We start from the raw sequence: 70,164 nt of genomic DNA, 5'->3' as shown, positions 1-70,164 counted from the left end.
CAAGCTGTACCAAACAATTTTCAGCTTCATAATTCAGATCACAATCTTCATCTAAAACACTTTGCACAAACTCTTTATCATTGTCGCCTATTGCATTAATTAGCTTTTCCATTTGCACCGTCAATTTTTTTGAATATGTTTTCAAAAGGCATTTTGATTTATGTATTTCTTTGACACAAATATAAGGATCAACTACAATTTCTTTTCATTTAGAAGCTCATTTGCTTTCTGTAATTCCTTTCCCAAAGTGTTTCGATATCTTGTTCTAACTCCTTTAAGTGAAGTAACACTTGCCATTTTATACAAGGAAAAGTTAACTTCACGAACACAATAATTTTAAATAGAATCTTTCAAATAGAATATCGAAGACTAACTATTTAATTTATCCTTTTTCTTTCACAAGTTTGATCTAAACATTTTCACAATCACTTTTCGTATCCGGTTCGCGGGACCATTTTCAATGTAGCGAATTTTTAACACCTTTGAACTACATTGAAATAATACAAACACTTTAAATCCATTAGTTTTCACTTTTAATTTTTCCTTTTATTCAAAACACCCACATTCACAATTTAGTAATTCCAATTCTTTTCACATCCACTTTTGCAACCACTCTTTTTTACTATAACAACTGGCTATAACACAATTAAATCAATATATATAGTAGCCAAATTTTAGCGCCAAAAGAACTTGATAATTACAAGAAAAGCATGATAATCGTGAACATTTGTGAACATGTGATTTTTTCCCACCAAAATTAAATAAGGAGCAAAACGGAGTTAAGGTTTTACAGATGATATTACATAAGCAGAAATACTCAATAAAAAACACGTGAAATATGAGAACTTATAGTAAGTTACATGAAATAAACATGTTAGATTCGCGCTAAACTTATGAAAGGTGATAAACTAAATTTAACAAAAGAACATCGCTAGATATTAGCGACAGCTGAATATGAAATGGATTCAAGTTTGTAAAGACAAAGAATAGAGTATTTTTGTGAACTATGTTTTTTTTTACGTTAGTCCTTTTAAGGAAGTTAGGTTAATGCAGAAGAAGAGCAGAAGCAAAGAAAAGTCTCTTAAGGCTCCACGAAACGCTTATACAGAGAAGCTTTATATATCTGTTGCAATAAAAGCTGATTTGATGTCACTTGTTGCCTCTGGAACAATTCCTAAGGAGTACGAATCATATTATGAGTCATTACCATGCAGCAAACTTCCAGTGTATTCTGTTAGTGACTAACTTAACTTTGATATGGGTCACTACTATCCTTAATTGCTGATGTCTGGGGTCTGTTTTACTTCAGTTCGATTATATACCGGAGAACATTCAAAATAAATGAAAATTTGTAAACTAAGATTTTAGTGCTTATTTTCCTAACTTTTTAGTTATCATTTTTTCTGTAGAATCTAAGTATTGGGCAGGTACATATTTCATATTTTTATGAATGAAAATTGTCAGTTTTATGTACGAGTATAATTGTGCATGTGTGTTAATGACATAACGTAAGGTTCTTCAAAGTAAGGACATAATTAATAAATTTGCAACAGTAACAACAACTTCAACATTGTTTTCAGAGGAACAAGATCATACCTGCACTTATAGCCTTTTACCTGGAACTGTTCTTGCAAAACCTTAAGAAGTAAAAGGTCGTAAGTGCAGTTATCACCTTTTACCTCCCAACCTTGTTGTCTTGACAGGATCTAAGTACATTTATTAACTTTTACTTTTGTAAAATGATAATATTTTGATCTTAGAACTTTAAAACAAACTATAATTACAGTGTTTTATCAGAACCAAGCAAGAAAACTTAACAAAATATGATCTAATGTAGTGAACAGAAATATGTGAGAATCAAAATTGTTATCAAAATATTACGGAAATAAAACTGTTTTTTTTTTTGTGTTTTTCTCGAAATCTCGAAAATGGCAGTTGATACCTTTTACCTTTCAACCCTCGATATATGTAAATAGAACTGCCTTTTTGTGGAGAAAATTTGTGTAATATATTGTAGCCAATACAAAATGGACAGGTATTTCAAATAATGATAAAATTAGTAGAATAGTAGAAGTTGGATAGGTTTGTAAAGTATTTCTTGGCCGACTCGCTTTTACTGTTTCAAGCATCAAAAACATACATGTAATTGTGTTTACCCTGAAATACATTTTAACTCTTTTTTTAACTTTATCAATTAATAATTACATTATTGAAAAGTATGTAAAATACAAAGAAAATGATAATATTCAGGAACTAACCTGAAAAAGCCATATTTGTTCTGCTGCTGTTCTTTTTAATGTATTAAATTTTTAATTTATTTTATTTAATTTGTATTATTTTCGTTAAATAGTTTTTTATGTAACCGCCCATCACCATTGTTAGATATTAGACAATACAGTATCAAGTAAATTCATGCTATTTGTAACGTCGTGGATCAACTCGATCCTCTCACAAAATATTCCAACGAGAGCAATGCTGCCATGACAATCCTGCGTCGAATGTGTGTTATGTTTGTTGGTTTGATTTTTTGCTTTCTGGGAAACGGCAGCATACTGATTTTCAAATTATAATTTTGGTAATGAAGATTGATGTTTAAAATGATTATAGTTTTGTATTTGACAAAAATAAAATACAAACTAAGAGAGATTATTATAGTGATAGTACTACTGTTACAACTCTTGCTCACTGCGCTTCATCCAACTGTCACCTACTATATTTTTATTTTAAGATTCCAGATCCATCTCATTGTCCTGAAGGAGTGCACTTGGTCCTAAAAGAAGTGCGTCTGGTGCTGAGAAGAAGGCAGATGGTGCTGAAAGGAGTGCGCATGGTGTTGAAAGGTGTTCGCCTGGTGCTGAAAGAAGTGCAGAAGGTGCTGAAAAGTGTTGGCCTGGTGCTGAAAAAAGTGCAAATGGTACTGAAAGGTGTTCGCCTGGTTCTGAAAGAAGTGCAGATGGTGCTTAAAGGTATTCGTCTGGTGCTGAAAGAAGTGAAGATGGTACTGAAAGGTGTTTCCCTGGTGATTAAAGAAGTTCGCCTAGTGAGTGTTGAAAGGAGTACACCTGGTGTTGAAATGAGTGCGTATGGTGCTGAAAGGAGTGTGCATGGTACTGAAAGGAGTGCGTATGGTGCTGAAAGGAAAGCACCTGGTGTTGAAAAGAGTGCAACTGGTGTTGGAAATAGTGCGTATGGTGCTGAAAGGAGAGCATCTGGTGTTAAAAGGAGTGCACCTGGTGTTGAAATGAGTGTGTATTGTGCTGAAAAAAGTGCGTATTTTGCTAAAAGGAAGGCGTATGGTGCTCAAAGGAGTGCGTATGGTGCTGAAAAGAGTTCGACTGGTGTCGAAAGGAGTGCGTATGGTCCTGAAAAGAGTGCGTATGGTGCTGAAAGGAGTGCGAATGGTGCTGAAAGGAGTGTGGTATGGAACTGAAAGTAGAGCACCTGGTGTTTAAATGAGTGCACCTGGTCTTGAAAAGAGTGCGCATGGTGCTGAAAGGAGAGCACCTGGTTTTGAAAAAAGTGCACCTGGTGTTGAATAGAGTGCATATGGTGCTGAAAGGAATGCTCTGGGTGCTGAAAGTAGTGCGTGTGGTGTTGAAAGGAGAGCATCTTGTGTTGGAAGGAGTGCGCATGGTGTTGAAAAGAGTGTGCATGGTGTTGAAAAGAGTGCGCATGGTGTTGAAAAAAGTGCATGGTTTTGAAATGAGTACACCTGGTGTTGAAAGAGTGGGTGTGATGTTAATAGGGGTGCACCTGGTGTTAAAAAGAAAACGTATGGTGTTGAAAGGAGTGCATCTGGTGTTGGAAAGTACCTGGAGCTAAAAAGAGTGCAACTGGTGTCGAAAAGACTGCGCATAGTGTTGAGAGGAGTGCACATGGTGTTGAAAAGAGTGTGCATGGTTTTAAAATGAGTGCACCTGGTTTTGAAAATAGTGCGTATGCTGTTGAAAGGGGTGCACCTGGTGTTGAAAAGAGTGTGCATGGTGTTGAAATGAGTGCACCTGGTGTTGAAATAAGTATGCTGTTGAAAGGGGTGCACCTGGTGCTGTAAAGAGAACGCATGGTGTTGGAAGGTAAGTACCTGGTGTTTAAAAGAATGCGCATGGTGTTGAAAAGAGTGTACATGGAGCTAAAAGGAGTGCGTCTGGACCTGAAAGGATAGCACTTGGTGCATTGTATTGTAAGGTGTGCACATTTTGCTGCAAGAGTGCGCCTGGTGCTGCAGCAAGGCACATAGTGCTGAAATAGTGCCTAAAGTGCTGCAGGGATGTGCATGGTGCTGAAGTGAGCGCACATGATGCAGAAAAGAGTGTACATAGTGCTGCAATAGTGTATATGGAACTGGAAGTAGTGCACATAATGCTGCAGAAGTGTGCATGGAGCTGATGGAGTGCGCATGGTGTCGAAAGGATTGTGGCTTGTTGCTACCACTTCAAACCACTGAGAAATTTTATCGTTTTTTCAAAAATGTCGCGGGCAACTTACAAACCCGCAAGATTTTCTGCCGAAATCTTAAAAAAAGTCGCGGGGAACGTGTTAACGTCTATCTTATTTTACGGTCGCTGGAAACAAGGAACATTTTGATTCCAGGGGCCGGTTGTGTCTATGGTTTTACATTTTTCACTGTTTGTCTATTAGTCTATAAAAGTCGAGGAACAGAATAAAACCGGCAACATATTATTTAGAAAGTGACGGTAATTTCTCGCGGCTTTAAAATGGACGCTACTGGCCACCATAGCTTAATCCTCAATTGACTTATCTTGTCTCGACTGAAGTGATATGTCATATTTATATCATGCCAGATTTTCTGTGCCGACTTGATGCTGTACCAATTAGTAATTCACTCAATACAGAATACATGTAAATATTCAGTGGGTGTATATTATATATCTCGCATTTGTAATCTTACAATTTTCTTTCTACACAATCATGCAGGAGAAAGTACCTTTCATGCAAAATGAAATATTTCAGAAATAATTACAGTGTGTTGGCCAATAACGGATCACTAGTGAAACTTTTAGTGTTTATGAACGAATGATTTTTAAATTCTTAAATAAATGTATGTATATTTGAAGTATTTTTATTCCTCTTTTACTGTATACTTCTTGTGAATTTGTATTTTGAATGCATCATGGTGCATTTACCTTTTTCAAACATCTAGTAAACATGCCAATAACGGATTAAATCAGCCATTGGCGGATCACGTGACATACGAATGGTGGATTGTCTCAAAACAAGAATTTTCTGTCAAATTCGTCCTGAACAAAGAAAATATTGCACAAATATATGTCACCCCTGAATATCAGAGTGTAAAGGGTACCACTAAGTAAAGAATTCAAGAGGCAACTGAATGATTGTGGTTAAAAGTAATGTTATGATTGTAATAATGGTAAACTAGATAACTTCTCTCAATGATTTGTGTAGGCAACAACCACAAGACAAATGGCTGACATTAAGTGCATATTCATTTTTTTTTAGGATTATAGGGGACAAAGCAGCTCATGAAAACACCTTCTATGTAAAACTTGATTAAAGTAACTGCAAGAAATATTCATTTTAGAGTAATAAATTTATCACATGTGATGTTGGTGATAATAAGTAACGTATATGCCTTGAGAAATGAAGAAAATGGAGAAGTAATAAAATAATTTAGTTTTATTAAATTTTTAACAAAATTTTAAGTTAAAGCTAGCCTAGTCTTAAAATATACTATATACATGAATTCACATATTCTGTAGGAATAATTCTGTAAAAAGTCTTTCACAAATCATGTTGGCAATGATGTAAAGGAACATAATTTGAAGTTTGAAGTGGATACATTAAGAAATAAAAAAGTTGCAGTAAAAGAAAAATTATATTTTTTATATTTAAATGAAAAATCTTAATCCAAGGGGGGATAATTATTGAAATAGTTTTGCAAGAGTTATCAACCTAGTCACATAAGATGTGGTTGATGATAAGGAACATTATTATTTGAAGTTTGAAGTTATTGCTTTAAGAAAAAAAAATGTAAAAATATTTTACTGTATAATTACTTCACAAAAATCTTAAACTGAAATCAGGACACCGGTGCTGGGTGAGGACAAGTCTCAATATATATGTCATATAAATAGCTGAATATGAATAAAAAAATGTTCTTTGTATCTGATTTATTTAATAACACTGATTTATGATGTTATATATAGTCTGGAAAAAAACTGGATACCTACGTACATGTAGCCTGGAACAGTATTTCACTGTTGCAGCTGTTTATACTGCATACAATACTTCTTTTGGCATGAACTGCATAATTCAGTTGTAATATTAACATAAATCATTTCAACTTTATATTTTTTATTTATTTGGTCTACAAACCAAAATTTTCTTTAAAAAATATTTTCTATAACAGGTTGAATAACTTTGAGGCGGTCCCTTCCTATAAAATTGCATGATCCGCTTTTGGACAACTCGGTGCACTTCATTTGAATAGCACTATCAAAATAGTTCCTCAAGTATTTATTGAACGGTTGGTGTTGCAGGTAGTTAACATATTGGGCATCAAATATCTATCAGCTTTGATCCAATATCTTTCGAGTTTTTATGATAAATAAGGCAACAATTTCAAATATGCGTTGTCAACGGCGCTAAATTTCACGAGAAACGGAAACGCTTGGTTAAGCATCTAAGTGAATCTGATATGAATTACACGGATGTTTACATTTTTCCGCTGTCAAGTAGATAAGATCATAATGCACATGCCTGTTAGGTAAAAATATTTTTAAGCTCAAAACTGTTAGAAGAATATTTCGTTAAATAACTGACTGATCCGTTATTGGCTATGATCCGCTATTGGCTAACTCACTGTATATAATCAAAATTTTTACAATGTTTCAGTCAATATTTTCCATGATAACTTTAAAAAAAAACTTTATTCAAGCAATATGTTCTGCTCTAAAAAAAATTGCAATATTTTCTATAAACCAAATAATAAGAAGGAACAGTTTCATTAATTTTTCAAACTTTATTATATTGGGATTTCTATAATTAATGTTTTGATTGCAATACGCGCGCAAATTTTCTGCTTTAAAGGTATCCTATGCCAGTTTCCTGTTTCGATTCTCGTTCTGCATGTGATGATATTATGTAAATACCAGTAATTATAAGATGACCCACTAACATAAAATAAAATTATCTCCGAATTTCAACTTTGTTTCTTGAAAATACAATAATATTTACAGTTTAATGTGTTTTCTATAAAGTTATTTAATGTATAACATTAATATCGTAACATGTCATAACATGGCTTATAAAACTATAGACTACATTATTAATTAAATGTTCAACATAAGGCACGTTTTCACTTCAAATGTAAGGCTAATATGATGTTCACCACAACATTATGAACATAAAACAAGGTCATTATGCAAAAAGTTCCTCCTTTTTTTCTTTTTCTTTTTTCATTGAAAAAATATCGCCAATTTTTAATTGCTGCAATGTAGGTTTCCATGATTTACCTGTAGAGTTGACGGAGATCAACAGGTTACAAAGTTTTAAGGTTGCCATCAAAAGTCATCTCATGAACAGTTTTTAATTTTTTTACAATGTTTTTACATCTGTCATTTTGCTACATGGCTGAGTCTGTTCTTAAGAAAGCCAACTCTCGGTTAAAATTTCTTTAGCTTTTACATATTTTGGCTCAGGATTTGAAATTGTCTGCTAATTATCTTTTTACAATTTTAGTAAATTAAATGTGTTTTAAATCCTAGCTGTAAACAGGAGAGTCATTAACTCAAGATTTGACTGTGATATACATTTTTATGATTTATTAGTATTTTTGAACATGATTATATTTAGGTCTGCCTCTCTATGCCATGCCCCCAATACAAAAGACCACAATGGAAATAAGACCTTTTTTGCCCTTTTTTTGTGTTATCCTTGGTGTTGGTGAGTATGTCATAGTTTTCTCGTATGTGATATAGTATTTTTATTAATGCTCATTATTTTATCCTATGTTATGTTGTCAACTATATATATGCTTCCTATGCCGAAATAAATCTAAATCTAATCTGTCGCGCTACATCGACAAACATGGACAGGCCTTTCCCCAGAAATGTTGCCAGGCACAGGGGCAAGTTTCCGCGGAAATGGGTGTTGGAGGTGGTAAAACCCCAGTACAACGTTCGAAAATTTTTGTATCATATACCTCAAGAAAAATGACTATATTTAGCTTTTATCATAAGTTTGTTTTACTAATGTATATAATTTAATTGTGATCAGTATCTCCACCTTAACAACACAAACTGAACTTACCAAAGCATAAAATAGTTGTTGTCATAAGAAATGAGAACAATCTTCTTCATATTCATATCCAAATGTAACGTTAGACAATGCAAAATGATTTTAATGTAGATTTTCAGTTGAAGAAATGCTTACGACTGCGAACGTTTATAAAAGATATAGTTCGCTATTTAATAGCTTTTTATATCATTTCAACTTTGTAATAAATCGTGCAAAATGTTTATTTGCATAAATTCAATTTAATTTATTTTTTACATCAAACTTTATCTTATATTCAATATAATATATCATTTGTATTCCAATCAAGTGCGTGTATCAGATACATATTTACTAGTTTTTGGAGTTTTGAAAACAATATTCTAATAAGAATCGATAAATGAATGAAGTTTACATTACATATCTTTTTAAATAAAATGCACTTTTGTGGAGAAAATTTGGTATAATATATTGGAGCCAATGCAATATTAAAAAATAGAAAAGTAGAAGTTGGATAGGTTTTTTAAGTATTTCTTAACCGATTTACTTTTACTGTTTCAAGCATCAAACACATACATGTTATTGTGTTTACCCCTAAATACATTTTATTTTTTTTTAAACTAAATGAATTCAGAAAAGCATGCAAAATGCAAAGAAAATGAGAATATTCAGAAACTCAATTAATAAACCACATTTGTAATGCCTCAGTGCTGCATGGAGCTGAAATGAGTGCGCTTGGTAAAGGATTGTGGCATGTTGCGACTATTTCAAACAATCAAGAAATGTTATCGTTTATCATAAAATGTTGCGGACAACTTACAAACCCGCATGATTTTTTTTCTTCTGCCGAAATCGTACAAAATAACGCAGGGAACGAAAAAATCTCAATGTTATAAAACGGTTGCTGGAAACAGCAAGGAACATTTTGATTCCAAAGGCCGGTAGCGTCTTCGGTTTTACATTTTTTTGACCGTTTGTCAATGTGTCTATAAAAGTCGAAGAACAGGAAAGAAACGCAACATTTTTTGAAAGTGTTTTCAAATTTTACAAAAAAGTGGAGGAGAAATTATAGGCCGCAGCTTTTTGTTCCTCAACAACGGTCTCGTAAGATATCCCGGCGAGTAATACCAATTTTCAGCCGCGACGTTTTGTGCAGACATCTCCAGGTATACAAAATCGAGGATTAGATTAATGCTCAAAACCGTTGTTTTTTTACAAGGTAAGCATCAATCAAAATTTTGCGTATTATTGTGTCTGCAATCTGCTACCTACAGAAGGCATATGCTTGAGTAGTTTTGTCTGTTATGTAGACAGAAAATTTCGCCGTTTACTTCGTAAAACTCGACTTTTTTACGACAGAAGTGTGACAGAAAAGCTAGAGGGTTTCTATAAGTCGCGACATTTTATACAATTTCGACATAAAACCTCGCGGATTTAAAACTTCCCCAAATCCTTGCCCGCGACATTTTAGAAACTGCGGCTTTAAACTGGACGCTACCTCCATTGACATAACTTGTCTCGACTGAAATGACCTGCTATATTTGTATAATGCCAGATTTTCTGTGCTGACTTGATGTTGTACCATTCAGTAATTCACTCTATACAGAATACATGTATAATATAATATTCAGTGTGTATATAGTATATAACTCGCATATGTCATCTTACAATTTTCTTTCTACATAATGATGCATAATAACTTTCATGCAAAATGAATTATATCAGAAATAATGATATAATCAAAATTTTCAATTATATTATAAAAATTTAACACAATGTTTCAGTCAATACCTTTCTAAGATAACTTTAAATAAAAACTTGCAATATTTTCTATTAACCAAATAATAAGAAGAATAGTGTTCATTTTTAGTTTTTTTTTTCAAACTTTATTATATTGGGAGTTCTATAATTGATGTTTGGATTGCAATACTTTTTTCTGCTCTAAAGGTATCCTATGCCAGTTTCCAGTTTCAATTATCTTTCTGCATTTGATGATATATTTTATATTCCGATAATTATAAGATGACCCACTAACATATCTCTGAATTTTAGATTTGTTTTTTTTGAAAATACAATAATATTTACAGTTTAATTTGTTTTCTATAAAGTTATTTAATGTATAACATTGATATCGTAACATGTCATAACATGACTTCTGTAACTATAGACTTCATTATTAAATAACTTTTCAATATAAGGCACGTCTTCATTTAAAATATAACGCTAAAATGAAGTTCACCACGACATTATGAACATAAAACAAGGTCATCATGCAAAAAGTACCGCCTTTTTTTCTTTTTATTTAAAAAAATCGGAAGTTTAAATTGCTGCAAGTTAGGTTTCCGTGACATTTTTTAAAACATGGATCTCATTGCAATACCTCACACCAACGGAATTTCATATTAGTTATTTTTTATTCACTAAGTCTACTTAACTTTTTTTTTTAGATTATGTGTAGTTGATTAATAAAATTGCCTTTGACTGCTAATATGATAGTCTGCAGCCCAATAACAAGGCATACTCATTTTCACACACTCTGTGCACATTTTCAATAGAAATGTCTCCAAAATATGATACAAAATATAAAATGAATTACTTTTAAAAAGTTACAATATAAAGATGGGCTGTTGAAATGAAACTTGAAGCATCGTTTCAGCTTGTTATAAATCATTTAGATTTGATTCTAGATAACAATAATGGTTTTGATATACAGTTTCTAAATTATATTTGGTTTCGTTTCGGTCTATAAATTCATTTACAGTCAGTAGCGCAGTTAATTTCACACATACCCGCCAGGTAAAAATTGTGTTTTATAAACCAAAAAAATCAGGAATACATGACTTAAACAGCATCCATACCCGCCAGGTAAGTTAAATTTAGCAATTTAAATATGCTTGCTAGATATGATGATGATGATGATGATGATGATAATAATAATAATAATAATAATGATGATGATGATGATGATGATGATGATGATGATGATGATAATAATAATCATAATAATATAATGATGATGATGATGATGATGATAATAATAATAATGATAATGATGATGATGATGATGATGATGATGATGATGATGATGATGATGATGATGATAATAATAATAATAATAATAATAATGATGATAATGATGATGATGATGATGATGATAATTTTATTTTATGTTTTAAGTACTATTATCCATACCGGCCAGGTAAGTTAAATTTAGCCATTTAAATATGCTTGCTAGATGATGATGATGATGATGATTTTTTTTCAATTACTATAATTTCACAATAGTAAAGTAAAGTGAGTGAGTGAGTGAGTGAGTGAGTGGGTAAGTTATTAAGTAAGCAAGTACGCAAGCAAGCAAGCAAGTCCGTCAGCAAGTCAGTAAGCAAGCAAGTCAGTCAGTCGGTCAGTCAGTCAGTAAATAAATAAATAGATAAAACAAGAAGTATCTTTAAAAAGATACTCGGCCGAAGTCAAACTTGTTAACTTGCTTAGGATAAGCTGCTACTAACCATGCTAACCGCATACTTATTCGTAATCAATAGTTTTATTTCAGTTCAGTTTTACCCGCAATGTTTTTCCCCATTTATTGTCATCTTAGATTTAAACAATATTACTTACATTATTTGATTTTAATCAAAAATGGAATTTGATTTGAATAGGAATTTATAATATAGTAGATACTGTATACTTATTCTACGGAGAATTTTGCAACTGCAAACTAGTCGAAAGTTCGTTTCAATTGTCTTATGCCAGGTTCGAGAAGAGAATATAATGACTAGAACAGCTTAGAAGAGAAACCCAATCGAGTTAAAAGCAGGCGATCTGTCATATTCAATTTCATATATTTATTGAAAAGCTGTTAGAAACATCTGGAAAATATCATTATTGTATTTTCATATTTATTCTGATTTATATCTTTTTCCGACACTTCTTGCCATCGCGCAATCGAACAGACCTCTACCTTTAACGGAAGATCTTCTCAAGTATCAATCGAACAGGCTATTTGTCTTAAAATGAACAATGAAAATTCTGCCTATATTCATTTCTTTATTGTTAATTTTAGCGGAAGTAAATGTAAAATCAGACGGTCTTCGGCCATAAAACAAATATTGCATGAAATGACAACATATGTACATGAATAGGTAACTATCAGAGGTGTATTAATACGGCAAAAACCGCTTTGCAATATATTGCCATTTTGCCGAAACGAAGTTACTATCTATTCACGAACTATCTAAGGGCCGAATATCAAACATTTCGCTTTATTGTATTAAACAGAAATGATTGAATTTTGTAAGACTTACCGTTTGATTTCCTAAAAATGTCGTATTTAAATTTCGAACTTGCAGTCCGATGAATATAATAAGTTTTAAGGGCTTCAGTATGTAAATGTAAATGCATGGAATATTTTCTCGTAATATCTTATTTGGTCATTCTGCGTTTTGTTCTAAAAATTCCCAACCGGTTTGGTATATTATCATGCGAGTGAAATGTTGACAGACATGTTTTGATAATGGAGTTTCCAGGCCGTCAAAGCAGAAAGTTATTCATGTTATTTGGACAATACTTATAAGTATCCTGCTTAACCATGAAACTTTTTATACAGTTTACGCGGGCTTTTTTGAGCTCCTCCTACTTTAGCAATCACATTTTCTAAGCTCCTCCTACTTAAATAACAACATTCTTTAAGCTTTATATTTAATAAGATTTTCTAGTAATTGTTTATATACATGTAAAACTTGATGCTACAAGTTTTATGACTGCTTGTGCATACCTTCAATTTTCATATGACTTTGTGTTTTGAAATAATTTTAAAAAAAATGGGTTGTATTTTTTCTATGTTTCGAGTGGTTTAGTTTTATGCCGGCGATATGAACATTTTCTCTACGGAACCGAGATTTTTTTTCATAACGCGCACTAAAATGTTGTTACATAAGTAGGAGGAGCCTAAAAAATGTGGCTGCTAAAGAAGGAGGAGCTTAAAAAGCCCGCGTAGACTGTATACAATTTTCCATGGTTAAGCAGGATACAATTAATGTTGTTGGAGAAAACAAGAAATTAAACATTTCCACTAACCCTTCAAAATAAATATATGTCTTCCTTTTTAGTAAAATCATTCAGGCACTTGCGTCCTAATTAATAGTTCCGCGAGACTGTTTGTCAGTGAGTTTATAAGATATCTTTTGGAGATTTATATTCGCCTTTCCATCGGTATATCAACATGAAAAAAGCGGGGTTTTTAATTAAATTTTGTAACGACCCAATGTCGGGAACATTGTATCAAGGTTAAGATTTTATAATTTAATTTTCTACACTGGAGATATTATCGTCTGTTCATCGGTATATCAAAATGAAAAAAACAACTGATGTTTAAATCAAAATGTGTAACGACCGTATATTTTATACTATGTTTGGTAGAAATATATGAACTTTTAAACTTATGTAGGATACAAATAACCTATCTATCATTTTAATATTAAATGAAACTATATCATTTAAAAATTTTCAAAATGAAGGTTATAATTTATACATTAAGAATTTTGTAAATAGCTTCTATAGAGAAATATAATCCGTATCGTGTCTTTCATTATACTTTTAAGAAAAATAAATTTCGTAATAAAAACGAAACTGGGTTTTACTCTTTTTTACTCTCTTTTCTTCTTTTTTTATGATTTTAATTTGTTTTGCCCCGTTTCTAAATTTTGTACAATGCATTCGTTAGGGGTGATAGTTGATATCCAATAATATCTAAATAAATATGTGACGGCAGTGTGACACCATTTCTTTTCCTTTTTTTGCATCTGTTTGGTCTCTACAAATGCAAGACTACTTCTGATAAGTTAAACATGTGCATACATTTTCAGATCTTTCGGACAAGACTTCAAACATAGAATTTATTTTTTATCTTTCTTGCCTTTTTTATATAAAAAAATCAAAATATAAGTAAACTGTTTCAAGATAAGTCTTTTTTATCTAAACACAGAATGGTAAAACTTGGTAGCGTGCTGGTTTTGTGTGTGACATTTGTGACGTCAGCAGTAAGTGAAACATGCAACGAGACGCCATCTTGTTCAATTTTCCCAAACCAAGACCGCGGTGTTGTAACTCTACAAAGTCTGACTCAGGTAACACATACTATCTTTCTTTCAAAAACTTTGTAATACGTTTAATATGAACGAAAATAAAATAACAAGATTTCATAGATCTAATTTTACATTTCTTTAAAAGAAATCTCAAATGTTTTAGCATGAGTAGAAAGTACTTAAAATATAGAAAGGTAAGTAAGTAGAAAGGTATAGGCAGGTTTGTAGGTAGGTAGGTATGGCGGGCGGGCTGGCGGGGTTTGCGGGCGGGCGGGCGGTCGGTAGGTCGGAAGGTATGTAGGGCAGGCAGGTATGTAGGGCAGACAGGCAGTTTTTATATTGCAACAAAGAACATGTGGCGGCATAGTCGAGTAGTTAACGCGTGGGGCTTGTAATATATGTATCTCTATGTGCTTGGGTTCAAACCCCGGAAGGGGCAAACCTTACTATCCTTGAGCAATAATCTTTAAACCCATTGCTCAGTTCTGGCTGCATGGTTCCATAAGCAGATTCGCAAGTGTGCCTGTAAGCGTATAGACTTCTGCACAATCAATGTAGAATTCATTATGTCCAAAAAGAACATCATTACATGCTTTCTGTCCTTATATCAAGAATATTATATCTAAAGAAAATGTAATTTATCATTGTTGTGCACTCCCTCTATGATAAAAATATTTCAAATATATAAAAAGAAACAGGCAAGGATCTAGGTCTTTCAACAGAACTGGATGCTCAACTTCATTAAGGGGTAATGCATATTCCAGACGTGATTTGGCATATTATAACTTTTCTAAAGAGGGTCAATTGTCCAATCTATTAGTGCGTGATTTCACTAGTTTTGAGTAATTTAAAAAAACAACGTAATTTGATTTCCAATTTTCAAACATTCTTGGACTTCCAGTTTTGACTTCGACCAAGGTCCCGCGCCTGTAGAAGCTAATACATGTATTAGTTTAATTACATGATATTTATGTAAATTAAACACAAATAACTAACCAATAATCTTTGTTACAGAAAGTGCAGTCAAAACACTGGATAATGATTTACTACACGCAGTTTTCGTCCACACAGACGTATGGTAAATGTAACTTCAGATGGCATGCTCCAAATTCCGACCAGAACGTCAAGAGAGAGTTAATGTGCTAGTAAGTCTCTGACAACAAACTTGATCCTTAAACACGATCCTTAAAGATCATTTAGCACGACATTATTGTTGTGTTTGTGGTATTTTTGGTTTTAACTATTAGGCATTTTCTAATTGTATGGTACCAATATTCGTACTTGAATACTGTAGAATTACCCTAAGGATAGTTGCCTGCTTTTTAACTGTGTCTATTGACGTCTTGTCTGTAATATGCAGGCTTCATAACATCTGATCCCCTTTCCTAATTCCATTTTGTTCAGTTCCGCCCATTGTTTTCTCGTTTAGGGCACACGCTTGGACCATACGCTGCTTTTCATGGAATGGCACAGAAGTGTCACTTTGAAGGTATCATAATAACCACCGCATAAACACATCTGCGGATGTTGCTAAGTTCAAAAGTTTACAATTTCATGTTTCAATGTTTAATTCTGCTTAAGCCAGTGCTAGGGGGCGTGGACGGTAGTTTGCACTTTACAGTACCGTCCATGAATAAGCTCAATCAAACCGAGCCTGCAATATTTTCAATTTTGCCATTTTGGGCCTTCTTTAGGGATTCTTATTTTCTCTATTTGATAAAAATGTTACTTCTGATACGTAGTCTTGGGTGTAATCATCGACTGAGTTATGCGCCAGACCTCTAGTTAAAATTAATCTACGACAATGTAATGAGAATGGTCTGGACTTCGATACCCTTTATAAATTACGCGGGAGACCATTGGTTCGATTATTGACCCAGTCATAATAGCCATATGGTCTCTCTGTAGGTTGATTATGTCGGATTATGATACTGTGCGTATATTACGTCGTTTCAAAGCTATATTGTATGTTCGTCATACGTTCGTCATACGTTTGTTACGTTAATTTTCCTTGTTACCGTGACGCGCATACAAATCTTTATAATGCTGCAATTTTTTTAACGTTAATTTTCAATGGTAAATTGTGAAGCTCATACAAATCGTTATAATGCTGCAAATTTTATAACGTTGATTTTTATTGGTATATCGTGAATCTCATAAACGTCTTTATAATGTTACAATTTTATAACGTTGATTTTCGTTGGTTTATCTTGACGGTCATAAAAATCTCATAAAAATCTTTATAATGCTGCGATTTTAAAACGTTGATTTTCTTTGGTTTACCTAACGCTCATACAAACCTTTATAATGCTGCAATTTTATAACGTTAATTTAAATGGTTTATCGGGACGCTCATAAAAATCTTTATAACGCTGCAATTTTATAACGTTGATTTTCATTTGTTTATCTAACGCTCATACAAATCTTTATAATAACGTTGAATTTACTGCAACATATGAAATTTAATCCACATGACATGGCAATTATCAATTTTATTTTTTATTTTTCTTAAATTCTCAGTACATTCTATTTAAGTTTGATTTTCTTGAAATAATTTGCCTTAGCTAAGGTCAGCTGGGGACATGCAGCTTTAAAATTTACAACAATTACAACAACGATCAGGAATGAAATGTTAACGTATTTTTTATTTTCGTTTCTTATTACCTTTCAGCAATTTTGACTTAAAGGAATGCGAAGATTACGAAAGGTTGGTCAAACGGAAGACATCAGATTGCAGTAGAGGGGAAGAGAACGGTAAAAATCTTACTTGAAGATTCGTTAAACATTTATATACAACTATTTTTTTATCACTCGAATTTTGTTATAATTTATCATTTTGATTAACAGATAATACTCGTTAATGTCAATGGGAATTTAACTATGCTAACTTTTCTCACACGTATATCCCATTCGTTTTTAAGTTCATGTTTATATACAACACAAAATGAAACGTTTACTGAGTGAATTTCATATACATAAGGTATAAATATTATTATTACTATTATTATTATTATTATTATTATTATTATTATTATTATGTGCTTAAACATTGAAAGTGCTAACAGAAATAAACGTACACAATGTGAACGTTACTAAAATTCAACATTTCCTAGAAACCTTTTTTACATATAATGCTATAATATATATATATATATATATATAATATTGAACTTATTTAAACGAATTTAAAGTAGTATTTAATGTTTTACTATCTGATAAATCAATAAAGGTACGATTATAGGTATACTATTATCATGGAGCTAAATATAAGATGGAGAAGAGACTGTGACATCACACAGTTAAAATCAGTATCGGCGAAATTGTATTCCCGCAAGTTATCATATGTCGCGAGATTTTGCGAGACTTGTTTATATATCTGTGCTACTATATATTATTGTAGGTGTAAATACAACGATGGATGCGAAGTTTTACAGTCAGGATTTAGACCACTATTTCTGGTACGACTCTTGTTATGAGTACGACAGTGACAACAAATGCACGACGAGATACCTTGATCTTCTCGTTAGCAAAACTAGATACTCTGGTAGGCTCATTTATTTGTAAGAAAAACAATTCTGTCTTGTTTTTTGTTTTTTTTGTTTCTTTCAACTAAATAATTATGTCAGTAATTTTATCTTCGAAAAGTGCATCATATTACTTTTAAAATAGAGAGAAATAAGAATCCCCTATGAAAGCCCAATACGGCAAAATTGAAAATGTTGCAGGCTCGGTTTGATTGAGCCTATTCATGGGCGGTTCTGTCAAGTGCAATACCGTCCACGCCTCCTAGCAAAGCCTTTTTCAAAACAGCGTCACGAGAGCTATTTATAGCGTGTCAGTGAGTTCTTATATAGCGTCATAGGGAGCGAGCCGACAAATTAGAGGTATCGAGGGGTTTCCGTTCTATCGACGGTTAAATTGTTTTCCACCTGAATTCTTCTGACCTGACTATTTTAAAAAATGATTGATCTAAATAAAATATATTTAATCTTTGGTAAACTTTGAGGCTGTTTTAACCTTTGTTGAATTAAGGTTATGAATTTATAGCAATCGATTCAGATAATATGAGATTTTTGTATCAATTAGCATACACAAAATTTGACTTCAATGGGTTTAACGCAATAATCACTCGTTACTTAAAGTTACCTTATAAATTAGGTCCAAGCATAAATAATTTCTCCAAAAAACTTCTTTCATATGTAGAACTAAAATCTACATCTAAATATTCAACGGGGATTGAAATTTTGGCAAAAAAATGAAAAGAAGGGGTCTGTGAATACAAAGATATAAAATATAAAAAAAATGGATGGTAAAATTAGCATTTTTTAAAAAATACATGTGTTATACTAGCTAGTGAAGGATAAAAGTAGTAAAAAAGATCTGATTCTTATTGGTGACCATTTGGGAACGTAATCCTTAAATAATGATGATTATAATAATGAAAGGAAAAAAATACATATCTCAAGACTCATATTTTTGTTATAGTCCGACTTGAATGATTTTATCCGAGGCAAATACCAACATATCGAACAGATAGCGGATTGTTTAGCGTCGATCTTTTTGCAGCGCTTTTTGCAATGACGAAAATTATGTCCCGTCAATTTTTCGCTTTTTCCGTGGCCCTTTTCTAGCTGTAATGCTTTGTCAAGAGGAAAACGTGTGCTCTGCTTATGGATTCTTTGCCCTTTTGTTAATTAAATATAAAAGAACATCGTCTAATTTTGGCAAAAAGTGACGATCGCGCGAGATTTTAGTTTTCAATGGACGTCATACGTGTATTTCTACACGAAACGATAAGGAAAATGCTGCTCATAACTTGTTTGTTTAATGTCTGGATAAAATAGAGAGAAATAAAGAATCACTAAAGAAAGCCCAACAAGACAAAATTGAAAATGTTGCAGGCTCGGTTTGATTGAGCCTGTTCATGGACGGTACTGGAAAGTGCAAGTTACCGTCTACGCCCGCTAGCACCGACTTTAGCAAAAAACATTTAATCATGGTAATGGTGAAATTTTGAATTTAGAAACATCCGCAGATATGTTCATACGGCGGTTATCATGGAACCTTCAACTTTCGTGCCATTCCATGAAAAGTGGCGTATGGTCCCAAATTAAGAGAAAAGCGGCGTATGGTCCCCAAGTAAGAGAATGTGCCCTAAACGAGAAAACAATAGGCGGAACTATATAAAATGGAATTTTGAATAGGGATCAGAGGTTATAAAGACAAGTCAATCGCGTTCGTAAAATATTTAGAAATCAGGCGTCAAATTATGAATTAACAAGAAGTACAATTAAGCTTCAAAAACGTACAGAATGCGCGGTACGTTTAGCAATATATAAGATTACGTTCAAATCGTATACGTCATTTAACCATCGACGCACCGAAAAAACATATTTCAGATTACAAAAAGGTTGAGGTGTTTGGTCCGGTGCACAACTGCAAAGGCTCCTGTGATGACCCTCGGCATGTTTTCATTATTAAATTAGTATTTTGTGTTATACACAGATTCTGATGATAGTGAACTTGACCTACAAGGACTTCCCTGGCATCTTATTGCCTCCGACCTGAAATATCATTTCAACATGGATATGTCGGATGACAAAATGAAGTTTTCCTGGAAAGGTCCAGGTAATGTATCTTTACGTTAAATTATCAATTTAGAATAAATAACGCTTTTGACAAATAACAATAAAAATTGTTGATTTTATGCTGAAAATATATTTCATTAAAAAAGATAATTCTTACATGTATTTTAAAAAAGGATTTGTTTCTGAGGCTGATTTGTTAAAGCCAGTGATGTTAAAGCACTCACACAGCGGCTTCGAGCACATTCTTTCATGTGAGAAATCTGTCTAGCTTACTTACAAAAGTCAATAGTTCTACTTATGTGCCCGTTCGTGCGTTCCTGAAATAATTCACGAAGGGGCACTTGAGTTCCTCTCCACCAGTAGATATGTAAAATACCTTTAGACTGTTGGTACGACGTTAAACCCGACCAACCAACCAGCCAACCAACCAAGAATTATTTTTTGTAAAGTTACCTTTTATTTTCTTGGTTATTTTCAGAATGTGGATTTGATGGCAAATTGATCGAAACCAGCGGTACAGGATCGGTCAGACAGAACATCTTAGCTTTGTTTATTGCCTTCTCCTTATACTCGCTGTTATTTTAGAATAATTATATCAAAGATCCTGTAACTCATTTTTTTATGTTTTTATAAATATAATGCTGAAATGAAGATTTATTAATATTGTAAGTTCCAAAACGCATAATTTGTAAATATTTTAAGGAATTTACATTTCATATTAATAAAAAAGTCTAAGTCAAATTTTTCAATAAGAAATGAATGTATATTTTTTAATGATTACATGTAATGTGTTCAAAAATATCTGCAGTACATATTTTGCAAATTCTTCGATGTTTGAAAATTGTTTTAGAAGCATAATTGTATACATATATAAAATTTCACTTGAGTGTGGTAACAACCTTAAATACAACATAGAGGATCTTTAAAGAATCTTACCTAAAAAGTAAAGAAAATAAAAAAGTACTATAAAAAGGGTAGTATAAAGCTATGTCTTATAATATCTTATAAAATATTGCATGTTTATAAAATAATAAAGAAAGTATAAAAATATGTTATTTCAATACTCGCAAATAGCTATATCATCTGTATATATATATAGATATTGTATGTAAACAGAATAAAATTTCAGGGAACAAAACATTAACATATTATCTTGAGGATTTTAAAACGATTTAATTCATTTGTCATTCACTAAAGAAGTACATAAGCAAATTTCTTTAATAATGTTTTTTTTTTGGAAATGTTTCTTTTCTTAGAAAACAAAATCAAAAGAATAATGTTATAAACCATAGACGGCATATATAAACGTTTTATAAATTGTAAAAACGCTCCCATGTGACTGTTACATAATGTGTTTTATTATTGTACTGACCTCTACAATAGCTTTCAAAGCAACATCTTCTGCTCTGTCTGTAGCATTGTATGCAATGAAATTTAAGTTTGAATGATCTTTTTCAGTGTATATGCACTTATGATGGCTAGATTATAAAAATCGCCTGAATTGTGCAGATTCCATATTTCACTTTCGTATCCTGAATTCATTATCTGCTTATACTACATTTATGTCTTACTACATTTATGTCTCGTATTCTCATACTTACATTCCTGCGCGTTTGTAACACCAATTGCCATTGGGCAGTCGGGACGGTCGAAACATATTAAGACAGCTGAAATGTTTTAATAATAATAATAAAGAGTAAACATCACAAAAATCGTCTCACATAGTACATATCAAGTTAAAAGTTAGTGAATTACTGATTCAAAATTAATAAGCCACTTTTTGGCGTATGATATACTTTTAGTACATGACTGGTGACATGTCCGGAATTCACACTTATTGTCTGAAAGGGTAGATGGACCCTCATCAAGCATATAATACACACACAATTATAATTCTTATACCATGTTATTGTCATCAAAGGAAGGAATTATGGGTTATAGATTCCTTGAAAAGTAGGATATATGGCTATGTATACACGGTTGTTTAATATGCACACTTACAGTAATTATTGGCCCATATAACCTGTTTAATAACACTTAATAATATCAAGTTATATGGCCGGTTATTTGAACAGTTATAAACGGTTAGAAATATATATGTAAGATTATATTACCAGACTCGAAAGACAATGTATATGATATACACGTTACGCTTGTCCAATGAAAATCGGCGTTACAAACAAGATGTATTATAACTAATCACATATCTCACATTAAAATAATAAAAAATGATGTATCTTATAATGTTTGTTTGTTTGTGTGTTTTTTTTTGTTTTTTTTGGTTTGTATTTTTATAATGATTTCCTATATTCCAGTAATACATGTAGTAGTCAAAAAACTAGCAAACATTTTCATTGGTACATGTTGTGGATATACACGAGTTCTCACTCGGGAGAATAGGGCGTTCAAAGAGGAACCTGAAAGTATATGGTTGGCACACAATACAAGAAATAAGGGCTCAGACAAGAAATCAATAGCTCATTTTGTGTATGCATACGATGGTATATCGGTATTTCATGAACATTTAATTCTCTAGAACACTTTTATAAGAAAGTGTTTATTTATGGTTGTACCACATGCAGTCTGAGATGAAAACAAAATACCTACAGTTTTCTGTAATTTTTGAGATCATGACACTTAAATTTCCGGGGGAAATTTTTGAGACGCAATAAAAAATTTTGTAAACGTAAAAATATAAAATCAAAAACGAAATAATTTTTAAAGGGCTAGGTACAATTTTTCGGGGAAAAAAAGACTAAATAAACTAGCTTGCTATGGGTTTACGCCTATTTCGTGAAGAAAGACGACATAACAAATCCTGCTTAGTACATGTAGACCACGCGCCGGATATTACCATGTTTTGAGTCAAAACAAGAAATTTAAAAAAAAAAGATACTCTGCCGAAGTAAAACTGGGTAATATGCTATTTTTAAGTTTTCTATACAAAAACTTCCCCTTTCATACCCCCACCCAATTGAAATTACTCTGAATAAGAAATATGTACTGAAGTATCAAATATCTTTTAAAGACATGTGCCTCAGAAACAAGTATTTTTTTCCTGATTTAGGAAGATTAGTCATGAGCTTTATAACGCTCAAACACGGACTTCAATTCGGAGCACATTACGTGTCCATCACTTGAAAAAAGTATATATTAGTGTTGTTACAAAAGATGAGCCTATACATGTATTTTAAACTATTCCTTAATATGTCGACAGCGAAACTTTTTAAGAATTTTTTTTTTTCAAATCTGTATAAAATATTCGTTTAACATGATGTGTTGCCATCAATGCTTGCACTTTTTGCGCATTTTTCAGCTTCTTCATTCCCGACAAGACCAATATGACTGGGCATCCATACTAGCGCTAACATAAGGTTTACCATTAGTCACGCAGAACTATTTCTTAAAATATGATTGCACAAACCTGGTTGATTTGATGTTATTAAATCTGTTCAATGAATGTTAAAATACATAAAGTTTTGCTTGACGGTTATAAGTTTAACTTAAAATTGTGCAAAAAATATTAAATGAATAGATTGCAAGTTATAAAAGAGAAAAGTGAAACTATTAAACTATATTTATTCCGAAATTAAAACCATACTCAAATAATATACACAATCTCGAAAAACCACTTTCATAACATGAGCCCTCTTAACCCATTACTTCATATACACGCCTTTTAACGCCTTTTTCACCCCCCCCCCCTTTTTGTTGTCTCAAATGGTGAAAAAATGCATTATTTAGGCCCTTAACACTTGTTTTTGTTTGAGAAATGTTGTTAAAAAAAGTGACCACTTTTTCGGCGCGGCCCCCAACCAAAAGAAAAAGAAAATTTTGGACTTGTGAGAGGCTATAAATGACCCCAGATTGATCATAAGGTAACGTGTAACCAACGCTGAAAAGCATTTGACTCTATCTCAATCCATTGAGAAGTTGCAGCACTTTGAAATCAATTATAATGGAAAAAATCAACTCAAAATAGTGATTTTTGGCAATTTTGAGATGTCCCCTCGTTGCCATGGTAACAGAAAATTTAAGCCTGAGCATGTTATTGCAAGGGCAATGGTCCAGTCAACATTTGTGCCAAGTTTGATTAGTGTTTAAGCAGTTTTTATAGTATTATAGCAATTTGAACTTGTAACGGGAGACTTTTCAATGAAAACAGCCATTTTTCACAAAATGCTCATGAAGCAATGGGTTAATGAAAAAAATCAAAAAATCTACAAAACAACAATTTTTCTTCAAATTTATATGACAGGCCATGTTTAAACATGGAAAAACGCGTTTTAGAGTAATTTCAAGTATTTTCATCATTTTCTGTTAACCCATTACTTCATATACACGCCTTTTAACGCCTTTTTCACCCCCCCCCCTTTTTTGTTGTCTCAAATGGTGAAAAAATGCATTATTTAGGCCCTTAACACTTGTTTTTGTTTGAGAAATGTTGTTAAAAAAAGTGACCACTTTTTCGGCGCGCCCCCCAACCAAAAGATACATCAGGGGGTTGCCAGAAGGGGGATGTGCCCCCTTCTGTTTGGGGGGTTTGAAGGGGGGCGGAGTTCCCCTCATCACCAAGAAAATTTTGGACTTGTGAGAGGCTATAAATGACCCCAGATTGATCATAAGGTAACGTGTAACCAACGCTGAAAAGCATTTGACTCTATCTCAATCCATTGAGAAGTTGCAGCACTTTGAAATCAATTATAATGGAAAAAATCAACTCAAAATAGTGATTTTTGGCAATTTTGAGATGTCCCCTCGTTGCCATGGTAACAGAAAATTTAAGCCTGAGCATGTTGTTGCAAGGGCAATGGTCCAGTCAACATTTGTGCCAAGTTTGATTAGTGTTTAAGCAGTTTTTATAGTATTATAGCAATTTGAACTTGTAACGGGAGACTTTTCAATGAAAACAGCCATTTTTCACAAAATGCTCATGAAGCAATGGGTTAATGAAAAAAATCAAAAAATCTACAAAACAACAATTTTTCTTCAAATTTATATGACAGGCCATGTTTAAACATGGAAAAACGCGTTTTAGAGTAATTTCAAGTATTTTTCATCATTTTCTGTTAACCCATTACTTCATATACACGCCTTTTAACGCCTTTTTCACCCCCCCCCCCTTTTTGTTGTCTCAAATGGTGAAAAAATGCATTATTTAGGCCCTTAACACTTGTTTTTGTTTGAGAAATGTTGTTAAAAAAAAGTGACCACTTTTTCGGCGCGGCCCCCCAACCAAAAGATACATCAGGGGGTTGCCAGAAGGGGGATGTGCCCCCTTCTGTTTGGGGGGTTTGAAGGGGGCGGAGTCCCCCTCATCGCCAAGAAAATTTTGGACTTGTGAGAGGCTATAAATGACCCCAGATTGATCATAAGGTAACGTGTAACCAACGCTGAAAAGCATTTGACTCTATCTCAATCCATTGAGAAGTTGCAGCACTTTGAAATCAATTATAATGGAAAAAATCAACTCAAAATAGTGATTTTTGGCAATTTTGAGATGTCCCCTCGTTGCCATGGTAACAGAAAATTTAAGCCTGAGCATGTTATTGCAAGGGCAATGGTCCAGTCAACATTTGTGCCAAGTTTGATTAGTGTTTAAGCAGTTTTTATAGTATTATAGCAATTTGAACTTGTAACGGGAGACTTTTCAATGAAAACAGCCATTTTTCACAAAATGCTCATGAAGCAATGGGTTAACACTATACGCTACTCGGAGTAAAGGAACTCCGCTGAGGTCAAAAAGCCTAAAAACATAAAATTTCTAAAAAAGATAAGCTGGGGTGCTCAAAATAGAAAGATTTGCAAAAGACAAGGTAAGAAATATAATCAGAAATAAATTAGAAAAAAAGTATTTTTTATGCTATTCTTATTGTAATATAAGTAAAAAGGTCTACACCTACATCAAATGGATCATTAATGGCGGAAATATTATTTCCAGCCCCGTCAAAACACCTCAGTGGAGTCCCTTTACCGTTCACGTGCCAACTTTGATTATTCAGTATTCAAATAAAATGCAAAATGTAAAAATAACTTGCACAACTCATTTTATCATAATGGTATGACCGAATGATGTAAACGTTATCGTTTTCGGCTTATATTTAAGGCATTTGCCTTAGTGGTGGATCTTTTATGAACAAAACAGAACAGAACAGACATTCTATTAAGATTTGTACAAAGTACATCATCTACAATACATCATATTTATGTTTGTAAGAAACAAAATCAGGATACCACATTTTACGTATACAATAGTTCCATGAAAGCAAACAAACAAACAAACAAATAATAAATAAATAAATAAAAAACAGACAAACAAACAATCAATCAATCAATCAATCAATCAGTCAATCAATCAATAAAACAAAAACACAAATCTTTTTTTATGTTTAAGAAGCCATTCGACAAACCTACTTTGGAAAATGCTTACTTAAGAGCACTAACCAATTTAGTGTCAGAAATTATGTTATAAACAGCCGATTTACTAGACTAATTAATAGCTAGCCTATTTAACAAAGTGAATCATCGAATCATATGAGGCTATATGATTTGTAGGAGGATGCGAGGCCTCCGAGAATTAATCAGATTGCCGGGTGTTTTGATGTCCTTTCTCTTTTGTATCATAGTCAAATATAACAACACGCTCCTTGTGGTCACAATATGAAACCCCAGAAAAAGTAACCTATGCACGACCATCTGAATATGATATTTCTGTCGCTTTCCCTTTCTCTGCCGTCAAAATATGTAAACCCCAGCAAAAATAAGCAAATCAATGGGCATGCATGGTCTGGAGTGCGGGTAACTTATACCTTCACTCCAGTTCACGCACTGTGAATGTATGTGTATATGATTTAACTCTGATACATTTTCAACAGAGAAGTCCCCAAACTATGATACAATTATACAATAATCAATTTTATAAACTAAATGCAATCTGAGAGCTAAGACCACACACTTTGAAATAGAAACAATGTCATTTTGACATAACCAATATTGTAAATATGTTGTTCAACTTATAGCAGGTCATCGATTTTTCCTAGAAATTTACGTTTTATATCATATAAATAATTATGATAAAATATAAACGTAATAATCATCAAAAGATATCGCAACACTATGATTTTGCAGTAGTTTTGTCCGCTGAGCAATATTGAAAAGAACATAAGCTAAGTTGATAAAATAATGTTTGTTTGTTTGTCTGTCTGGGTTTTACGTTACACCCAAAAGTATAGGTCACATGGCTTCCAGCTTCACTGGTTGAGGAAGACGCCCAGGTGCCCTTCCATGTATTATTTTAGACACAAACGGGCACCTGAGTACAACCACCGACATTCCGTAAGCTAGCTCATATAAAAAAAATCCAAAAACCTCTGTCGGGATTCGAACCCACAGCGGTAAGTGGGAATTTGTTTGAAGTCTAAGACCTTCGCCATTCGGCCAGGGACAACCCTGGTAAAGAATGTATCATTGGAATGAGAGAAAAAACTTGCCTAGGACATGGAATAATGTTTATCAATCAAACAAGAATAATAAACAAATGTACCATTTTTAATGTAAAATATATTTTGAACACACTAGTATTGAGGGTAAGGTTAGTATTAGAATTTGCTGGATAAGAAAAATACCCATGTCTCAGCTTCAACAAATACGCCAGAAATTGTTTATTTTTATGATACTATAAAACAATTCAGGAAATAATGTGATTTTTAATTTCTTAGAAATCCAGGCTATACATTATCTAGCACGTTATGTATTATCGATTAACTTAAAAACATGAATATTGTAATAATTCATCATTATTCATCAAACATCTGTTCTGTGTCACCTTGATATGACATGAAGCACTTGTGTTTGCTGATAAATACGTAAAATGTTGTTCAAATAAATGTAAACTTCTACATTTTTCAACACATAAATATTCCGTTTTGTATAATTAACATGTAAATGGCACATCACTGCTAAGTTATGAAACATTTCTATTGACCATTGGATTACTTGTCTATTAATATTTGTGCCATAGTTTGTAAGGTTAGCCCTACTAGTGTTTCCTTCTCTAATATATGCTTTTCCGACATCTTTCCCGCCATAAAAAAACATCGGCCAATATCGTAAGTATCGGCTATTTGTTTCACGATCTTCAGTATTCAATTATTTGTAACCGTTTATAACCAGAATTGAGAACAAAGCGATTGTAAATAATCTAATGACCAAGATTTTGAGGGGAAAAAAATCTTCCGCAAATTACCGAATTGCTACGATATTGGCCGGTGTGACTTTATGGCGGGAAAGCATTTCAGTTGTCACAGTACTTTAATCAGGGTTGAGCACAAGCTTCGACTCTGTCAAATTGAAGTAGTATCATTAACAAATATTCTCTGTGCAAGAAAAATGCGTTATTTCAAAGTTTTGTATACATGATGTATATAACTTAAGCTCAACTCTAGCTTAAAGGCACAGGCCTCCAAAATTCATTAAAAAAATACATGTGTTTATTAATGTTATGATAATGGTTAATCCACAATCACTGATAATGGTTAATCCACAGTCACATACATTTATTATTCATAAAAAACATAAGAAGCCACCAAGAACAAAACAATTTTATTCGTTCTCAAAATTTGTATGTCAAGTCTAATTAACATTCATGTGTATTGTTTTTAGATGATACGAACCGTTTTATATTTAAACACCATGAATTTAGCAACATGTATTATTGTTTAGTGAAACGAAATGAAAATAAAACAAAAATGAACACGAGTATGAAAATATAAATATGTAATTAAAAATAGTGTTCTAATGCTAATAATGCTAATGTTATAATAAATATAAGTGGAAAAGTTATTTTAAAATGTGAAAAAAAGTTGAAATGAATTTGTTTTTGTGTTAAAGCGAGGCTGATAAGCTGCAGTATTACGAGATTTAACTATATAAATGTAAAGAAAATCAAATAACTTCTGCATTAATCTTTATGGTGATTGCATGTAAAAGATAATCATCATAATTGTTTAATCGATTTAACAAGATATCAGGGTTTTCTTATTTTTGATAGCGTCATTATACAACAGCTGTCCGGGCATAAGTATTACAAATAACGAGCTGAGCTATAATTGTGAACATTATTTTTCTGAAATAAGGACATTAAAACTAAAGGTTCGAGTTTAATATTATTTTATCTAATTGTTCAAATGTTGATTTTCAGTTATTTTATAACGTAATTTAAAAGTCATTGCTACTCGTAGTATAAGTTATATTCGTTCGATTTATTTTGTTACTATTGAATTATATTTATTAATTAGTGGTTTCCTACAAAGATAAAATATATGAGCCGCGTCTTGACAAAACCAACATAGTTCGTTTGCGACCAGCATGGATCCAGACCAGCCTGCGCATCCGCGCAGTCATATCAGGATCCATGCTGTTCGCTTACCAATCCTATAACAAGTAGAGAAACTGATAGCGAACAGCATGGATCCTGATCAGACTGCGCGGGTGCGCAGGCTGGTCTGGATCCATGCTGGTCGCAAACGCACTATGTTGGTTTTGTCATGACGCGGCTTATATGTATCAAAACAGCGTTTCGGTTCTATCGTAATCTTTTTAACGTGCAGGGTTTTTTAAATCCCTTCAGCGTTTTAATAGTAATTATAAACTGCTGTATTACTTATACTTAATATGTAACTTTTGATACTTTCTTAATACAATAGTATTAAAAATCTGTTCACGCACGGTCAAGTAAAAAACGAAAATGCACTGAATGTAGTTCTCAGTTTTCGGACGAGTCGGAATTCTTCCTATGTTTAGCTTTAAAAAGAGAGAAAAGGTGTATAATAAACAGGACCTTCAAGTTTTTTTCTATAAATATTGGATTTATTTTCATCTTGTTGCATAAAAATTATCATATTTCACTCGTGGCTACTTTCATACAACTGGATGATTATAAATATTTGTAGAAGAAACTTGAATATCCTCTATTTATCTTCACTTAGCATTCAATTAGAATTTAATTCCCGTTATTCAGTACAAAAAAATTAAAAATGTGTCTGCTAAACGTACAACGATATTCTTAAATAAGATATAGCCAGGGCTGGGAATCAGAAATGCGTCGTATCATTTCGTAGAAGTAATTATTTTCTTGGAAATTAAAAGTCGCCTTTAAATGAAATATAAGTAAATGATGCAAAAGTATAATTGGATGTTTGTGGTAAACTTTGAAACGAGTATAATATTATCATTTTGTTTGTTTGAAAGGGAAAAATGATGGATACCGCAATATGAACTGCGCCGTACAAAAAAAATTCTGGCCCGCTTTAAGTTGCAAGTTCGCTATAACTTTTGTTAACAAAATAGTTGTGCTAGCAACATACCAAATAAAGCGGTAAATTGTGGAGCATGTTAATACATATATCTGGTTTTCAGTCATTTCCAACAAAAATAATAATAAACAAAATCATACATTTTTCATTCAAAGACGGTGGCTTAAGTCTACATATTGTAAGAAATGACACAGTTCTGATTCCCAGCAAGACAGTTTGCCCAATTAAGTAGGAACGGGAAACAGCTAGAATGAATCAATGTCATATGAGGTCGTGACGAGAGAAGTGCAAGAACCCACGTTCTCTTAGTTGAGTGACTGACATTTCTCAATTATAGTTATCCTAAAGTGAACTCGTGTTTATATGTGTGTATGAACCACTGTACTTATAAATTCCTATAATCGCATAATTCCCATAATCGGATAATTAATTTATGAGGGCCTCATGGAAGATTGATTTGTTTGTTCAAATGAGTTCTCTCGTTAAATAAAGTCTTTATTATTATTATTATTATTATTATTATTAATATCAAAAACGCATAATCGCCTAATAAATTTAATATCGCATAATCGCATAATTCACATATCCGCATAATTAATGTAGTCGCATAATTGACCTTATTAGCAAAATCGCATAATTCACATAATCGCATAATTAATATAGTCGCATAATTCACATAATCGCATAATTTATTTAATCGCATAATCGCGTAATTAATATAAACGCATAATTGACGTAATTCCCATAATTCACATAATCGCACAATTAATATAATTGCATTATTCACGTAATCGCATAATTGACATTATTCACATAATCGCATAATTAACATTATGTACCTAATTTACATTATCGCATGATTTATATAATGCACATAAGCATATAATTCACATAATGCATACTTCATATAATTCACATATTTTATTTAATCACATAATTCAAATTTTTATAATTGCGTAATTCATATAATTCAATATCACATACGTATAAACTTCTACATATAAATAATCTATATTGTATGTATATATTTTAGAAGTTGTGAACATAAATATCCTGACTGTTGTGACTTGTACAATCTATTACAAAAAATGGCTCAAGTTCTAAGTGCACTTGTACTGTTGATGATGGTATGTTATGGAACTTATTATATATTCATAAGTGCATTGACAAGTAAACTAGTTACGTAATGGAACGAGGCTATCTGTTCTGTAGGAGAGGGGCGTAACCCTGGGTATTAATAATATTGCCTATTGTTTTGATGCTCTTTCTCTATTGTATCATAGTCAAATATAAAAGCACGTTCTCTGTTGTCACAATACGTAACCCCAGAAAAAAGGTAACCAGTGAACGAGCATCTGAATATGATATCTGTTGTCACAATGTGTAAACCTCAGCAAAAATGAGCCAATCAATGGGCATACTCTAATACCAGCACTCCAGTTAACACACTGTGCATGTGTATGTATACAATTTACCTTTGACACATTTTCAACAGAAAGGTCCACAAACTATGTTACAAATAATTGGTTGCATCATAGAGTGGAGACATTTTACCATTGAAAACGTGTCAGAGTTAAAACGTATACCAATACATGCACTGTGCGTTAACTGAAGTACAGGTATTATTTACTCGCACTAACTGTCTGCCTAGAGCATGCTCGTTGATTGGCTCATTGTTTCTGGGATTTATATATTGCGACGACAGGGAAAGAGATATCCATACAAAAGTCATATTCAGATGCTCGTACATTGGTTACTTTTTATGGGGTTTAATATTTTGACAACAGGGATCATGCTTTTATCTTTGTCTATGATTCAAAAGAGAAAAAAAAATCATAACACTCGGCAATATGATAAATACTCGGGGGATACGCCCCTCTCGTACATATCAGATAGTCTCGATGCTTCTTCTATTACTTCAATTTGAGATAGTTTCGAAGTATATTTGAATGTTTTGTTGTTGTTGGTTTTTATTATTATTATTACATGTATCTAACTTTACAAAAATTATCTCGTTATATTTGATTGTACTTTTACATTTTGATGAATGGTATGTTGTAATTTCAAACGATTATCCCAACCGTGACAGCAAACGCAGATCAATGCGTGGGCAAATCGTTCTTTCAAGTAAGTTGGCATTCGATTCATTATAGCTTTTTTCTCAAGATTTCTCAAGCACGCGTGTTTTAAGATGGAAGTATAATGTAGCATTCATCAGCTAAGACTAATTGATCAGTATTTCTATGTTGATAAAAAACAAACATACATGTACAATAACGAGTGATCAAATTCTAGTAAATTGGTAATATATAGATCATGTAAATTAAATTGGCAAAGAATAGGATCTATTCTTATAACATTTTATACCCCATACCCTGTCAAACAAGCTATCCGTAAACCTTATCAGAAATAATTTTGATTCTCCGTTGAAAATCGTATTCTAGATGATCATTTAATAATAATAATAATAATAATAATAATAATAATAATAATAATAATGATGATGAAAAAATAATAATAAGGTAACATATAAAGGTATACATATCTTATTTTAAAATATGGCCTTCAATTTAGCAAAATGAAGAAATCCACAAATATGTACACACATATAAAATAAAACCTACAAACATTTAAATCGACAGACACATGCATTCATCCGATTTATTAAAAATTGTTTATGAAGAAAATATTTGTTTCATAATTCTCTTAAAACAAATAGAGACGAAGATTTTTTAATACATAAATGTAAATCGTCTCATATAAATTATATACTTGTTTTATTTTTAAAGTTTTTTAGCATATTTTGTTTTAGGTCTTTCATGAAATTATGTTTCTAATAGTAGTTGATCTCACAATATATGTTTCATTTTTCGAGAACACTAGGATATTATTAAATCTTATCTTTATTTTACCTTCAGCCTTGTGGAGATGGTGGTAGATGTGTATGCCCGAACCTGAATAAAATCACCGAACTTAATCCTAGTAAAATAAGGGTGTGCTCGGTTGACACAAAATTCGTCTGCAAAAGTAAGTAATACGCGTTTCAATTACTCATTTTCATATACAACATATTATCATATCAACGTATTGCGAATAGAGCTCATAACATAATTTCAAGTAACCCAGAAAAAGAGGTTACCACCACGTTTTAATGTATGCTACATGTGGACGCATAACAGCAATACACTTCTTGCTAGGGTTTAAACATTTTTTTGTTATTCTCATTTCATTTTGAGTCGCATGGAGTCGAGGTCGCACGCGAACAGGCGAAAATTCAGCGCTATTATCGTTTAAGCGTTTGTGTAATCAAGAACAGAAGACTCATTGCAGCTTATATATACTTTAGACATACATTTGCCCATCTAATCAGTTATACATACATCTGCAGAAATAATTGAAAATATTTGTGTCGGGTTTCTTGTCATACCAATCTTAAAGTTGTATTATTTTTTCCATGCAGAAGTTTAGTTCTTATAATTCAATATTTCAGATTACTTATAACAAATTACTTACTTCATTTTCACATTTTCAGGGCCAGAATGTTTAAGTGTGAGCGGCAGATTTGTAGATCCTAAAAGAGATTTTTAGCTTGAGCCGATACCGATAGACGAAGACGGAGACGGCTAATCTTTTAAGGGGGCGTTTCAAAATGATTTTTTTAAAAAGAAAACAGAAGGCCAGGCCAAATATAATAATTGCATTTATTTCTATTACAAAAAGCCGTTCACATGTGTTTTCTGAATATCTAATTTGATTCAGCAGAATATTTCTCGACATCAAGCTGGTGAAGCAATCTTGGAACTTTGTTTTTAATAAAATCGTTGTAAAATAATTGATTTTCCCAAATAATGTCAGCAAGCGGCCTCGTTCTTCTTCTCTGTTTCTGTGTACGTGGGGAGTAAGGTTATGTAACAAGATAACAAAAAGCAAAAGGGTAAACCGATTAGAGAAGCAGAATATGAATTATAGTGTGCAAAATTACAGATTTAATATTTTGTTGTGTTTTTTTCACCTTCTATTTTACATTTGATATAAATCATCGACAAATATTAGTGTTACATTGCCCATGTGAACTCCGTGAGGGAAATTTCGCTTTATATGAATAATAGATTGTGCACTGTTACGGTACAAAAAGATAAAAGTAGTTTACGAAGTATGGCTAAACTTATTTCAACACGATTTTTTATGTCACATCAAAATGAATATTAAAACATTCCAGGCATAGATCTATATGTGTCTTATTTTAGGTAACAACGGACAATGAACCAATCAAAGTAATAAGTAACATTTTACCGGCTTTGGTTACGGCTCCCCCGACATCACCAATTATTTTGGACTTATTTGCATGATTTTAGAACTCATTCGAGCACCGCCTGACCCGATACTAAATATAAGTTATATTTTATTTTTGGAATCGTTAAAGACAGTTTAGTGGCAGAAATGTGTTTTCTTTTATCTCTTTCAAGTGACCGGGGGAACTGCTGAGACATTTTTAGATCTGTTCGTGTTTCATCATACAAGCCTCTTATACTTCTTGCAAGAAAAAGAGTTCTTCTTGTGCTTATGCGGTTTCGAACATGCCAGAAGTTTATGATGCTTTCGTTATTGTTCAACATATCAGTTCCAAGTGCAACAATGCTATATTATCCCGATTTTCTATCTACGTCTAAAATATTTGTCGTTTCGCCACAGGTTCATGAGTAGTAGTTCATAAGTAGTTAGCCAAGAGAGGCACCTGGAACAGAATTTCAATAGCCGTGAAAGCAATTGATGGAACTTCTTATGGACTCAGTAGCCCTATGCATGAATGAAACACAAGAACAGTTTTATTCGGGCCATCGAATATAAGATATATACGAATTGGGTTTCCTGGTCACTATTACCATGCCCAGCAGTATTACTGTTACCTCACATCGGCATTAATTTACCATTTTCACAAGAGTGCGATAAGATTTATCCGTCTTATGCCCATATTATGACACCATACACGTCAGCTCAAATACGCCGTAAATAGGGGCCTAAACGGAGAAAGTGCCTAAAATTTAAAAAATAGTGAAATGCTGTGTACGTCTTGAACACGCTATATAGCAGAGATTAAACGTTACAGGCCAAGTTCTAGTGTATGAATAAATAAACAATTGTATATATTTGTACTTATCTTACTTGCCATAAAAAGGTTATAGCACTTACTGTATTTAATTGAATGATAAATAATTTGAGATGACCCCCGAATATTATAACCGTTGTTCGTCTCCGGCTATCGTTATCCGTACAAGCTGTAAATCTCTAAAAAGACGGCTAACGGTGATTACCTGCATTGTAATGATGACACAGAATGTGGAAACCATTTCAAGTGCACGTTTAATTTGTGTTGCCCCGTGTATCAGGGAAAGTTTTCTCGAAAATAATTACGGAAACTTCTCTCATATCCAATAAACTGACCGGAATGTAACAAAAACTCTAAATAAAATACTGTACAAGCATTACTTTATATTTTGTTGTTTTCTCTCTATTTTATCACCACATCAGCGTTGTTTGTGCCGTGTGGAGGCCGTAAAAAGTCGCCCCGTACATTCAATCAAGGGTGTTATATTTCCGATCCTTATACTGATCGTTTAGCACGACAATATTGTTGCATGCTTGTGGTGTTCTATTAGTTGTTTCTATTCGGCTATTTTCTAGTTGGATGGTCCCAGTATTCCTCACTTAAAAACCGTTTAGTCCCCACTATGATATTGGCCTGCATTTTGAATTTGTCTTTTGGAAGCTTATCTCGGAATATCTGTGATATGCAGGGTTCATAACCTTTGATCCCTTTTCAACATTCCTTCTTATATAGTTTCGCCCATTGTTTTCTCGATTAGGGCACACGCATTTTTTTCTCTGGGATGTTTAAAACTTCAAAATTTCTTGAATGTATTAACATGAAATGCTAATTCGGTAATATCTTTACAAATAATGTTGTTGTTTTTTTTTGGAACTTACAATATTGATAAATCATCATTTGAGCATCGTATTTATGATATAAAACCATAAAAAATGAGATACAGGATCTGTCATTAGCAATGCATTGTGAGTCTGTAAATATTTTTTTCTGTAAAACATAGTTATTATGTTTTCATAAATCATGATAATTTCTAAGAATACAGTATTGGGTATGTTAAAGCTGCATTCAATAAATTTTATAAAAACAGAAATAGCGACATTTTATTAATAAATTGGGTTTATTATCGACTCCAGATCCTACTTTGGTGTCCGGACAACCAAAATGAGTTTCATAATCATAAAAATCTGCAACCTCATTGTGGCGAAATCGGAAGTACAATTTCTGTTTGCATGACAAACTCCGCCTTCGGATCATTCGTACATCAGTATTGAATAAACAAACATGGCTATAAGCACATGTAGTAGTCCTACGTTTACGGTATATTTCTGCATTGTAACGGATGTTGTCTTCAAATTTAATCTTTTTTTATTAGATGATCACTTTTTTTCTGAACGCCTGGCCTAATGTACCGTGAGGCTGAAACGGTTAAAGTTTTTTGCACAAGTTCCGGAAAGCAACTTTAACACTGTGACGTAGTGCATACACGAGCTGATTATATATAGCCTTCTTTTGCACGTTAAAATTTGTATATGAACTTTAGTGTTGCCATGGGGTTTTCCATTTAAAATCCTAATTTATGAACAATATTTGATGAGATTTACAACAATACTGTTAAAAAGGTTAATGAAACTGTAGAATGCTTGGTTTTTAGGCCAACGGCAATATATTTTTACATATTTATTTAATGCAGCTTTAAAACTTTATTTGTCATTGCAAATGAAGGTGTACTTCCATGTGGACATATTATTTTATAAAGCAGGACATTAAAACTTAGATAAAGTCCTTAAGGAAATGCCAACATGTAAAAGCAAACGAAATAAATATTAAAATATTTGAATATGAAATCATTTACTTAAATCTCATCTTAAGGTTTAATTCTTTAAGTGCTAACAAAAGCCTAACATGGATTGAAGTTTAAGAAAATTTTACTGAATATATTGAATTTTCGTAAAAGAATGCACAAACTATGTTTGGGAAGCTGCACCAAGTTTTACTGGGCAAGTTAATTTGGAACTTTCTTTAAAGGAACTCCATTGAGGTCCAATAGCCAAAATAATAACATTTGAAAATCTTTCATCAATCATCTACACTGTAGTGCACTGAAAATGGAAAACAATGCAATAGAAAATATGTAAATATACTCTGCACTAAATAAATAATCGGCTTTTTATGCGTTTTTTCGGCCGGTTGAGTAAAAAGCTTGCAACGCTTTTCATTTTGGGGTCAATTTACGCAATAAAATTGATTGTTCAAAAAATGTACCAGGCAAGCGGATTTAACAAATGATCTAAAATTTTGCACACGAGTTATCGGACAAGACCTTCATACTGTTATACAAAAGTCCTAAAAAATATTTTCGGTCCCTTCATGTAAAAAAAAAGTGGAGTCCATTTATAGAAATGTCAGTTTTTTTAATGACATTATTCACTATCCAAACTGTGTTTATCTTAAGTCTGTACAGTGGAAAATATAACATAAATTTTCTGTGTGTACTCAAAAGATATTTATTTTATATTCTAAGATACCGTGTAACAAGTGTCAGTAATTTAAAGAATCAAACTTGAGCATTATAGATCTTTAATTATTAAAAAAACAAACTGTTTGACTGGTATCAGTTCCTAGAAACTGTCTTTCCAACTAAAAGTAACAAAATGAAGTAGGTTTCTCAAAAAGTAGGACAGTTACCTATTGTTTTACAATAATTTGTTCCCTTTACCATGCAACCATCCTTTTTAATTAAAAAATTCTCAGCGAAAGTCTGTAATTGCCTCTGCTGTTGGAAAACAAATTGCACTTCTCCCACAATTGTCTTTAAATGATCACTGCACATATGCAAACAAAACAAATTCGAACAACACAAATCTTTAACACAATGTATTCTAAGGGGCTATCAAAATATTCTTTGGTAAACACCTTGGTATCATACTAGACACCCTATTTAGCTAAATAAGATTCTTGTCGGGTACCAATATTAGACACTCAGTAGCTAAATCAGTTTCTTGTAGGGTATCAAGCAATAGCAATAAACCTATACTGTCTTTAAGCAGACGAAAATCTTCCTAGTGTACTTTGGTTCCCAGTGTCCTTTGGTTCCCAGTGTACTTTGGTTCCCAGTGCACATTTGTGCCCAGTGTAAATTGGTTCCCAGTGTACTTTCTATCCCGGTGTCATTTGGTTCCCAGTACACAGTGTCCTTTGGTTCCCAGTGTCCTTTGGTTTCCAATGTTCTTTGGTTTCCAATGTTCTTTGGTTCCCAATATCCTTTTGTGCAAAATGTACTTCAGTTAATTAATTGAATCACTCCCTTCTTTTAAAGTGATCACAGTAGCTTGTGTTTCTTTATATTTGATTGTATTGTATATTGAATAATGTCATCAAACACACGTTTCATCCCTGGTGTATCTGTAAAAGTAAACAATCAAGGTCATGGTCACTTCGAAGTGTGAGTCAAACGTGAATAAATTAACATATCAATTTTGCAGTAAGTGTAATTTTGTTGTTGTTGTTTTTTTGTTTTTTTTATCGTGAATACATGACTGGGTTATCAGAATTAAGCCAGCCAACTCAGGTGAGCTAAAAATCAGAAAAAAAATCAAAAGTTTTGTCACGGATTTATATCACATGTAATATAAATCCGTGGTTTTGTTCATAAGTCAAAGCAATTTATGAGTCAAGGTCAAGTTCAATCTGGTCTTCTTGAAGGTCTTGTCCAAACGGTTGTTGTGTTTCAGTATGAAGGAAGTCCATTTAGAAATAATAAAAAAATATGACTAATGTTTAAGTTTGCAGAAGGCAATGGCACCATGACTGTAGCAATTATACCTCGATTCTTTGTCTTCAAAAAAGTCATGCTCAAAGTACAATTACTTTGTGAATAGTTGTTGTAATTTTATATTATTTTGAAAATTGATGTTGCATGTAAAGACCTTTGAAGTTCAAAAAGAGCCTTATTCTGTGTCACATATCATAAAGTTTCTGGCTTTATACAATGGCCTTCTACTTTGATTCCAAGTAAGTTTTAACAAAATATCATAAGAGGTTGATGATATAAGATTTCGCTGAAGCACGCATTAAATTGCAAAATTATAACTTATCAAAATGTAAATGAACTTATCCTATTGAAATGTACTTAAAGATTGTACTAGACTGTAAAAATATTTAGAATGTTAAAGATAAAAAAAAACACATGGTAAACGAATGTAAAAAATATGTAAGATGACATATAACATTGTAAGTTAACATATTATCATCGTAAAAGACATCATGTGGCGTTATGTTGCATTTGCTCATTTTCGGAAAATTGGTCATATTACTAACAAGTTTTCCATGAAAGCAAATGAGGATAACCACAGTAACAAACATACAAAATATCAAAAGCTGTTAAATCAAATTTGAAAAAAAAATGCCGTGATAAACTTGATAAAGATATTAACATCATAAGTTATGATGGCGACCTACCGATGGCGCATGTGAAATGGGGATATATTGGTCTATTTTCCTCGGTTTGTACGGCAAGAAACAAATTCTTCATGAAATGACAACCAGCCTCTACATCATTGTCGGGTCCTGTTTCAAATATAAACATATCAATATATATAAGTAACATGTTAACTTTATATTACTCCCCCCCCCTCCCACCCAACCTTTAATTAATATAATTAATTCACTGCCGATAAAGCTAAGTGTCTGTAATATTAAATTTACGGTACAAACTACCAATATTATGTTTGCCGATAATGCTAACCATCCTTTATATTATATTTACGGTATTTTATAAACAACAATTTAACAATATTGCGTTTGTCGCATTCTTTTCATAACGTTACGTCATTTGTTTATATGTTTAATATTGTTTGTTCAAATTTTGGCTGAAGATATGCTAAAAAAGCATTGAAAGCGCTACCGAAAATATTCAAAATATGGAGTTTGTTATTTCTTATTATTAAAATATTATTATTTTATCGATATAAATCATTGTACATATCAACATATATATAAATCAACATTGAATTTTTTTATAGAAGAAAGTCGATATACATATGTTTTAGTATTAATCAATTGTTTATTCTCTAAAGTATAACATTCCATTATATGTTAGCTATGTAGCAATGATTTTTTTTTTCATTAAACAATGAGAAGTCATGAACAATAATTACATGGTTTAAAGGGACTAAACCAAGGTTTTTTTTACATACCGAGACTGGAAATAATTTTTATGATTAATGTTCCATTTGATAAGGGTCTAGACCAATACGAAATGTATAAAAATATAGAACCAGCTACCTAATTACTAATCCGATGCTGTATCAAATAAGCTAAACGGGCGTATGCCACCGGACGTCTTTTTCCAACAGTATAATTTGTAAATTGCCACATGACCTTTACAGTGTTGACGTGATATATTTTCAGGTGATTTTCTTAAGTAACAGAATATAATACAGATAAAAATGACATGAAAATGTTGTTTGAACCAAACGTAATGAGTGTCAACACGTTTATTGAGGGTCTGTTTGAACTTACTGAAATGAGTATCAATTCAATTTGTTGGGGGTTCTGAAATGAGTGTCAAAATAATGTGTTGGTGGTTCTGTTTGTACCCATTGAAATAAGTGTCAAAACAATTTGTTGGGGGAGGGGGTGTGGTCTGTTAAAATAATTAGTTGGGGGGTTCTGATTGAACCTATAGAAATGAGTGTCAAAATAATCTGTTGGTTGCTCTGTTTGAACCCATAGAAATGCGTGTCAAAATAATGTTGGTGGCTCAGTTTGAATCCATAGAAATGAGTGTCAAAATAATGTGTTGGGTGTTCAGTTTGAACCCATAGAAATGAGTGTCAAAATAATCTGTTGGTGACTCTGTTTGAATCCATAGAAATGAGTGTCAAAATAATGTTTTGGGTGTTCAGTTTGAACCCATAGAAATGAGTGTCAAAATAATGTGTTGGTGGCTCTGTTTGAATCCATAGAAATGAGTGTCAAAATAATGTGTTGGTTGTTCAGTTTGAACCCATAGAAATAAGTGTCAAAATAATGTGTTGGGTGTTCAGTTTGAAGTCATAGAAATGTGTCAAAACGATTTGTTTGGGGCAGGGGGCGGGTGGTCTGTTTAAATAATTAGTCGGCGGTTCTGTTTGAACCCATAGAAATGAGTGTCAAAATAATGTGTTGGGTGTTCAGTTTGAACCCATAGAAATGAGTGTCAAAATAATGTGTTGTTCTGTTTAAACCAATGGAAATGAGTGTCAAAATAATCTGTTGGGTGTTTCTGTTTGAGCCCTTAGAAAAAAAAGTGTATAAATTATTTGTCGGGGGTTCTGTTTGAGCCCATAGGAATAAGCTTCAAAATATTTGTTGGGGGTTCTGTTTTAGCCCTTAGAAATGAGTGTCAAAATATTTTGTTGGGGTTTTGTTTGAATCCATAAAAATGAGTGTCAACAGGATTTCTTGGTGATTTTATTGGAACCAAGGGAAATGAGTCCTATAGAGTTTTAAGGTAAGTAAAAGCGAATATAAATAATCTACAATTCTTTTAATATAAATTATCTTACCAATATATTCTGGAAAGTGGTCATGAAGGTTGTACTTTTTAAGTTTTTCTTTGAAAAGGTCAATCTTGTTCAGAAACAATACAACACTTGTTCTAGATACCCATGGGTGTAACACCACTAATTTAAACAAATCCACCGCCTCTCCAACTTCATTCTGAAAAACAGAAATACAAAGTGTCGCAAAACATTATAATAATACTAAGAGTCAAACCTGTCCTCTACAATGAAATTTAATGTACTTTGTCAATGACCTAAAATATTTTCTTTCTTTTTTTGTTCAAAATATCAAAAAAGCTCAGCTGTTAAGATGGAAACATAATCTTTGTTGGGTTACCAATAACAAGGCAATCCATTCATAATTAACAAAATTAAAGCCAATTATGTAAGAAACCAAGCAAAAAATTGACCTTGAAGGTCAATGTTTTTAATGAGTCAATGCCATTTTCAGTCTGGTTATCTTGAAAGTCTTGTCCAAAAAATAACAAGAGCTGTCACAGGAGACAGCCAAGCTCGACTAATATAATACTGGACGCAGTAAGGAGGACAAAACTATGAAAGAAAAATCAATTATGTATAATTATGTATTAAGTTATAGTAAAAAAATAACATTTGTTAAAATAAATTCCAAGATCAAGGGAAATAATTCTAGAAATAGTCATGCTAGAGTTATGAACCTTGTCACACAACATGTATGTAATGATAAGAAGTATATATTTGAAGTTTGAAGTAGATTCCTTAAAAAGTAACAATGTTATAATATTCCTTAAAGAAAATCCTAAGTTCAAAGAGAGATAAATCTGTAAAAATTACTTCAAGAGTTATGAACATTGTCACATAAAATATAATTGATTATAAGGAATAAGTATTTGAAGTTTGAGGTAGATACCTTTAAAACTAAAAAAGTTTATAAAAAATAACATTTTTCTAGTAAAAAATCTAAGTTGATGGGGAGATAATTCTTGCAATATTGGTGCTAGAGTTATGAACCTTGTCACATAAGATGTGGATGATGATAAGGTACATTTATTTGAAGTATGAAGTTGATCCCTTTAGAAATAAATAAGTTACAGTAAAAAATAATATTTTTTAAAATGAAATTCTAAGTTCAAGGGGAGATAAATCTGAAAATATTGGTGCTAAAGTTATGAACCTTGTCACATAAGATGGGGATGATGATAAGGTACATATATTTGAAGTATGGGGTTGATCCCTTAAGAAAAAAAAGAAGTAACAGAAAAAATAGTATTTTTTAAGGAAAATTCTAAGTTCAAGGGGAAATAAATCTGAAAATATTGGTGCTAGAGTTATGAACCTTGTCACATAAGATGGGGATGATGATAAGGTACATATATTTTAAGTATGAGGTTGATCCCTTAAGAAATAAAGAAGTAACAGTAAAAATTAGTATTTTTTAATGGAAAATTCTAAGTTCAAGGGGAGATAAATCTGAAAATATTGGTGCTAGAGTTATAAACTTTGTCACATAAGATGTGGTTGATGATAAGGAACATATGTTTGAAGTTTGAAGTTGATACCTTAAGAAATGACAAAGTTATAGTGAAAAATATTTAACTGCACCAAAACTTTAATCTGAAATCTTGACGCGGACGCCGACGCTGACGCCAGGGCGAGTAGGACAGCTCTCCATATACTTCGTATAGTCGAGCTAAAAACAATAACAGCCAATATTAAAAGTTTTTGGAGCGCAAGGTGCCAACGTGAACAATCAATATGGGTTTAGCAATAGCTAAAGTTTTTTCTTCAAAAAGTGGAGCTATGTATTAGTACAATGGTAAAATCTTAAAGGTCAACAAGATTGGAAAAATTGAAAAAGAAAATGTAGAAATGCTTTCTATGGAAATTTCAATGTTACACAGTCATGTGTTTTATAAGTCAAGGTCAAAATGTATTTATATTCTTTAAGACATTGTCCTAAACATGCAGGTATGTGGCGTCCGTGGCAGAGTGGTTAAGGTCGTTGACTTCAAACCACTTGCCCCTCACCGTTGTGAGTTCACTTCCAAACAGGGACTTTGGAATCTTTCATGTGAGGAAACTATCCAGTTAGCTTACGGAACATTGGTGGTTCTACTCAGGTGCCCGTTTGTGCCTGAAATAATGCACAGAAGGGCACCTGAGGTCTTCCTCCATCATTAAAGCTGGAACGTCGCATTATATGACCTATAACTTGCCTTTGTGACATAAAACCCAATTAAACAAACAAACAATAATATGTATTTTGTGCGTTATGGTTACTTAAGTAAAGGATTAATAATGAGGCCTTGAACTATTAAATGTAAAGCGTACATGACACATAAAGAAAATCATATACTCACTTCAGCGTCTGAACCCTCCACTGTTTTCTCAAACACACTTATATCTGCTACATAAAATATCACATGAATAGTTTGAATAAACTGAAACAAAAGTTTTCTACAACGGAAAGTGTGCAAGTTGAAGCCTCCCATTTCTGTAATTCTACAATATAACATAAAATAAATAATTAGACGGATAGATTTATGAATGGAAGTTTTGTTACAGTAAAAATGGCAGAGTTCCCATTGCCGTTTTAAAACTTGAACCGTGATCATAATATATGCAGTCTATAAACAAAATTTGAAAAGCTTTCAATAATTCAAGAGTTACATAAATGTTTTATCACATAAACTGCGGCGCAGGAGTTTAATAAAGCCATTTAACAAAAACTATATTACACTAGTGTAATAACACTTTGACGTGACATCATTTGCATTATAACAAACATAGCGTTAAAGCGCGCTAATGTTAGCGTTACACTATGGGCGCGTAAAAATTGATTTAACAGTTTACTGTTCTTATTTTATATATGTGATAAATAAAATATTATATTTGTGTAGATTCAGTACTAAATTTATTGAACTCATTGAATAAAACAATATTATGCTCGCCAGAGGCTCGCATAATATGATTTTATTCAACTTGTTCAATAAATTTAGTATTAAACTACACTCATTCAATATCCTCTATATCTAATTTATCAAATGTTTTTTTTTTTTTTTTTTATTTATTTTCAATTTTTTTAACACAATACAAAACATTTATGCATATACATACAACATATGAGATAAACGCTTAAGGAGGAATAAGAGATTACTTTTTAGAATCTACAAAGTTTATAAATATAATAAAGGTTATAATTCAATTATAGTATTTTAACAGAGTTGACAAATTTTTAATACCAGACTTATTTTAGTATAACCAAAAGCCAAAGATTCATTTTCGGAAACTTTACTTTTTCAATATTACAGAACTTATTTGACATAAAGGAGAAATTCCAATTTTACATTTAACTTATATTGAGAAAAAAAGTCATTAATTCAAGGGAAACAACTCCTACTATCTTAAAATTGATATCCATTTAAGAGTTGCACATCTTGTCATGAATACTTTATGCATTTATATCATGAGAAAGATTAAAAAAGACCAAATGTCATTCAAGGTGTTTAAAAAAAGAAAGATACAAAAAGGGCAGTGGGTGCAATACAGAGTGAATCAAGCCTAAATAAATGATCTTAAAACATTAGTCTCAATTAGGCAGCAAAGAAATATATTTTCCCCATAAATTGTCAAACTTTGAAACTTTATTTTGCTTTTTTGCACTATATAATTGTGTTCTCAAAAGAATAGCGTCATAATTTTTAAAAAGTTGAACGCTTGGAACTGTGTTCTTTATTTGCATCTATAAAGAGTATACTTTCCAAGCAGGATTAAATTCAATGTTGCATTATCTAAGTGTTCATTGCCTAGAATAATATATGTTAAGGACCACTGTGTGTTAACATCTGTACATTTTGAATTTATCCATGATTTTATATCTTCCCAAAAAGAAGAACTTGATTGGCAATCCCAAAACAAATGTTTTATAGTTTCAATATGATTGTTGCAAAAAGAACATGTATTAACATCTTTTATTCTCATTTTATGTAAAAGATAATTTGTTGCTAGTATCCTGTGATTAACTTATACTGAAACCATTGTAAATTTGAATCCTTTGTTATATTAAAAGGGAATAGTTGTGTCATCAGCATATTGTGATAATAAAAATTCAGAATTACATGTATTAAGTCTGATACCTTTTATATTTGTGTTATTTTTCATGAGTAATGCAAGAATTTCTGCACATAATATGAAAATGTAAGGGGATAGGGGATCGCCTTGACGACAACCGCGTTGTATTTGAAACCAATCTGACAAATTTCCATTTATTGTAACACAAGAATGAATGTTTTTGTAAAATAACTTTACCCAACTTATGAAATTTTCACCAAAATTGAAAAATTCTAAAACTTTATGCATAAATGTCCATGATACAGAATCAAAGGCTGTTGCAAAATCAATAAGTAACAACATTCCAGGAATTTGATGATTATCTGTGTATTGCATAATATCATAAATAAGTCTTAAATTGTCACCTATGTATCTTCCAGATAAGAAACCAGTTTGATCTTCACTTATAAGTTTATTTAAAACAGTTTTAAGGCGTTGGGCAATACTTGCTGATGCAATTTTGTAAGAAACATTTAATAAAGAAATAGGTCTCCAGTTTTTAATATAAAATTTATCTTTGTTTCCTTTAGGGATGCATGTTATAACCCCTTGTTTAAAGGTATCTGATAATTCTCCTGTAACAAAAGCTTGGTTTATTGATCTACTTACAAAATGACCTAAATCATTCCAAAACAATTTAAAGAAAGCCGCTGTAAAACCACTACTACCTTGGGAAGAATCATTTGACATTTTTTTTTAAACTGGCTAACATTTCATTATAAGTTAAAAGACCATCAAGTCCTTTGCTTTCTTCATCATTCAGTTTTGGTATGTTATTATTATCAAATAAAGCAGTAAGATTGACATCATCTGTTTCCCTTAAAGTATATAATTTTTTGTAATGACCAGCTACTTCTTGTAGAATTTCTTTTTGATCTGTAAGCAAAGTACCTGATACATCATATAAAGAATTCATTGTTTTTGAGACATAATTTCTGTTTTCCATGTTACAAAAATATCTTGATGGTTTTTCCCCTTCTGAAATCCATTTGGCCCTAGATCTTATAAAAACACCTTGCATTTTCTTATTTCGGAATTGAAGTAATTCTTCTTTTTTTTCATCTAAAATCTGGACATTAATATTTGACTGTCTTTCTAAATTACCAATTTCTATCATTAATTTTTCCTGAGTTTTGTCTTCTTGTTTTTTTTATAAGATGAGTATGAAATAGTTTTTCCCCTAATTTCTATTAACAGAGTTTCAAAAAATAGTTTATCGTCTATTATAAAACTTATAAGATTATTACTTATATTTTCTAGTTGTACCTCTGTTTCTTGGGCCTCAGAAGCATATTGTAATTTGACCTGGGATATAACGGATTTAATTTCATTAACATACTGTGAATCTTTCAAAAGGGAATTATTAAATTTCCAGTATGAAATACCTTTTTTAAATTTGCCAAATTGAATACTTATAAAGAATTTGGAATGATCTGTTCTATAACCTGGCACAATGTCAACACTACTCAAATCTGTAAAAAGGTTATTTGAGATTAAGAAAAAGTCAAGGGTTTCTTTTAAACCAAGTATACTGCCTTTTTTCTAAAAATTGTTCCCTCCAGCAGTCAATTAAGTTACATTCAATTATCATATCTTAAAACAACTTCCCTGGCCTTAGGGTTATTTATGTTTAAATAATTAAAGTAGTCCATATTAGGATTTAACACCATATTAAAGTCTCCTACCATTATACATGGGTTCTCTAACTGTAAGATTTTCTCTTTTATATTGTTGTAGAAGATAGGGTCATCTCTATTTGGTCCGTATATACAAATTAAAGTGATATCAATATTTGAAATGCATGCATGTATAATAAGTAAATTACCATTTTGATCTGTTTCAAGACTTTTAAATTTAAAGTCAAAATTGTTATTAATAAAAATTGCTACTCCTCTGATTGACTATTATATTTACTGAAATAGCATTCATATCCCCACTGTGAGCGGATAAAATTAACGTCTTTATTAGTAAAATGTGTATCTTGTAAAAAATATACATTGTATTTTTTCCCTTTTAGGTAATTTAATACATCTTTTCTTTTTTGGCTATCCCCTAACCCCTGAACATTCATTGAGACAAAATTTATATTTTCAGTCATCATGTCAATTAATCCCTTAACAGTAATAATGTTTTATACAAATAAAAATTTGAAGAGAAATTTACCAAAATTTTACTTTGAATCTTGAAACTACAAAATTGGCCTATGACAAAAAATGTTTATGTTAATTAACAACTACAAGTACATGTATACCTACTTCACAAACATTCATTACTCTCAAGGAAATATTTTAGAACATACACAATGTGACAATCTAAGGGAGGCAATCACACCAAAATGCAATTCAGAGTTACCAAACTTGAAGCTTCAATTGTACAAATATTACCTAAATTTACCTGAACAAATGGCCTTCCTGTTCAAATACATATTCCTGTATACCATTAGTTGGTATAAAAACTCTCACAATGTCTTGTTTAGATGGTGAGTAACCAGGTTCAAAAACTCTATCCATATCATTCAGAAAACTGTAAATGTAAATATTAAATCCTTTTTTGTATTCTGTAACAATATTTAAATTCAACTACATTGTATAAGCCATCTGAATTTGATAAATGGATTTTGCCCAGCTTTGAATGTAAATAAATTCTTTCTTTAAAGGGACTCCACTGAGATTTTTTGTCATGACTGGACTGGAAATAATTTTTCAAGATTTTAATATGTTTCATTTAATGTATGTCTAGACTTATCGTAACTTGTATACAAAATTTCAGATCATTTGCTCTCACCATTTTCCAGAATAATTAATATTCAATGGTGAAAAATAATCCGAAATTGAAATCTTTCTGTTGTAAGTGATTCAGATTATCTCAGTGGAGTTCCTTAAAATATAAAATCTGAGCTATTAATAGTATACAGTCTGGTCAGACTGCATGGATGTGCCAAGCGAGCCTAGCTCTACACAACCAGCAAAGGCTAGTCACTTCTTTCTTTTCCTGCTGCAGGTTTATTACATATACATGACAAACCAACATAGTGCGTTTGTGACCAGCATGAATCAAGACCAGTCTGCGCATCCACGCAGTCTGATCAGGATCCATGTTGTTCGCTTATAAACCCTACTACAGAAGAGAAACTGATAGCAATCAGCATGGATCTTGATCAGACTTGGCAGATGCGTAGGCTGGTCTGGATCCATGCTGGTCACAAACGCACTATGTTGGTTTTGTCATTGTGCAGCTCATATATATATATGCACATCTTGTCACCTAAATTGTACATGTACATACTATATAGCTGAGTCAGACACAGAAACCTCCCCACTTTCTAAACAAGTCTGTACACCTCTATCATTCCACAACAGTTTTATAGCATTGGCAAGTTCTTCTGATATTGTCTCCATATAAAATGTGTCCACAGAATGCACCCGCTTGGCCATCTCCTGTAATATGAGTGAGTTATAAACATGTACTTAATCAAACAAGAAATGCCACAATGCAACAAAACCAGGTTTTAAATGCTCATGCTTCACAGGAACTCAATCATCAATTGCCCTAAAGCATATTGTCAGCATTTTACAATTTGAACATATATCAATCTGATATTATTGCTTTAAAAGTTTCTAAAATCAAAGAAAAGTTGCAGTCACAAAAGAGTACAAGTATCTTCTATATGTGTAAAAGCTAGGGCTGTTGATGATGAGGCTTCTGTAAAAGTTTGAGGAGTGTTAGTATGGCACTGAAGTGTATTTCTCTGTTTAAAAAAGAAAAAAAAAAACACCAAAAAACAAAGGGCAAAAATTCCGCCCAAAATATTTGAATGATAGAACCCTGGCAATATGCGCCAGGACACCTGATAACAAAGCTTCTATGAAAATTTAGTTAAAATCGCTTGAGGAATATAGTGGGAGATGAGAACGGAAGTGTATTTTTCTGTTTTACAAAAAAAGGACCAAAATTCTGCAAAATAAATTGAATCACAAAACACTGACAATATGCACCAGGACACATGATGAAAAAGCTGTGACAGTTTAGTCAAAATCACATCAGAGATGTAGTTGCAGCTGAGAACAGAAATGTTAGAATCACAAAACACCGTCCTTGAGAAATGTCATGAATGTAGGAGTTGTGCAAATGAAGGAACTGTTCATGCCACCATATCCCCATCTAATAACCAGATTTTTCCTTAAGAAAACCTGAATAATAAATATAAGTGAATTTATAAATAAATAATGACCATAATGTCTTTCATAATTCCTTTAAAAATTTGTATACATTTACTTAAAGAAAAGAAAAATCCTACCCGTGAGCACAGAAGGTGGTGGGGGGATGGGGTCTATAAACCAGAAATCTCACTACATTGTATTTTCATTTCTAACCATATTAATTCATCAGTGAGGCATCTACAGCTGAGTGGCTATGGTCATTGACTTCATACTTATTGCATCTCACCACTGTGGGTTTGAATCTCAACATGGACTTTGGATTCTTTCATGTGAGGAAGCTATCCAGCTAGCTTACGAATTGGCGTTGGTTCTACACAGGTGCATGTTCCTGCCTGAAATAACATACAAAAGGGCACCCAAGGTCTTCCTCCATCAGTAAAGCTGAAACATCACCATATGACCTGTAACTGTGTCGGTGTGACATAAAACCCAATGAAACAAACAAACAAAAATTCATCAGATTTTCTTACCATTTTCTCATCATCTTGAAATTGTATGTTGAGTACCTTCATTGAATAAATCAATGCCTGAATGGTCTGTACAATGTCCTTATAAACATGACGTTTGAAATAGCCAACCTCATCATCTGAATATTCATCTCCATATATTATTTGTAACTGTCTAAAGAGTGTAGATTTTCCACTGCCGGTTTTTCCTGTAAAAGAAAGGAAAAATAAAATAAGATCTACAAAATGGATAGTATACTTATAAGCCATAAGTATGATATAATTGCACCTTCTGTCAATAATAATAATGATAAGATTACACATTAATATCCAAGAAGTAGGTAATATGACTAAACAACATGTTCACTATTTTGACAATGAGGTCTGACATAATGTCTGTGCTGATATTGTGAATATCTTATAAGAGCAAATAACTGCATCAATCATTTGTCAAACTTTTTTCAGTGATTACCTCCCTTTAGCAAATAAAATTGAGACAATATAATCTAGTAATTTATATTTTAGAAACGAGAAGTATCCTGTAGTTAAAGCAGTATGTCTTTAAAAGATAATGCTTACAAATTGTACAGACTACAAATATTTTACAATCTCTCTTCAAATACATATTTTCTTTCCATTTTATCATCTTTAAAGCAGCACACCTCCAGATTCATGTTAATTTTCATTACAATTTTGGAATAGTATTTAAAAGTACAATATTGTGAAATGAACGAATAAAGCTATTTACATATTGCTATCGGCACTTACAATCAAAGAAAATTACCAAAAAGTGGTTAACATATGCAAAAACAGCCCTTACTGCTTAAGTAACGCAGTTATGGTGATAACATACTGCAAAAGGAGTTTTAAAGAGCATATAACATAAAAACTATAACTTGGATCTTGAATGTTTTTCCTCTCTTAAAATCTTAGTACATTTTTCTCAATATTGATTTTCTTGAAATGTTTTGGCTCATTTGGAGGCATGCAGCTTAAAGTGTGTTACATTAAAGAGTAATTTATATACATGTTGATCTGGTATTTACCAAATAATATAATTTCAATTTCCTTTTTTCTAGTCTTCCTGTCTCTTTCAAGTTGTTTTTCAATTTCTATATTGGCATCTGGTTTCCTGTTACAACAACAATATTTACTCATAGTTAATTAGTCCAAATAATTGTACAGCACGATCAGATTGAGACATAACTTTAATTAAGATCTACTCTTTACTTAAGTCCAAATATGATGATTTTAAAGAAATAGTATAGGACCTAAAATTGACCTGTGGTACCTCTGATTTAACCGGCAAGGTTTCAGATTAATTATTGTTGACTTTTACAATTTGTTCTCTGTTAGAGAGATATGACTGGAATAATTGTACAGAGTTTTCAGAAAAATGATAAAGTTTGATTTATGAATCAGTACATTATGGTCAAATAAATCAAAGGCTTTTTTATTATCTAAAATTACAGCACCTACTATTTTTACATCATCAATATTCGGAGACCACGCATCTTTAAAGCGGATCAAAGCTGCGTTTGTTAAATAATGCTTCATTCAACTTGTATAGAACAACTTGTTTATTAAAATTCTTGAATAAACGATGATTTATCGTTTTATGCGAAAAGCTTTTGCCTCCTTTCTTGTAACACAATTTATTGTAAACGACAATGGATAGTGATCGCTTAAGCTTAAATTAGAGACACTCAAACCATAACTATGGCTAAGGGAAGATACCTAAAAATGGTCAATTATAGTAGACGAATCTTTAGTTAATCCAGTAGGAGATTGGATTAATTGCTCGATGCCAAAATCTTGAACAATATGCGCCCATTTGTTATTATTAAAAATTGGTTGGGTATGAATAGTTAATGTTCATATCTCCAGTCACATACAAATCTAGATTATTAAATTCTGCTGTAATTGAATGCTGCTCATAGAAATCAATCAAAGACTGGTTACTGTTAGGTGGTCTGTAAAAGATATTTAACAATACAGATTTATTGTATGAAAAAAAATAGCCTCTAACCAAACAGATTCCACATTTTAAGTTTGCTACTATTTTTCGGAACATGAAATAGGAAAACAATAATCGATTAATACAGTTTAAAGGATTAAGCGGAATGAACCATTGCTCGTAGTGATATTACGTAAATGATATTTTCCGATTTTTCTTTGTACCAATTTGTTCACTTCGATGTTAATTTTTCGTTTAAGTTTAGTCGTATTTTAAAGCGGAGCATGCGCTCCAGTTCTAATGTTTAATGCTTATATGCTATGTATAAGGTTCAATTTGATAAGCAATAATAAGGCAAAGCCTCAAAGCGAGCTCTTTGAGAGAAATTACAGTTCAAATACATTTCACTATCATATTATATAGTAATCATAAAATGAGTGATAAAAACGAGCTGCCATCGGTTAGACATTTCAATATAATGACCATGAACATCGGCGGCTGCTCACTCTTTACCACATATTTTTTTTGTTTTAAAAATGTTATTCCGACGTTTGACGTAAATGACCAAGAAGTTGCGATTGTTTTATAGTGCAGCATCTTCCGTCTTCCTCGGTTATCAAGGACATTCTTAATAAAGTATATACTGAATGTTTACTGAACTATTCATACTGACCTTGACCGTCGTTTTGTGATAAAATTGTAGTAAACTTGGTAGATATGCTTATGCATACTAATATAAAAACATATTATTATTATATAAAGAAGGAAGTGTAAAATGATATAAGATATGATATTTCAATTATAATACAAAATGTCTTATTTTGTTCATATAACATTAAAAATGTACATAACAATAAGTCAATTATCATTTTCATTAAAACATATCGAGTTTATTATCTGAAACAGTTTAGTGATAATAAATTGTAAAATTCTTTATACGGCTATATCCAAAGCAGAGGTTTCAAAAAGTGTCTTATTAAGTCTGTAAGAAGACACGTTTAGATAACTGTTACTTATTGCAGCTAAAATATACAGACACGTTTAGAAAACTGTTACTTATTGCAGCTAAAATATACGGATTCCGGCGTTGGTTAATTAAATAATGGTTCTGGCTTCCAAAACTTTTTAGGCCGTTTTTTAAACACTTTTTGTTTATTCTGATGCGGTGTTAAACACGACCTGTCACGGTATAAAACGGATACGCTGAAGACCTTAAGCTAGATAAATGGCACCTAAACAAAATATTTAAAAGATGTAACTCTTTGACAAATAAATAAATAACACACGCACATAGGCACACGAACGGCGCACGTACACACTCTGTATTGTTATACATTATGACAAAAAATTCATTGCACAATAAACGTTTGCATAAATTTACGCGTTTGCATCGTTAACACGTTTCATAATACAGGTATGACCTTCACATAGCTGATGCTACATATTTATACCTTACAATAATAACATAATAGAATTATATGTGGTTTATTTGCTATGCAGTAGACGGTACCTGTATAAATTTTCTCTTTTGTGTTACACAATCATGAATGTTCTTATGCCACTGAAAAGTATTACACATGTATTTTATATTAATAGAGCATAGCTGTTAATTTAAGAACAAATAGAAGTGTTTAAGTTGAAGAAGACGAGTTTTTCAAATACAAATCCGCAACGGAGGAATAATTAAAGGATATATTAAAGTTGCCACAAATAAATATTTAAGATTTTTTTAAGGAACCCCTTAACAGACATCAGAATAATAAATCAGTTAAAATTTTATTTTATAAGTCTTTAGATTGAGTGTCTTATGTTTTTAATGTAGGTCTGGTCTTTCTCATATGCCTTGTATGTGTATATATAAGATTTGTTTACTCCATTTATGCTTCTTTTTTTTATTAATAGGGTTGATCTTCTATTAATGGTTGTTTTTATGAAAGCATCGTAAATCCCGTTCTTTTTTTTCAATAGGGTTGATCTTTCTGATGTAATTCTCGTTTTTTAATGAAAATCTTATTTTTTCGTGTAAGTCTTGTCTATTTCATTAAATCTAGTCTATCCAATTTATGACGGGTCGTTTATGTAGGTGTCGTCTATTTCATGTAGGTCTCATTTTTTCACGTATGTCTGACCTTTAATGTAGATCTCGCCTTTTATAAAGGTATCGTCATGTTCATGTAGGTCTCTGTTTATATAGTTCTCGTTTATGTATGTAGGTCCAGTGTTTTTCATGTATACATGTCTCGATTTTTTTCTTGTCTTTGTATGAAGGTCTCGATTTTTTCCCTGTAGGTTTAGCCTATCTCATGTAGGTGTATTACTGTGATCATTTGTGCCAAGTTGGAAATTGTTTTTAAACTTTTAATCAGTTTTTAAGTTATCGATTTGACCAATTAGTGTGACCTTGACCTTGTGGTAGCGGTCTGATTTTGCTCTCTGTATATTTTAAAAAACGTTTCATTAGTTTATAAGTTAGAGAGCGAGTGGGCATTAATAACGGAAGGTGAAGTCACATAACAGGTCTAACAGTTTAATTCATGTTTCATCCCGAGATCTCTGCATAAATTATAACTTTAAAACAGTATATTTTTTGCAGAATCATATAACAGAGGTAATTTATTCACCTACAAATTGTGAAACTTTATAATCCTCGCCATCCATTAATTTATGTTTAGCTGAACATGACTATTTTAAAGCTAATTTTGTTATACAAAAATGGAAGATATACGGTGTAATCGAATCGCCTTGACTAAACCCTCGTCTTACTGAAAAAATATGGATAAAAACCAATCTAAATAACATAAATGGCAGTATTGTACGTATAAAAAAGATATCTATTTCCTGAACATAGAGCTAAAATGAAATGCTAATCTTTTTATATAAATATTGAAGTATATATAAACTTTCCTGTCCTCTACTAAATTGTATTTATTTCTATATTTCAGCACAATGGATATATTTCTGTATTTCAGGAAAATGGATATATTTCTATATTTCAGCACAATGGATATATTTCTATATTTCAGCACAATGGATATATTTCTATTTTTCAGCACAATGGATATATTTCAGCACAATGGATATATTTCTATATTTCAGCACAATGGATATATTTCTATATTTCAGCACAATGGATATATTTCTATATTTCAGCACAATGGATATATTTCTATATTTCAGCACAATGGATATATTTCTATATTTCAGCACAATGGATATATTTCTATATTTCAGCACAATGGATATATTTCTATATTTCAGCACAATGGATATATTTCTATATTTCAGCACAATGGATATATTTCTATATTTCAGCACAATGGATATATTTCTATATTTCAGCACAATTGATATATTTCTATATTTCAGCACAATGGATATATTTCAGCACAATGGATATATTTCTATTTTTCAGCACAATGGATATATTTCTATATTTCAGCACAATGGATATATTTCTATTTTTCAGCACAATGGACATATTTCTATATTTCAGCACAATGGATATATTTCAGCACAATGGATATATTTCAGCACAATGGATATATTTCACCACAATTGATATATTTCTATATTTCAGCACAATGGATATATTTCAGCACAATGGATATATTACGGCACAATGGATATATTTCTATATTTCAGCACAATGGATATATTTATATATTTCAGCACAATGGATATATTTCTATTTTTCAGCACAATGGATATATTTCTATATTTCAGCACAATGGATATATTTCAGCACAATATATATATATCAGCACAATTGATATATTTCTATATTTCAGCACAATGGCTGTATTTCTATATTTCAGCAGAATGGATATACTTCTATATTTCAGCACAATGAATATATTTCTATATTTCAACACAATGGATATATTTCTATATTTCAGCACAATGGATATATTTCTAATTTTCAGCACAATGGATATATTTCTATATTACAGGACAATGGATATCTTTCTATATTTCAGCACAATGGACATTTTTATATATTTCAGCACAATGGATATATTTCAGCACAATGGATATATTTCAGCACAATGGATATATTTTACCACAATGGATATATTTCTATATTTCAGCACAATGGATATATTTCTATATTTCAGCACAATGGATATACTTCTATATATTTCAGCACAACTGATATATTTCTATATTTCAGCACAATGTATATGTTTCTATATTTCAGCACAATGGATATATTTCAGCACAATGGATATATTTCTATATTTCAGCACAATGGATATATTTCTATATTTCAGCACAATGGATATATTTCTATATTTCAGCACAATGGATATATTTCTATATTTCAGCACAATGGATATATTTCTATATTTCAGCACAATGGATATATTTCTATTTTTCAGCACAATGGATATATTTCTATATTTCAGCACAATGGATATATTTCAGCACAATATATATATATCAGCACAATTGATATATTTCTATATTTCAGCACAATGGATGTATTTCTATATTTCAGCAGAATGGATATACTTCTATATTTCAGCACAATGAATATATTTCTATATTTCAACACAATGGATATATTTCTATATTTCAGCACAATGGATATATTTCTAATTTTCAGCACAATGGATATATTTCTATATTACAGGACAATGGATATCTTTCTATATTTCAGCACAATGGACATTTTTATATATTTCAGCACAATGGATATATTTCAGCACAATGGATATATTTCAGCACAATGGATGTATTTCTATATTTCAGCACAATGGATATATTTCTATATTCCAGCACAATGGATATATTTCTATATTTCAGCACAATGGATATATTTCAGCACAATGGATATATTTCAGCACAATGGATATATTTCAGCACAATGGATATATTTCAGCACAATGGATATATTTCTATATTTCAGCACAATGGATGTATTTCTATATTTCAGCACAATGGATATATTTCTATATTTCAGCACAATGGATATATTTCTATATTCACAATGGATATATTTCTATTTTTCAGCACAATGGATATATTTCTGTATTTCAGTACAATGGATATATTTCTGTATTCCAGTACAATGGATATATTTCTATATTTCAGCACAATGGATATATTTCTATATTTCAGCACAATGGATATATTTCTATTTTTCAGCACAATGGATATATTTCTATATTTAAGCACAATGGATATATTTAAGCACAATGGATATATTTCAGCACAATGGATATATTTCTTTATTTCAGCACAATTGATATATTTCTATATTTCAGCACAATGGATATATTTCAGCACAATGGATATATTTCTATATTTCAGCACAATGGATATATTTCAGCACAATGGATATACTTCTATATTTCATTCAAACTTCACAGGAATGTTCCTTCGGTGGTCACCTTTAAACATTGTCCAAAGAATTTAATTCCATTCAGAACTCTGGTTCGAATTTGCCCCTTCCTGGTGACTCATTGATTTTCTTTATATTTATATATTTAAACTTAAAAAAATATTTTAAAAAACCCAAAGGAGCTAGAGCTTAGATATTAAGCATGAAACATATTATAGTGAGTGTCTACCTAGTTTGTTCAAATCAAAGCCCTGGAGTTAAAATTGGCCCCGCCTCAAGGGGTTCATTGATTTTTTTATATGTATATGTACATATCTTTTGAAACTGTTGTTTTCCCTTAGCAAAAGGCAACCAGTAATGTTTTTACACATGCACTATTTCAGATACAATTATAAACTTTGTGATATCAGATTTAGATTTAAATTCTATATCTGCTTTTGTTTATAGTTTACAATATTACTTGTTCCTTGTCATGGAGAATTTTTATATCAGGTGAGCGATTTCAGGGCCACAATAATAATGGCCCTCTTAAATGGATTGTCTTCGTACTTGGACACAACAACCATTTGGACAAGACCTTCAAGAAGAACAGTTTGAACTTGACATTGACTCATAAAATTATGGACAAAACTTTTGTTTTTTTTTCTGATTTTTAGCTCACCTAAGCTGGTTTGATTGTGATGACCTAATCATGTATTCATAATAGAAAAAAAACCTAACAACAACAACAACAAAATTACACTTTTTGCAAAATTGATATGTTAATTTATTCTAGTTTGACTCGCACTTTGAAGTGTCCATGACCTTGATTGTTTTCTTTTACAGATACACCAGGGATGAAACGTGTGTATGATGACATTATTCAATACACAATACAATCAAATATAAAGAAACACAAAGTACTGTGATCACTTGAAAAGTAAAAGTGATTCAATTAATCAACCAAAATACACTGGGAACCAAAGTATACTGGGAACCAAAGAACACTGGGAACCAAAGTACACTGGGAACCAAAGTACATTTGAAACCATAGGCCACTTGGAACCAAAGGGCACTGGGAACCAAAGTACACTGAGAACCAAAGGACACAGGAAACCAAAGGACACAGGGAACCAAAGGACACTGGGAACCAAAGGACACTGGGAACCAAAGTACAACGGTAACCAAAGTACACTGGGAACCAAAGGACACTGTGAAACAATGTACACTCGGAACTAAGGACACTGGGAATCAAAGTACACAGGGAACCAAAGTACACAGGGAACCAAAGTACCCTGGGAACCAAAGTACACAGGGAACCAAAGTACACTGGGAACCAAAGGACACTGGGATCAAAAGTACACTGGGAACAACCAAAGAACACTGGGAACCAAAGAACACTGGGAACAAAAGGACACTGGGAACCAAAGAACACTTGGAACCAAAGAACACTGGGAACCAAAGTACACTGGGAACCAAAGTATGCTGGGTAGATTCTCGTCTGCTTAAAGACAGTATAGGTTTACTGCTATTGCTTGGTACCTTACAAGAAACTGATTTAGCAACTGAGTGTCTAGTATTGGTACGTCTTGTATTGGTACCTGACAAGAATCTTTTTAAGCTAAATAGGGTGTCTAGTATGATACAAAGGTGTTTACCAAAGAATATTTTGATAGCCCTTTAGAATACATTGTGTGAAAGATTTGTGTTGTTCCATTTTGTTTTGTTGGCATATGTGTAGCGATCATTTAAAGACAATTCTGGGAGGTGTAATTTGTTTTCCAAAAGGGACTGTGAATCTTTTAATTAAAAATTAAAATGAACAAATTAATGCAAAATAAAAAGGCAACTGTCCGTCTGTACTTTTCGAGAAACCTGCCTCATTTTGTTACTTTTATGTTTCTTAGGAACTGAAACCAGTCAAAAAGTTTTGTATTTTCATAATTAAAGATCTATAATGCTCAAGTTTGATTCTTTAAATTACTGACACTATAAAATACATATCTTTTGAGCACACACAGAACATTATGTTATATTTTCCACTAAACAGACTTAAGATAACCACAGTATGGATAGTGAATAGTGTCATTTAAAAAACTGACATTTCTTTAAAGGGACTCCACTTAGTTTTTTTGACATGAAGGGGCCGAACAATTTTTTTCAGGAATTTGTATTGCTGTATGAAGGTCTGGGCCGATAAGTTTGTGTGCAAATTTCAGATCATTTGTGTCCGCTTGCCTGGTACATTTTTTTGTACAATCAATTTTATTGCGTAAATTGACCCCAAAATGAAAAGCGTTGCAAGCTTTTTACTCAACCGGACGAAAAACGCATAAAAAACCGGTTATTTATTTAGTGCAGAGTATATTATCTATTGCATAGTTTTCCATTTTAAGTGCACTAAATGATTGATGAAATATTTTCAAATTTTATTATTTTGGCTATAAGACCTCAATGGAGTTACTTTAAAGAAAGTTCCAAATCAACTTGCCCAGTAAAACTTTGTGCAGCTTCCCAAACATAGTTTGTGCATTCTTTTACGCAAATTCAATATATTCAGTAAAAAAAAAATTATTAAAACTCCAATCCATGTTGGGCTTTTGTTAGCACTAAAAGTATTAAACCTTAAGATGAGATTTAAGTAAATGATTTACTATTCAACTATTCTTTATATTTATTTTGTTTGCTTTTACATGTTCGTATTTCCTTAACCCATTACTTCATATACACGCCTTTTAACGCCTTTTCTACCCCCCCCCCTCCCCCTTTGTTGTCTCAAATGGTGAAAAAATGCCTTATTTAGGCCCCCAACACTTGTTTTTGTTTGAGAAATGTTGTTAAAAAAGTGACCACTTTTTCGGCGCGGCCCCCAACCAAAAGATACATCAGGGGGTTGCCAGAAGGGGGATGTGCCCACTTCTGTTTGGGGGGTTTGAAGGGTGGCGGAGTCCCCCTTATCGCCAAGAAAATTTTGGACTTGTGAGAGGCTATAAATGACCTCAGATTGATCACAAGGTAACGTGTAACCAACGCTGAAAAGCATTTGACTGTATCTCAATCCATTGAGAAGTTGCAACACTTTGAAATCAATTATGATGGAAAAAATCAACACAAAATAGTGATTTTTGGCAATTTTGAGATGTCCCCTCGTTGCCATGGTAACAGAAAATTTAAGCCTGAGCATGTTGTTGCAAGGGCGATGGTCCAGTCAACATTTGTGCCAAGTTTGATTAGTGTTAAAGCAGTTTTTATAGTATTATAGCAATTTGAACTTGTAACGGGAGACTTTTCAATGAAAACAGCCATTTTTCACAAAATGCTCATGAAGTAATGGGTTAATGAAAAAAAATAAAAAAATCTACAAAACAACAATTTTTCTTCAAATTTATATGACAGGCCATGTTTAAACATGGAAAAACGCGATTTAGGGTAATTTCAAGTATTTTCATCATTTTCTGTTTATCGGGAGTTTTAATGTCCTGCCTTATAAAATAATATGTCCACATGGAAGTACACCTTCATTTGCAATGACAAATAAAGTTTTAAAGCTGCATTAAATAAATAAGTAAAGATATATTACCGTTGGCCTAAAACCAAACATTCTGCAGTTTCATTAACCTTTTTAACAGCATTGTTGTAAATCTCATTAAATATTGTTCATAAATTAGGATTTTAAATGGAAAACCCCATGGTAACACTTAAGCTCATATACAAATTTTAACATGCAAATGAAGACTATATATAATCAGCTCGTGTATGCACTACGTCATAGTGTTAAAGTTGCTATCCGGAACTTGTGCAAAAACTGTTAACCGTTTCAGCTTCACGGTACATTAAGCCTGGCGTTCAGAAAAAAAGTGATCAACTCATAAAAAAGATTAAATTTGAAGACAACATCCGTTACAATGCAGAAATATACCGTTAAATTAGGACAACTACATTTACTTATATCCATATTTGTATATTGATGTACGAATGATCCGAAGGCGGAGTTTCTCATGCAAACAGAAATTTTACTTCCGATTTCGCTACAATGAAGTTGCAAATTTTTATGATTATAAAACTCATTTTGGTTGTCTGGACACCAAAGTAGGATCTGGAGTCGATGATAAACCCAATTTATTAATGAAATGTCGCTATTTCTGTTTTTTATAAAATTAATTAAACGCAGCTTGAACATACCTTATACTGTACATGTATTCTTAGAAATCATCATGATTTATGAAAACATAATAACTAAGTTTTACATTATAAAATATTAACAGACTGACAATGCATTGCTAATGACAGGTCCTTTAACTCAAATTTTTTTATGGTTTTATATTATAAATACGATGCTCAAATGATGATTTATCAATACTGTACGTTCAAAAAAAAAAACAAAAAAAAAAAAACAACAACATTATTTGTAAAGATATTACCGAATTAACATTTCATTTTATTACATTCAAGAAATTTTGAATTTTAAAACATCCCAGAGTAAAAATTGCGTGTGCCCTAATCGAGAAAATAATGGGCAAAACTATATAAGATGGAATGTTGAAAAGGGATCAGAGGTTAAGAAGCCTGCATATCACAGATAACCCAAAAGACAAATTTAAGAAGCATGTCCATATCCTAAGGGTGACTAAACATTATTCTAGTGAGGAATACTGGGACCATCCAACTTGAAATAGTCGAATAGAAACAACTAATAGAACACCACAAGCATGCAACAATAGTTTCGTGCTACACGATCAGTAAGGATCGGAAGTGTAACACCCTTGATTGAATGTACGGGGCAACTTTTTACGGCCTCCACACGGCACAAACAACGCTGATTTGGCGACAAAATAGAGAGAAAACAACAAAATATAAAATAATGCTTGTACAGTATTTTATTTAGAGTTTTTGTTACATTCCGGTCAGTTTATTGGATATGAGAGAAGTTTCCGTAATTATTTTCGAGAAAACTTTCCCTGATACACGGGGCAACACAAATTAAACGTGCACTTGAAATGGTTTCCACATTCTGTGTCATCATTACAATGCAGATAATCACCGTTTGTCGTCCTTTTAGGATCGAGAAATCTGCCGCTTACACTTAAACATTCTGGCCCTGAAAATAAAGTAAGTAACTTGTTAAAAGTAACCTGAAATATTGAATTATAAGAACTAAATTTCTGCATGGAAAAAATAATACAACTTAAGGATTGGTATGACAATAAACCCGACACAAATATTTTCTATTATTTCTGCAGATGTATGTATAACTGATTAGATGGGCAAATGTATGTCTAAAGTATATATAAGCTGCAATGAGTCTTCTGTTCTTGATTACACAAACGCTTAAACGATAATAGCGCTGAATTTTCGCCTGTTCGCGTGCGACCTCGACTCCATGCGACTCAAAATGATATAAGAATAACAAAAAAAATGTTTAGACCCTAGCAAGAAGTGTATTGCTGTTATGCGTCCACATGTAGCATACATTAAAACGTGGTGGTAACCTCTTTTTCTGGGTTACTTGAAATTATGTTATGAGCTCTAGCCGCAATACGTTGATATGATAATATGTTGTATATGAAAATGAGTAATTGAAACGCGTATTACTTACTTTTGCAGACGAATTTTGTGTCAACCGAGCACACCCTTATTTTACTAGGATTAAGTTCGGTGATTTTATTCAGGTTCGGGCATACACATCTACCACCATCTCCACAAGGCTGAAGGTAAAATAAAAATAAGATTTATTAATACCAACATTTACCTTACATTTCCGACAATTTACCGTCAAACGTTTCTAAAATCGTCCAATATCGTAGCAAATCGGTCATTTCCGGAACGTGTTTTTGTTTTGAAATATTGGGCATTAAATTATTTGCTCACTCATCCTTAACGCTTTTTACTAAATTCCGATTATAAACGGTTAAAAATTATTGAATAAGTGAAAAATAATCTTCCGAAAATGACCGATGTATTTCGATATTGGCCGATGTTAGAAACTTTTGGCGGGAAAGCATTACAGTAATACTTCTTTAAATCAATACAATTCCTACATTTCTGATATCCTAGTGTTCTCGAAAAATGAAACATATACAGTATACTTAAATCAACTACTATTAGAAACATAATTTCATGTAAGACCTAAAACAAAATATGCTAAAAGAACCTTTAGAAATAAAGCAAGTATGAAAAGATTTGCATTTATGTATCAAAAATCTTCGTCTCCGACAAAATTTGTTCTAAGAGAAATATGAAAAAAATATTTTCTTCATAAAGAATTTTAAAAAATCGGATGAATTCATATGTCTGTCGATTTAAATGTTTGTAGTTTTTATTTTTATATGTGTGTACATATTTGTGGATTTCTTCATTTTGCTAAATTGAAGGCCATATTGTAAATAAGATATGTATACCTTTATTTGTTACCTTATTATTATTATTTTCATTATTATTATTTTTATTTTATTATTATCATTATTATTATTATTAAATGATCATCTAGAATACGATTTTCAACGAAAAAACAAAAATTAGTCTGATAGGGTTTACGGATAGTTTGTTTGACAGGGTATAAAATGTTATAAAAAGAGATCCTATTCTTTGCCAATTTAATTTATAGGGTCAATATATTACCAATTTACTAGAATTCAATCACTCATTAATGTACATGTATGTTTGTTATTGATCAACATAGAAATACTGAGCAATTACTCCTAGTTGCTACAATATCGAAATAAAGGCTACATCATACAACCAGCATTCATACAACCATCTTAAGACACGCGTGCTTGAGAAATCTTGAGAAAAAAAGCCATAATGAATCGAATGCCAACTTACTTGAAAGAACGATTTGCCCACGCATTGATCTGTGTTTGCTGTCACGGTTGGGATAATCGTCTGAAATTTCAACATACCATTCGTCAAAATGTAAACGTACAATCAAATATGACGAAATTATTTTTTGTAAAGTTGAATTAATAATTAAAAAAACCCAACAAGAACAACAAAACATTCAAATATACTTCGAAACACGAGACTATTTCAAATTGAAGTTATAGAAGGAGCATAAATCATATTGCCGAGTGTTGTGATGTTTGCTCTCTTTTGAATTATAGACACAATTATTAAACCCAAAAAAGTAACCAATGTACGAACATCTGAATATGATTTTTTGTCGATATATCTTTTCCTGTCATCGCAATAAGTAAACCCATGAAACAATTAGCCAATCAACGAGCATGCTCTATAGTCAGACAGTGAGTGCGAGTAACTAAAACCTGCACCTCAGTTAACGGACAGTGCATGTTTAGGTATACGTTTTAACTCTTACACGTTTTCAATGGTAAAGTGTCTCCACCCTATGATGCAACCAATTATTTGTAACATAGTTTGTGGACCTTTCTGTTGAAAATGTGTCAAAGTTAAATTACATTATACATACACATGCACAGTGCGTTAACTGGAGTGCAGGTGTAAGAGCACGCCCATTGGCTCATTTTTGCTGGGGTTTACATAACGTGACAACAGAGAAAGTGAAAGCGACAGAAATATCATATTCAGATGCTCGTTCACTGGTTACCTTTTTTTCTTGGGTTTCGTATTGTGACAACAGAGAACGTGTTTTTATATCTGACTATGATAAAAAAGAGAAAGAACATCAAAACACTCGGCAATGTGATTAATACCCAGGGGTACGCCCCTCTCCTACAGATCGGATAGCCTCGTTCTATTACGTAACTAGTTAACTTGTCAATCCACTTATAAATATATAATAATTTCCATAAACATACCATCATCAACAGTACAAGTGCACTTAGAACTTGAGCCATTTTTTGTAATAGATTACACAAGTCACAACAGTCAGGATATTTATGTTCACAACTTCTAAAATATATACATACAATATAGATTATTTATATGTAGAAGTTTATACGTATGTGATATTGAATTATATGAATTACGCAATTATAAAAATTATATGAAGTATGCATTATGTGAATTATATGCTTATGTGCATTATATAAATCATGCGATAATGTAAATTAGGTACATTATGTTAATTATGCGATTATGTGAATAATGTCAATTATGCGATTATGTGAATAATGCAATTATATTAATTGTGCGATTATGTGAATTATGGGAATTACGTCAATAATGCGTTTATATTAATTACGCGATTATGCGATTGAATAAATTATGCGATTATGTGAATTATGCGACTATATTAATTATGCGATTATGTGAATTATGCGATTATGCTAATAACGTCAATTATGCGACTACATAAATTATGCGGATATGTGAATTATGCGATTATGCGATTAAATTTATTAGGCGATTATGCGTTTTTGATATTAATAATAATAATAATAATAAAGACTTTATTTAACGGGAGAACTCATTTGAACAAACAAATCAATCTTCCATGAGGCCCTCATAAATTAATTATCTGATTATGGGAATTATGCGATTATGGGAATTTATAAGTACAGTGGTTCATACACACATATAAACACGAGTGTCAGTCACTCAACTAAGAAAACGTGGGTTCTTGCACTTCTCTCGTCACGACCTCATATGACATGGATTCATTCTGTTTCCCGTTCCTACTTAATTGGGCAAACTGTCTTGCTGGGAATCAGAACTGCGTCGTTTCTTACAATATGTAAACTAAAGCCACCGTCTTTGAATGAAAAATGCATGATTTTTTTTTTGTTGGAAATGACTGAAAACCAGATATATGTATTTACATGCTCCACAATTTTCCGCTTTATTTGGTATGTTGCTAGCATAACTATTTTGTTAACAAAAGTTACAGCGAACTTGCAACTTAAAGCGGGCCAGAATTTTTTTTGTACGGCGCAGTTCATATTGCGGTATCCATCATTTTTTCCCTTTCAAACAAACAAAATGATATACTCGTTTCAGAGTTTATCACAAACATCCAATTATAATTTTGCATCATTTACTTATATTTCATTCAAAGCCGATTTTTAATTTCCAAGAAAATATTGACTTGTACGAAATGATACGACGCATTTCTGATTCCCAGCCCTGGCTATATTTGATTTAAGAATATCGTTGAACGTTTAGCAGACACATATTTCATTTTTTTTTCATTTCTCTTTTAAGAGGTACCGAATAACAGGAATTAAATTCTAATTGAAAGCTAAGTGAAGATAAATAGAGGATATTCAAGTTTCTTCTACAAATAAAGGATTTATTGTCATCCAGTGGTATGAAAATAAATATTTCATGAGTGGCGGTAGCCACGAGTGAAATATGATAATTTTTATGCAACAAGATGAAAATGAATCCAATATTTATAAAAAAAAACTTGAAGGTCCTGTTTATTATACACTTTTTCTCTCTTTTTAAAGCTAAAAATAGGAAGAATTCCGACTCGTCCGAAAACTGAGAACTACATTCAGTGCATTTTCGTTTTTTACTTGACCGTGCGTGAACAGATTTTTAATACTATTGTATTAAGAAAGTATCAAAAGTTACATATTAAGTATAAGTAATACAGCAGTTTATAATTACTATTAAAACGCTGAAGGGATTTAAAAAACCCTGCACGTTAAAAAGATTACGATAGAACCGAAACGCTGTTTTGATACATATAAGCCGCGTCATGACAAAACCAACATAGTGCGTTTGCGACCAGCATGGATCCAGACCAGCCTGCGCATCCGCGCAGTCTGATCAGGATCCATGCTGTTCGCTATCAGTTTCTCTACTTGTTATAGGGTTAGTAAGCGAACAGCATGGATCCTTATCAGACTGCGCGGATGCGCAGGCTGGTCTGGATCCATGCTGGTCGCAAACGCACTATGTTGGTTTTGTCATGACGCGGCTCATATATTTTATCTTTGTAGGAAACCACTAATTAATAAATATAATTCAATAGTAACAAAATAAATCGAACAAATACAACTTATACTACGAGTAGCAATGACTTTTAAATTACGTTAGAAAATAACTGAAAATCAACATTTGAACAATTAGATAAAATAATATTAAACTCGAACCTTAAGTTTTGATGTTCTTATTCCAGAAAAATAATGTTCACAATTATAGCTCAGCTCGTTATTTGTAATATTTATGCCCGGACAGCTGTTGTATAATGACGCTATCAAATATAAGAAAACCCTGATATTTTGTTAAATCGATTAAACAATTATGATGATTATCCTTTACATGCAATCACCATAAAGATTAATGCAGAAGTTATTTGATTTTCTTTACATTTATATAGTTAACATCTATATCTATATCTCGTAATACTGCAGCTTATCAGCCTCGCTTTAACACAAAAACAAATTCATTTCAACTTTTTTTCACATGTTTATCAATAACTTGTTCTACTTATATTTATTATATTAATCATTAGAACACTATTTTCAATTACATCTTTATTTTTTTCATACTCGTGTTCATATTTGTTTTATTTTCATTTTATTTTACTGAACAAAAAAAAATATTGCTGCTAAATTCATTGTGTTTAAATATAAAACGGCCCGTATCATCTAAGAACAATACACATGAATGTTAAAAAGACTGGAAATACAAATTTGAGAACGAATAAAATTGTTTTATTCTTGGTGGCGTCTTCTACCCATGTTCTTTATGAATGAAAATGTATGTGATTTGGGATTAACCATTATCATAACATTAATAAACACTTTTTTTATGAATTTTGGAGGCTTGTGCCTTTAAGCTAGAGTTTATCTTGAGTTTTATCCTGTATACATCATGTATACAAAACTTTTGAAATAACGCATTTTTCTTGCAGCATAGAATCTTTGTTAATGATACTGCTTCAATTCGACAGAGTCGAAGGTTGTGCTCAACCCTGAATAAAGTACTTAATTGTGACAACTGAAATGCTTTCTCGCCAAAAAGTCACATCGGCCAATATTGTAGCAATTCGGTAGTTTACGGAAGATTTTTTCTCATTAGATTATTTACAATCGCTTTGTTTTAAACGGTAACAAATCATTGAATACCGAAGATCGTGGAAAAAAACATTCCGGAAATGACCGATACTTACGATAAAGGCCGATGTTTTGTTATGGCGGGAAAGATGGCGGGAGAGCATATGTTAGAGAAAGACAAAAAGGAAACACAAGTAGGGCTAACCTTACAAACTATGGCACAATTTAATAATAGACAAGCAATCAAATGGTCAATAGAAATAATGAAGCAGTGATGTGCCATTTACATGTTAATCATACAAAACGGAATATTTATGTCCTGCAAAATGTAGAAGTTTACATTTATTTGAACAACATTTTACGTATTTATCAGCGAAGACAAGTACTTCATGTCATGGCGAAGTGACACAGAACAGATGTTTGATGAATAATGATGAATAATTACAATATTCGTGTTTTTAAGTTAATCGATGATACACAATGCGATAGATAATGGATAGCCTGGATTTCTAAGAAATTAAAAATCACATTATTTCCTGAACTGTTTTAAAGTATCATAAAAATAAACAATTTCTGGCGTATTTTTTGAAGATGAGACATGGGTATTTTTCCAATCCAGCAAATACTAATACTAACATTACCCTCAATACTAGTGTGTTCAAAAAATATTTAACATCACAATCCTGAATGATAATACCATGTCCTAGGCAAGTTTTTTTCTCTCATTCCAATGGTACAATCTTTACCAGGGTTGTCCCTGGCCGAGAGGTGAAGGTCTTAGACTTCAAACAAATTGCCCCTTACCGCTTTGGGTTCAAATCCCGACAGGGGCTTTGTGTTCTTTTTTATGTGAGAAAGTTATCCAGCTAGCTTATGAAATGTCGGTGGTTGTACTCAGGTGCATGTTTGTGTCTAAAATAATACATGGAAGGGCACCTGAGGTCTTTCTCAACCAGTGAAGCTAGAAGCCATGTGACCAATACTTTTAGGTGTGACGTAAAACCCAGACAGATAAACAAACAAACATTATTTTATTAACTTAGCTTATGTTCTTTCAATATTGCTCAGCGGACAAAACTACTGCAAAATCATAATGTTGCGATATCTTTTGATGATTATTACGTTTACATTTCATGATATTTATTTATATGATATAAAACGTAAATTTCTAGGAAAAGTCGATAACATGCTCTAAGTTGAACAACATCATAACAATATTTGATATGTCAAAACGACATTGTTTCTACTTCAATGTGTGGTCTTAGTTCTCAGATAGCATTTAGTTTATAATATTGATTATTGTATAATTATACAC

General features: G+C 32.0%; 3 protein-coding genes and 1 long non-coding RNA gene across 4 annotated transcripts; 2 read left to right on the top strand and 2 right to left on the bottom strand.

The window, feature by feature from the left end:
- Positions 1-11,074: 11,074 nt before the first annotated feature.
- On the top strand, positions 11,075-22,168 carry LOC132715799 (uncharacterized). Its single transcript, XM_060698866.1, has 7 exons — positions 11,075-11,118; positions 14,237-14,378; positions 15,351-15,481; positions 17,008-17,090; positions 17,737-17,880; positions 19,842-19,964; positions 20,403-22,168. Exons 2-7 carry the CDS (start codon positions 14,238-14,240, stop codon positions 20,507-20,509), a joined length of 729 nt encoding a protein of 242 aa, XP_060554849.1. The 5' UTR covers positions 11,075-11,118; position 14,237; the 3' UTR covers positions 20,510-22,168.
- A 10,136-nt stretch (positions 22,169-32,304) lies between these two features.
- On the top strand, positions 32,305-33,814 carry LOC132715798 (uncharacterized). The gene is made up of 3 exons (XR_009623733.1): positions 32,305-32,364; positions 33,156-33,264; positions 33,770-33,814. It is a non-coding gene; the product is annotated as an uncharacterized LOC132715798 (long non-coding RNA).
- A 4,018-nt stretch (positions 33,815-37,832) lies between these two features.
- LOC132715796 (guanine nucleotide-binding protein subunit alpha-14-like) lies at positions 37,833-51,858 on the bottom strand. The gene is made up of 8 exons (XM_060698863.1): positions 51,691-51,858; positions 50,669-50,853; positions 49,264-49,415; positions 48,373-48,501; positions 44,229-44,370; positions 41,893-42,046; positions 39,803-39,910; positions 37,833-38,746 (listed from the first exon to the last, which is right to left on the bottom strand). The coding sequence occupies exons 1-8, from the start codon at positions 51,800-51,802 to the stop codon at positions 38,664-38,666; spliced, it is 1,065 nt and encodes a 354-aa protein (XP_060554846.1). The 5' UTR covers positions 51,803-51,858; the 3' UTR covers positions 37,833-38,663.
- A 10,925-nt stretch (positions 51,859-62,783) lies between these two features.
- LOC132715797 (uncharacterized) lies at positions 62,784-68,077 on the bottom strand. The gene is made up of 5 exons (XM_060698864.1): positions 67,944-68,077; positions 65,700-65,793; positions 64,747-64,806; positions 63,521-63,629; positions 62,784-63,022 (listed from the first exon to the last, which is right to left on the bottom strand). The coding sequence occupies exons 2-5, from the start codon at positions 65,736-65,738 to the stop codon at positions 62,862-62,864; spliced, it is 369 nt and encodes a 122-aa protein (XP_060554847.1). The 5' UTR covers positions 65,739-65,793; positions 67,944-68,077; the 3' UTR covers positions 62,784-62,861.
- Positions 68,078-70,164: the final 2,087 nt, after the last annotated feature.

Source organism: Ruditapes philippinarum, unplaced genomic scaffold, assembly GCF_026571515.1.
Source record: "Ruditapes philippinarum isolate M1 unplaced genomic scaffold, ASM2657151v2 ctg4961_1_1_1_1, whole genome shotgun sequence".
Lineage (NCBI taxonomy): Eukaryota > Metazoa > Mollusca > Bivalvia > Venerida > Veneridae > Ruditapes > Ruditapes philippinarum.
Note: the sequence above shows the minus strand (reverse complement) of the source record. Positions and strands in the feature narration are given on the sequence as shown.

Coding starts and splice junctions, on each gene's coding strand:
- LOC132715797 (XM_060698864.1), bottom strand. CDS start 65,738: ATGGCTCAAGTTCTAAGTGCACTTGTACTGTTGATGATG. Junction 63,630..64,746: donor TGGGCAAATCGTTCTTTCAA/GTAAGTTGGCAT, acceptor TTTTACCTTCAG/CCTTGTGGAGATGGTGGTAG. Junction 63,023..63,520: donor CACAAAATTCGTCTGCAAAA/GTAAGTAATACG, acceptor CTTTATTTTCAG/GGCCAGAATGTTTAAGTGTA.
- LOC132715796 (XM_060698863.1), bottom strand. CDS start 51,802: ATGAGTAAATATTGTTGTTGTAACAGGAAACCAGATGCCAATATAGAA. Junction 50,854..51,690: donor AATTGAAATTATATTATTTG/GTAAATACCAGA, acceptor TTTCTTTTACAG/GAAAAACCGGCAGTGGAAAA. Junction 39,911..41,892: donor CCACTTTCCAGAATATATTG/GTAAGATAATTT, acceptor TATTTGAAACAG/GACCCGACAATGATGTAGAG.
- LOC132715799 (XM_060698866.1), top strand. CDS start 14,238: ATGGTAAAACTTGGTAGCGTGCTGGTTTTGTGTGTGACATTTGTGACG. Junction 14,379..15,350: donor CTCTACAAAGTCTGACTCAG/GTAACACATACT, acceptor TCTTTGTTACAG/AAAGTGCAGTCAAAACACTG. Junction 17,881..19,841: donor TAGCAAAACTAGATACTCTG/GTAGGCTCATTT, acceptor TGTTATACACAG/ATTCTGATGATAGTGAACTT.